This window comes from Carassius auratus, unplaced genomic scaffold, assembly GCF_003368295.1.
Source record: "Carassius auratus strain Wakin unplaced genomic scaffold, ASM336829v1 scaf_tig00217010, whole genome shotgun sequence".
NCBI lineage: Eukaryota > Metazoa > Chordata > Actinopteri > Cypriniformes > Cyprinidae > Carassius > Carassius auratus.
Genome location: NW_020528848.1, coordinates 1 through 60,680, shown reverse-complemented (window position 1 = coordinate 60,680; position 60,680 = coordinate 1). Strand labels below are relative to the sequence as shown.

The 60,680-nt window shown below is 38.4% G+C and overlaps 1 protein-coding gene across 1 annotated transcript; it reads left to right on the top strand.

Annotated features, from left to right (window-relative positions):
- Nucleotides 1-28,576: 28,576 nt before the first annotated feature.
- LOC113099674 (LIM/homeobox protein LMX-1.2-like) lies at nt 28,577-43,914 on the top strand (the record flags this gene model as incomplete). The annotated part of the gene is made up of 6 exons (XM_026264563.1): nt 28,577-28,817; nt 34,649-34,824; nt 35,552-35,629; nt 36,101-36,167; nt 40,169-40,327; nt 42,655-43,914. Coding segments are annotated over 6 exons (879 nt in total), but the record flags the coding sequence as incomplete, so codon positions are not given.
- Nucleotides 43,915-60,680: the final 16,766 nt, after the last annotated feature.

Here is a 60,680-nt window from a genome sequence, read left to right as displayed (position 1 = left end):
AAATCTCAGCTGCTGAATATTTAATGGAGCCTGCAGTGTTTATTTAGTTAGCCTGTCGATTTTTAGCACACTGTCAATCGCAGGCTCGCACGTCGGGCCCTGATGATCTTTAGTGTCTGTGCTCCCTGGGTCCAGACGCTAAACACAATTAATTATGTTTTTTCCCCTCCTTCTCCCTTTTCTCTCTCTCCCCCACCACCGCAATGTGTTTGATATTTTTACTGATCTAATTTGCAATCTGGTAGTTTATTGTTTGGCATTTTAGTGGCGCTCAAGTGGCGAAGCAAATTCGATTTCTGCTCATAATTCTTTATAATGTCATTAATGCTGTTAGCACACAGGCGCGGGTCTTAAATAAAAAAATACGCTGGGAATCTGTCCGCGTTCCTGCTTTTATTGTCTCTCCTCCCACTTTCATTTCACTCATTCGGTTTTTAATTAAAAATCCTTGCCGTGGTTTTCTGTCATTGTGAAATATGAAATTACAGTTGTATTGTATTTCAGAGGAAGAAACAGGAAGCTAAGCCTCCGCTAGGATGTATAGCAACATCTCCCAGACAGACAAAATGGGAAAAGCATCACGTAAGGAACATAAATTTAATAAATGATTGAATGAATACCATGAGGGGAATGCTACTCTTTTTTTTGTTTCAGAAGATATTGTTAAAATGAAGGAGGGAATTATTTGTGCTACTGTTCGGATTTGCATCAAAACAAGGTTACTTCAGCACTGAACCTCCAAACATTCCTCGAACGTTGACATTTTTAGCAGTTCGTTTGTTAGTTCTTGCCGTTTTTACATTAATCTTCATGTCTAAGTGTCCTAGACAAGCCACGCTAGACGTGCTTGAGCACTAGCTGATGGGGAGCACGCGGCAGGTTAATAGTGATGGTGTGCAGCGTGCTAATAATGATGGTGTGCAGCTCTTGTGAGGGATCTATTTGCTGATGATGGATGAGCGGTAAGCCACCCAAGACCTGCGATTTTCCACACTCAAGAGTCTGTCAGCTTTTTAAGTGGACGAGTACAATTAGCAGTGAAACCAGAGTGCAGGCTAATCTGATGGCACGCTTGACAAACAGAGAGCTAGAGAGAGAGGAAAAAAAGAAATGTGCTCTTTGCAACCAACCTGAAAAGAGATTAGAGCAATGGTCCTGTCTACTGTGACTGAGAAGGACAGGGATGGATAAGCATAATTGGGTGTTTCTTCAACTATGGGCACTTTTATGTTCCATGGTTGATTTGTATTGAAACTACTAACTAACAGATTACAGATAATCATTTTTACCCATTTTATGTTTCAGCGTTTCTTTCAAACTTTTTATTAGGCTTTCATCATTTACTTTTCACGCATTCATTTCAAATGCCTTTTATGCCTACATTTCATTGTTTACCCTTGTTGTTTAGATTAATCATGGTACATTTTTATTTTTTTTATTTTAATTAATTGTAAAATAATAATTAAAATTGTATATTAAAAAAAAAATTATAAAGAATTAAAAAAAATAATTTAAATATTTTATCGTTTTATCATTTTTGCAGAGGCAGACTAAAAACATTCAAATTAATCATAATAATATGTAAATATAGTACTATATAACTATAATTTCAGAAAAAATATTTATATTTATTTTTAAGCTCTATAGTGTCTATATATATATATATATATATATATATATAAGTATATACAATATACGTGTGCGTGTGTGTGTGTATACATACTGTACATACATTTACGGTGCTGTCAAACAATTAATCTACATTAATCACATCCAAACATAAAAGTTTTTGTTTATATAATATATGTGAACTGTGTATATTTATCATGTATATATAAATACACACACATGCATAGATATGTTTAAGAATATATATATCTTTAATTAGTCTAGCAAAAAAATTGTTCCAAAGAGCCTAATAGGTGTGTTTTTTCCAAAAGTACTCATAGTTCAAGTTACACTTTCAGATAAACATCATTTACTATTTTCAATCTTTTTTTCTTTTTTTTTTTTCCACAGGCCGATCCCCTAAATGTCAAAAATGTCAGGTTTTACTATCTTTGTTGGGACATTTGGTCCTCACAATGTAGTGTGTGTGTGTGGGCAAGATTCCCAGGATGTCAAGGCAGTGCAGACAAGGAACATATCATGTGTGGGGTGATCTCTCGGGCACGTCACAGCAGCTCAAGTGTGTTTCTCAAACAAACTGGCAACACATCAAAGTAGGGCAACACCCTAGCCTGTCAGGGATGTGTGTGTGACTTAACCTGTTCTCACCTGATACATACCTGCCGTCGCTGGAGGGATTACCCAGCTGTAATTGAAGGCTTCTCTGTTGATGGTTATTTTAACACCTTGAGGTAAAAACCAACCTTTGGACTCATTAAGCACTGAGCACGTAGTCTTTGCGAACACCTGAGGAGGCTTTCAGAAGCACTGCACTCAATGTGGCTTCTTTGTATTGCGATTACCGCATAATAAATTGAGAGTTTAAGAAGAGTAAGAAGAAACCGCAGAGCCATGGGGGCCAAAACAAAGAAGGTCTAATATATGGAGCTAGGACTCTTCCTTTTCTTCTCCAATTTAGACTCTTATATCTTCATACTGCTGTCTCATCCAATGGCAAATAATTCAAAAAGGATGTCAGATGTAGGTGACAGTGATTCATTGTAGTATGATGCTTTTGGGAAAATGGTTAAAATTGACTGAAGGAATACAGTTCTAAATGGTTTAAAGGAAAGACATAAAAACGATGAGAAGCTCTGGACTAATAGACAATGGCTGTTCAGAGACTGAATAGTCAGTGGCTTCATGAGTTTATTTTCTTCTAGGTTGTTGGGAAATGATTCTTGCATGCTTGGGTGTTGAAAATCAGTGTAATCACACATACTGCATCATTTACAAATGAGAATATACATGCTGTCAAAATAAGTCTTGATGACGGGCCAGTGTGTCCTTCAAATACTGTAAACATATTGCTTTGATTACTCCAGCAATTGCTACTGGTACAAAACTTCACCACTCCCAGTATAACTCATCTGGAGACGTTTTCCACAATTTATGACACTCTTTCACTGATTCTCACGCCCTGGTTAATTTACTGAATGGTTTGCTTTTGATGACTTTGATTCTTATAGTTATTTTGTAATGTCTCATGTAGTATTTGGTGTGACTTTGTAGGGTAAGAGGAACTCCATCCATCATATCTATCTATCTATCTATCTATCTATCTATCTATCTATCTATCTATCTATCTATCTATCTATCTATCTATCTATCTATCTATCTATCTATCTATCTATCTATCTATCTATCTATCTATCTATCTATCTATCTATCTATCTATCTATCATTTGTTTGTTCGTTTGTGTTATTGTTCATTCTATTGTTTATTCTGTCAATCTGTCTAGTCCCCTCCGTTTTCCAGGACTCCGAAAACATTGCTCCCTCCCCATCGTTTTGCTCCATCTTTGCACCTCTTGACTGTATAATGAGAGATGACAATTAGACCAAGTCAAAAGAGCTGCACAATCAAAGGCCTGTGATTCCCCTTGGCAGAGCGGGCCCTCCTTTTAGCCTGTTTGTGCCAAACTGGAAGCAGATGTGAGCTGCCACAGGGCCCTGACCAGACTGCTAGAGTGTCTCAGCAGGGCCTCCGCTCCCTCCTGCCACGCACACGTCCCCCTCTCTCAGCCCGCACAGTACCACACACCACCATGAGACGTGCTGGAGCCCAGCGGTGCTGCCGAGCCAAGTCGCCACAATAAATGAGAAAAACTCTCTGACTGCTTTCAGTAATGACAAAGCCCAGAGCTGTGGTCGAGTCATAAGGTGGGCTAACCATGCGCTGGAGTTGCCTTGTTTTATCACTTTGTTCCTCCGTATCTGCCTCTTCTCTTGTTTTTAGTTCTAGTACTTTCTTTCTTTCTGCTTTCCCATCTGTCTCGCCTCATCCTTCTTCCCCTCTTTTCTCCTCATCTCTGCCTTTCTGTTCAGCTCCATCCCTCCTTCTCTCCCCAAAGCGACTTTCTGCCCTAATTTGATCTTTGTGGCAGATCAGAGGAATGTGATTGAATTTGCGGGAGAGAGTGTGGTGGAAAAAAAGAGAAAAGAAATACATTCTGATTTATCCGCTCTGACTGAGGTGTAGCACCAGATGTGTCGCTAGACCTGGGCTGAAGGGGCTGCAGTCATGATCTTTTTATTTTCTTTTTTTTTTTCATCTGGATAGCAGCAAATGTTTTAGGGGCACAAGGATGATGAAAATAAATTAATTTTGACTCTATTATTATTAGGTTATGAAAAGCCAGCCTGCAAAATGATTAACCTTCTTACATCTAGAACATTTCTCACTAAATCATCACAAACTCTGGATATAGTCGACATTCTAATGTCTTTTTTTAGCAAACATAGGTATTCATTACTAAAATAACAGTGTTCAGCCAGTGTGCATTAATGAAAAAAATGGAGTTTGAAAACCTTTATGGCAGCATTAATAGCCAATGTAAAAAATTAAAGGCAATTTCTTAGAAAAACTGCATAATGTAATTACATGTTCTCTGTGAAATCAGTGCATGATAGGTCATTTTCTGTAATAGAAAAGTTCCACTTGTATGTTTTCTTAAAGTGTAATGTATTTATTTATTTAAGTTATCATTATAGTAATTAGTCACAGTTATTTAGTAATTCATTAGTCATTTCCACTTATAGTAGTCATTTAATGCAATGAAAAATCTTTTTAGTGAAAAAAAAAATGTATAAGTAAATTGAATTGAAAGCAATGCAATTAGTTGGCAGAAATGTCCTGTAAATGTACCATTATATGTTTACAGATTATATGTTTTTCTCTGATTTGCTTTGTTCTGTTTATGAAAGAACTTTCTTGAAGCATATTCTGTGCCCTCAACTTTAATTGTATGTACATAATATATTTGAAAAAGCTACAAAGATTTGCGTTAAACAAGTTACAGCGAGCCAGATGTGTTTTTTGTATTTGTGTGGAACTGAACCTGTGGATTGCTCTTGACAGACTGACTGGCACTCACTACTATATAGACCAGAACAGAGGGATGAAATCAGGCGGGGAAGAGAGAGCAGCGGGTGTGAACGGGCCAATAGAGCGCTATTGATTTGTTTAACAAATTAGCCATGATGATGGCAGGTGCGGTCACTAGGGCAGGTTGCTGGGGTCAGCTCGTCATATGGTTGCTAACAGACATAATATTGCTCTGTGCTCTGATCTCTTCATACTCACACAAAAGGCTATAGGGACACCCCTGGGAAATAAGCTGTCTCTTTCTCTCCCTCTCTCTCTCTCTCTCTCTCTCTCTCTCTTTCACACACACACTCAAACTACCCATCACTGCCACTCTTCAAATTAACTCCCCAGAAGGTTAAGCTCCCTTGATTCATAATTATTCAGTGCCCTCTCTCTCTCCATCCTTCCCACTCTCACCTCCGTCGCTTCTCCTGAGTGGCACTTGCCTTTTGGTGGAGGACCGAGGGAATTAAATTAGCTTTACTGACCTGAGAAAAAGCATAGCCAGATGACGGCGAGGGGAATACGGCTTGATCTCTGTCTGTTTGCCTGTCACTTCCTCTAATCTAGCTGTCTATCTGTCAGACGAGAGTGTTATTGTTCACGGACCTCTCTGTGGACACGAGGGCCGCACTCCTTCCGCGTTTCATCCTTGTGATTATGTTACCAATAAACACACTGTTGGCGACGGGCATTCGTGTGTGTTCCTTACAAAACAGGTAGACAAGGCCCTTTTCCAAGCGTTCCTCAAGTGAAATTGAATCTAATGTCTCAGGTCACGAATCACTCCTGAATGACGATGTACAAATCCCAGCCAGGCCTGATCGTATTGTAACAGCAGTAGCTGTAGTTCATGCCGTAGTTCCCGTAGGGTTGCTTGGCATGGGGTTACATAAGGCAAAGAGCGAAAACAACCTCAAAGTGGGAATGCTGTGGAGAGCCAACACCATAGCGGTTTGTTTTTAAGAGTGGGACTGACATGAAGCCTTTATCTTTCTACATGATATACTGAGTCATTTGGGCCAGTTGGCTAGGAGGACAGCAATAATTTCACTCCCATATCCAGGGTTTGTAAAAGGCGAGGCTGGGTAGCGATCAGATGTTTCAGGGTTTTTTTCTCTCTCTGAATTATTATATATATGTGGTTTTCTGGTATTTTGTCCATTTCAAAGTTGATTTGTGATATTACTGTTATGTTGTTCGTTTATGATGTATTTCCATGTATCACAATTCAACCAAGCTGTGTTAGGTTTCTGACTAAATGTAGCTCTTTTTTAACTGAGGTTAAGCATTTTATTTTAAAACTATTATTTCACCACTAGTCACAAATTTTATCACTCTGGTTTGGCAATACGATTTGGCAGTAATCTTTAATTATTAGAACTGTAATATATATATATATATATATATATATATATATATATATATATATATATATATATATATATATATTGGTATCATTTACAGTTCTAATAATTCTTTTCATTTTTTAAGATATACTTTTTTCACCATTTTTGCCTTTGTTATGATAGGACAGTTTGCAGACAAGAAACAATGGGATAGAGGGGGGGGGGGCGAGATTGGAAACATCATAAAGAATTTGGGACGTCCTTAGCACAAAGACATTGTATGTTGGCGAACCGACCTAATTATACTGTTTTAATAAAGTTCACTAATAATACTAGTAATATAATGTTTTACACTATTGAATAATACACACAAAGTTTTACTTGTGTTTTACTAAATCAGATTTGTCCCAGTAGTAGTAGAGGTTTAGACTTCATACTGACACCTACTGGCTTGGATGTATGAACTTTACTGGCCACTTTGCAATTATTTTGCGGTGTGACAGCAGTCACCATTGTGTATTCATGCTCAGCACTTGCGCTACATTTATTCAAAATCTTGCACTCTTTTTTTGTGTTTTATGCTAAACATAGAAACATAGTCTTGTCGACTGCATGAATGACATCAGTGATCATGTGATGTCAGAATGGTGGCACACATCATGGGGCGACCCATCCATTATTTTATTTTTTTTTAAGAAGACTGAAATTCCAAAAGTCTTTTTTTTTATGCACAAGATTTAAATATTTTATGCTAATGTAGATACCTAACATCTTCTATTACTACTCTGCTAAGATCCCTGAGCATGAATGTTTGGCATCAGTCACGTCTTTCTCTTGAACATTCTCTAATGTAATAAGTGTACCGACTAAAGTCGGAGCTGCTTTCCCTCAGAATACCGCTTAATGAATGCTTCTCACAAGCCAGGCATCAAAGAGGCTATTCTCTGTCTCCTGATAGCCGCGTTTGCGTTCACTGCATAAAGGCTGTTTCAAGCTATATGCTTGCCGTCTTTAAAACAGTTGCAAAGCTGTTCCTGTATGGCCTACAGAGGATTAATTACCAAACTACACCCTCCCTTAGGGCCCTATTAAGAGATAGAGCAAACGTAAACACACTCACACATACACATCAATACACATGCAACAATTGCACATACACTGACACAAAGGGGCACTTCACAACCGAGTACTCTAATGATATGTCGTCAATTTAGATAATGACCTGCAAAGAGATAAACTGAAGTGTGCATTGGAGGTAATTAGATTTACAAAGCTGCAGAACTTACTTCAGGTAAAAACCAGTGGACTATGGGTTTTTCTTTCTGTGGACCAACAGTGCCAGAATGTCATGACATTAGACGAGGGTTAGTTGGACTTACACTATGAATTCTTGTAGTAGAGCTTTTTTTAGTAATTGGTAGAGAACGTGAAGGAAATCTGAGTGGTTCAGCATGACTGGAAATAATTTCACGGGAGTAAAAAAAAAAAAAAATGGAGTCCCCACAGTTCCTATAGTCATGGAACCCATTAGTGGTTGTCAATTTAAGAGTTTATCATAGAATTGGAGAATGACTGGTTGGTAGTTTAGGTACTACTTGTAGTTGTAGTGTATATATATATATATATATATATATATATATATATATGAAATTATTCCCAGATGCATTGACTAATGATTATTCAAATAATTTCAAGACCCACAAATATTTCTGATTAATTAGATTTTTTTTTTTTTTTTACCAGCATCATGTGCTCTTTGCATATTTGTTTAATAATTGTGTTTATTTGAAATAATAATAATAATAAAAATGTAAAATTAAAATTTACATTTCTTGAAAATTACTAATGTGTTTAAATTTGTTTTATAATTGATTTTTAAGCTATTGTCAGCTTTTTCAAAGAATTGGCTAAAGTTTATCCATTTTGCTCAAAGTCACAAAAAACAAAAAAAATCTACATCTGCAAAACACAGATCAGAATCAACATCAGAATGTCTTGGAAGATGCTAGAAACAAACAAAAAATGCCTGCACTGGATATTGTGTCAGATCTTCTCTAGAAATGTCCTAAAAAAGAGCTCACTTTTACCACATAGCATGAGAACCACCACAGAAAAGTCCCTGCCATTATGTGTGCCTAATGAAATAAACAGTGCAGTCAAGCAAAAGAGAGAATTTTTGCCCAAGGGTTCAGATACTGCCAATCATCAGAAAGAAATATGTCTGGCCAGTACAGTCATTCAAAACTTTCTCTTGCAGAGAGACTACGTGTTGTGTTGGTTTTGCAGCGTGTGCTGCGACTACAATCGGGGTCAGATTTTTTACCTTCTTAATTAGATGAGGGACAGGCTAATTAAATCAAATTCATTATCTGCAGGTCTGGAAATCAAGCGGCACTATTGGAAATAAGGTTAGGCTAGCCCTCATCCATCATGCTCCTAACTAACCAATTTACGGCCCTGACTTTTGCATGCCACGTTATTAGCTTGTCATAAACAGTTAGCTTTAAGATCCGTGAGTGGAGCCCTGATAGCGTTGGCGTTTATCACATTAGTTTCTAGCACTGTGTCAGACTCTTTCGGCCCAAGATAAAGCACATAGCCGGTAATCACGTTACTACACACACACACACACACGCAGACTCCATAGACTTACAGTACAAACAACCACCACTTAAAGCGAGTCTCTAATTCACTGAAATTAAGACATACTACTTGAGCCTTTTGCAAATAAAGACTCTTTAACAGTCTTTAAATGGAAACTTTTCTTTATAAAATGAATCAGACATTGCATTTATGTTGTTAGGATTTGTTTATCACGGTTCGGTTGTTCAAATCTTTACTCTGAGGTAAACATTAACAGGTTTGAAACAGCATTTTTATATGTTTACTATTTATCTATTGTTAAGGTTTTTTTGATTTGGACTTTCATTGTGGCTGAAATATTCTTAATTATAAATTAAATGAACAAAATTTTTTGTAGAGGTTTTGAAATGACACAAATGTGATTTATCTTGACATGATTTTATTTTATATTTGGTTACTTCCCAATTAACCAATTACCTCACAGTTCAAATACTACATACATAAGTATCCCTATTTGCTACTTTTTTTATTTTTACAGGTCTTGCCAATTCAAAACAAGCAATTGGTTACACACTTTTGTGTCCACAAATGGCACTTGTCCTCTACTTTGGGCTCGGATCCGGGAGCAAGACTGTGGAGAGAATGATAGAAAGCGGAATAAGAGAGGCGATTTGTCGTCTGTGTGTATTATAGCGCTACGGTCAGCCTGAGAGAGCGAGAGAGGAGGGGTGGAGGGTAAGAATGAGCGTGTGAGGGATGGCCTCATCATTCAGAGTTTACTCACACTAAATTGAGTTGAAATAATAGGCTTATTCAAGCGGCCCTCACACAATGACACCGAGGCAGGTCATATCAAAGGCTGGCCTGAGGGCCGGGGAGACACTGCACAGGGGGAGGGCTTTCAGAGGACGGGTGACGGCACTGTCATGGAGCAGGGGACCCCACTGACAGACACCTGGAGGAAGGGAGGGGGGTCAGGGGTTTGGACGGGGCCCAGAGGCACTGTCATTCAACAAGGGTTGGAGGTTGATGACAGCCCTCGGGTCACTGGGTACCGAAGAGCCTCAGCGGGGTCGAGGGAGAACCAGAGAGCAGCTCAGGGTTGGTGGGACATGTTAGAAAAATCAATCACACGTCTGACGTCTTGACTTGCTGGTGTTCGGTAGTTTCAATCAAATACTGTGTGTTCTGCCATATTTCTTTGTTTGCTTTACAACGTTTACTTTGTTTTTTTGTTTTTTTTTTTGTCTTAAATGTTAATTTATAAAAACAATGCATGAAAATTATTTGATAAGCATAAGTTTTGAAATTTTAAACTTCTTTCTTTCTTTCTTAATTTAATTTTAATTTATTTTATGGTATAAAATCTAAATTGACAGGGTGTTATATAACTATACTGCTATAATAACTAAAAGAAACCTTAACTTTAATAGGTATTAATTTAATATAATCTTGCATTATTTTGTTTGAAATTCAAATATTTTTTATTCACTGAATGAATAAATAAAAAAATAATAATAATGCATAAATAAATAAATAAATAATAAATTATCAATATCAAATCTCAGTATAATATCATAGAAAATCCCTGAAGATCCTTATGATCGTGTGAGGAGTTCAGTAAATGTCTTAGTATTACTCCTAGTATTTTGACAAACAAACAAACACAATATAATATCACAGAAAATCCATGTGAAGTTCAAGTTTCTGATATTTATGAAATAATAATTCATAATATGTGTTTAAAAAATATATTATGTAAGAATAAAAAACACATGGCTTTTTAGAGTTTTTTTTTTTTTTTTTAAGAGTAATTTCATGAACTTTCATTGAAATTAACTATTAAACTATAACAGCTTAAATTCCAAAAAATCTGATTTGTAGTTTTTTAAAATGTTTTCCCTTTATTTATCATGGACACTCGCATCTCACTGAGACCCTTGTATCTTTGATTACTTGCTGTGTGTTTGTGTGTGCCAGTCATTTTCACTGCCAGCCATTAGTCACTATGTGGCATAAAGTGCTGCCTTTGCATTATAGAAGCAGCTGCTTTTCGACAGGCTGCATGAGTAAACAAAAGCCCACACTGAAATGGACAAAACAGGCCAAGACAGTGTAAAATCACCCCATGAATGCACCATGCACACTCCCAAAGTCAAAGGGTGTCCAATTGGCTCATGAATACGCACACACTCCCTCCGCCGAAGGGAAAACCAGGCATTCGTTAAAGGGAATGTTTTGTCTGTGTGTAACAATATGAGAGACGGCATATCTGATCAACACAAGCATTCGCACCGTGTAGGGAGGTGACGGAGCCGCCCCTCCTGTGGGCTTACATGAGCCGTGCTTCAGACAGCTGCTGGAATTCAGCTGTGCTTGGATCAACATGTGTCCGTCACGCGTTTTGTAGTTGCAATTGTTATTTCAGATAACATAATAATGAATCTCTGAGTCTGAACTGTTATGTACATTTATGCATTTAGCAGATGCTTTTATCCAAAGCGACTTGCAGTGCATTCAGGCTAACACTTTTTTACCTAACATGTGTTCCCTGGGAATCAAACCCACAACCTTTTGCGCTGGTAACACAATGCTCTACCACTGAGCAATAGAAATAGAAATTCCCATATTCAGATGGAGGGTTTCCTGTCACTTTCACTGCCAGATGACTTGAGGCAAAATACATAGTTGAACACACAGGGTTGAGAAGACTAGAATAGAATAGTAACTTTAGATGGTATGGGTGAAAAAAAAAATCCCCATTGCGATGATAGAGATAAAACATCGCTCCAGATCAGATACACTGGACGTGTTTAAGCAAGCAAAATCTTCTACAATTAATTTATTGTTCTCTTCAGCCTGTTGTTTTTCCGCTTTAGTATTTATGGTGTAATGTCTAGACATTATGATGTGTTGGGTTTCGGTGCTCTACCTTTAAGATAAAATTCTATGTGTTAACTAATCTCCACCAATATTGATGTATGTTGTTGTTTTGTTGCCGGAATGACGCAATGAGCTCATGTGGGATCAGGGTACTGAGGAATTCAACTGGGTAGAAATTTAATGATCAGGGACAATAGGATGTGGGAATGTTAGTCTTTTATTAAAACGTATTTTGATAAATGGTAAATACAATACTGTAATGCCTTAATTCACTTTTTAACATTCAAAGAGACTCATTTTTGGTTTAAGTGTTTTATCTGTTATACGTTTAGATGTAATAATATGAAATCTTTACATCAGCTATTTCTTGGTTAAAATAATCATCAGCTTGAAAGTATAAATGCGCATACATTAGTGTACATGCATGTGTTTTTATGTATATATACATAATAAATATACACAGTACATACACATAAACAAAAACTTACATGCGATTAATTGCGATTAATCATTTGACATTTGATAATATATTAATTATTATATATTAATATATTATACATATATTAATTGAAATAGTCAGAATATAACAAAAATAAGCCTGGAATAGGCATAAATATTGATTTCATATATTTTGAAAACAGCTTCTGTTTTTTGGGTAAATAATTTGGCCTATTATTTTTGTCAAAATGTGCTCATAGTTGTAATCAAACATATATTATGAATGATAATTTCTTAAGTGTCATTAAAAAGACCGCATTTCAGTTACCATATATTACATTCATGCACACAGGATTCAGAACACGTCTATGACATGAGGAGTGAGTTTAGCAGAAGGGAAATTCTTTCTGAATCAAACTGGAAAGTCTTCTCCAATTGCATTTGTAACTGTAATTCAGTCAGCTGCGGCCAGCTCCATCTGTGTATGCGAATTTGTGTGTGAGTGTGAGTGTATGTGTGTGTTTAGAGTGGCTTTGTGGGCTGAAATGGAGAGCCTTTGGTAAGTGGCTGATTGGAGGGGAAGTCTGTCGGTTTGGCACGTGCCTTGTCCCATGGGACATGTGATAGCCCGGTGCCCACGCACCAGCGCCAGTCTGTGCCAGCAGGGGCTTTCATTTCATCCTGCCTGTGCCAGCCATGTGAAATTTCTTTAACAAAGATCTGAAGGCCTGGCTCTTTCCAAACAAAAGGTCATGCATGACGGCCTTCAGAAGTATTGTTCTGCTTGATTTCAGATGAATGGAATATGGTGACATACTGTTTTTTTTTTTTGTTTTTTTTTTTGAAAGGAAAGAGAACTTCTACTATAGGTGCTATGGTATCTATATCAGTACATCAAAATGTTTTGGCTTTAAAGAAATACTTGTTCATCAGAGAGAAAGAGAAGTGCAGCATTAATGCATGCTGATCTTTCAGCGTGATGACTCTTGCACTGCTCTGTGTCCATTGTGGATCCTTTACCACTGTGCTCTTCCTGCTTTCTCCCTCACATACCAGAGGAGTTCAGGGGCATCTCCACATCTGACCCTGTCCTCTACAGCTCAGGGATGGGCTTTCAAACCCAGCCAGCTCCCCGTCACGCCTGGAGCCTCACCAACTGGCCCAGTCTCAGGGCAAAGAGAGACGACTCCTCCTTTCTGGACATCATTTTGGCCAGTCGAAACAATTGTTGGATGCCTTCTATTGCACACACCTGCTGTTTTACAGATAAAGTCCTTCACAAAAGCATCCAGACCTTGAAACGTGTTTCACTCACTTTTAAAAACCCGCACTGTAATGCACATCTGTGGTATTTGTATTTTATAAAAACTAAATCTAAAAAGGTTTTGTTATATGTGGCATTTTCATAGTGTAACAAAAATAAGACTGAAATACTATACCTTTAAAAAAAATTATTTTTATTAATTTTATTTTTTATAAAAAAAAATTTAACCAATGCCATATATGTTCATTTTTCAGTGAACAGTTCTTCAAAGAGCTTTTTTTTATTTCTTGAAGAACATTTTAGTAATCTAATGAAACTTTTTTTTGTTTTGTTTTTTACACTTTTGTGCATCGGAAAGGTTTCATAGATGCTAAAGGTTCTTCATGGAACCATACATGCCGATAAAGAACCTTTATTTTGTGTAGACATAAATATTTAATTCTTACATATTTCAGAGAGCCTCTTTTTGAAGCAGCTGCAGTTTTCTGGGTAATTTTACAGAGTTTTTTTTTTTTATATACTGTAAATTTGGTCCATTATTTTAAGCAGATTTGTTCCAAGTTTTTTTTTTTTTTTTTTGGTCTCAGAGTCTGGCTACAAAATAGCCATTATACATATTTCAACATTATCAACCAAAACAAAGATTAAAGTGTATTAAATACAAGGTAGGGCATGTTGTTACACTAAATGGGGTAAGTTGTCACATTATTATTAATATTACTATTTTATATTATATTATTTTGATGTTGGAATTGTTTTTGATTGTTTTTTTTTTTACAGTTCAATCTTTCTGTCCTTGGGCTTTCGACTCAAAACCCAATATGTACTGTATATATATAGCCCTTGTGCATCTCAACGTGACAGCTAGCCCCAGTCTCCTTTACAATCTTATATGTTTATAACACGAGTCAGAAGAACAGCAAAGACTATCTTCAAAATGCAACAAAAGCAACAGAGGAAAAACATCCTTTGTTCACTGGTGGTCTCGGATGGTCTCTGGTGTGTGTTTGTGTGTCTTTTTCCCGCATTCCACCATCGCTCTTCGCTCTCGCTTCTGCCATGGTTGCCATGGTGACATCTACACATTTCATGCCAGCCCCACACACTGCAGACATATTTGTTTGGCTAGTGTAACTCGGCCCCACAATGAAAGACGCTTTTCAGCATAACACCTCCTAATCTGGAATTGAGCTTTCTGAAGGGGCCTGCTGAGCACAAATTCAAATATAGTTTCTCTATGCTAATCTGGCTGGTAATCCTCCAGCCTTTGGGTCCCGATACATCCTGTCAGCAAAAAAAAAAAGAAAAGAAACCTTGTTTGTTTTTCATTTTCTCCAGCACGTCCCCCTCAAATGTAGCATTGTTTACCAGCACCGAGGAAGCATGACGCAGTTAAACCGATAACCAAGAGCTTTATTTTCTTTCGTCCACCACCGAATATCTATAGTGGGTTCCCATAGTGAAACCCAGCAATGCACCAAGACCAGGATCTCCTGGTGAACTTTGCCCTCTGCTCCCCTGTAGCAGCTGGTCTTAGCATGTACTTGTAGCCATCAGCCGCCCAGACATCGGCTTGGTTAATATGTGCCCGCTATGGCTAACAAATCCATCATGGAGGATGTGTGTACCCTCCCGGCTCTTTCTTGCAAACCGAGCTTCTTTTTCTCATTCATCACTGGTGGCTTTAATGTTAGCGAGTCTGCTGGTGAAGCCATGGCAACAAGGTTCTTTTAAGAGTGTTACTCTCAGGTTAAGTTCTCGAGGCATTTTGGCCTCTTGTGTTGAGTTGTAAAGCTGGGCAACATTTACAGCATTGTTGTATTAGCCGAGGAAGTGTTTGAATATGAATGTTTAACAGGTTTTTATGGTAATGAATTGCTAACTAACCTAAACCTAAATGGCCACAATATAAACCCACTGATTTCCCAGCTTATATAAAATAATGTACAATAAGTTAATATATTTCTATATATTCTTTACTTCAGTGTCATTTACTTCATGATCATTCAGAAATCATTCTAATATGCTGATTTAGTGATTTAAGAAAAATGTACTATTATGATCAATCTTTATGGAGACCATTATATAAAATATAATATAATATAATATAATATAATATAATATAATATAATATAATATAATATAATATAATATAATATAATATAATATAATATATGTGTGTGTTTCAGGATTCTTTGGATTCATAGAAAGTACTTTAAAAACATTCATTTATTGAAATTTGTTTAACATAATCATTTTTACAGTCACTTTTGAGTAATTGAATGCACCTTTGTTGAATAAAATAATTAATAAAATATAGTAAATAATTTTATTTAAATATATATTAAAATAATTAATCAAATATAAAAAAAATAGAAAACTTAAAAAAAAAAGTAAATTAATTGTACATTTATATATAAAAAAAACTTTCTTTCTTTTCTTTCTTTCTTCTTCTTTCTTATTCTTTTCTTTCTTTCACCCTGGCTGTTTATTAGTACTTATAAAGCTCATATAAATAACTTCTGGATGACCATATTTTAGATCTCTCAATCCTACCCCATAACTGAACTTATTAACAACTACCTTACTAACTATTAATAATCAGCAAATGAGAAGTTTGTTCAGGAAAACTCTTAGTAGTGAATATGTGTTTCCTATTCTAAAGTATTACCTGAAAACCTAGTACTACATATATCTACAGTACAGAACACAGTATAGATGATCCCAACAAACTCATCCAGGGGCATTCTGTCAATAAATCGTGCGTTCCTCCACGGCTCCTATCTCTCCCACTGCCCCGTGAACTTACATGGGCCTCTTCAGCAGCTTTTCATGGGGTCAAGAGAGCAGCTGTTGACTTTATAACTCTGCAGAGCCTGCCGCTTCACAGCTAGCTACAGACTTTAAACAGGTCTGTTAAATGTGCATTCGCCACATCGCAGCCATACAGTGACAAGACAGCCAGGGAAGGGGGTACACAAGTTTGGAATGCTCTTGTCAAGTCCACTGAAATATAACTTGCTAATAAGAAGTATCATTATAGAGGTAAAGAATGTGGAATGGGGTCTGTATTGACTTTTATGGTCATATATTCTTTCTTTTTATTCTTCTTTTTCCTTACAGTCCTTGAGACTGCAAGATGTATTATGTCTATTGAATGTCAGCTGTAAAGGACAAAGCTGAAGATAAACCCACCGATGATTTTGTCTTTTCACATTGGATAAGTGCAATCATAAATCAAAGAAGAAACCATGGAAAGCTTGGTTTCAGCACCTTGATTCTTAAAGAGATAGTCCATCCAAAAAAATAATAATAATAATTTACTCACCATCATGTTGTTCTATACTTGTATGACTTTCTTCTTCTGTGGAATATACATTTTGAAAGATTTTAAAGCGTTAAAGTCAACGGGGTCCAAAAACAACAACTTTGGATTTTAATTGCAAAGACAAAAACAGACTTTCTTTGGAAATATATATTTTTTGCACTCCACAGAAGAAAAACATTTTTTTTTTTTCAGCAATCTATTTTTTTTTTAAACAATAATTCCATAAGTGTGACCAATTTAACATTCAAAACAACACCCGATTAAACTATTAATTAAAGTGTCTTTTTTAATTAAAAGGGCCACGTAAGAAAGAAATAAACAGTGATATACCTTTTCAGAGTCCAAGTTGACTTTGTGGGTGTGGAGAATTTCCCCCTTTTGAAACAGGAGAAGGAATCTATAGGAATAAAGAAATAAGTGACAGTGCAAACAAACTAGTCCGGGTTCATCTCCACGTCGACTAAGCCCTTGTCACAACGCATTCTCTTGATTTCAAGCTTAAACTAAGTCTCTGTCGCGTAAACAGACCCCCCACCTCAACACGCTAGCATCCAAATAATGACAGGGTCATTCCTGCTAATTAAAACGAAGGTAAACACACTTCTTTTCCACTTTCTCGGGAGTTAGGGGGTCAGAGAGAAAGGAGGTGAGGACACACATATGCGCACAAGCGTCTTTCCAGACTCTGCTTTTGGTAATCCACTATTTATTCATTCCGGGTAAACTCCACAAGATGGACAGGGCACGGTTCTCCATGGCGGAAAAGGGGGTTGGGGTGTGTTAGCAGACAAGCTTCTCCAGTATGGAGCTAAGGAATTTTTCATTAGTGAACAGCTGGGTCACAAGTGGCTCCAAAGCCATCTTAATATTGTGTAGGCCCACAGATTAGGCTGCCCTGAAAAGGAGCCAACGCGTGACGTTCTCCGCCGAATACCGCCTTTGCATATTTGCAGAGCCCTCGCTTCAGAACACCTTATATTACTGTTTGTTTTATTTCTCAGAAGAAGGCCCTCCAGGGTCAATAGTAATTATGAAGCCCTCTACTCCAAATGTTGCTTTTTAACCACTTCAGCGCTGAAGAATTCCGCTCATTGTTTTCCTTCTCAAGTGTCTCTTAGGAACGGATGGGAACGGTACACTAGATCAGTGACTCAGAACTGGGCACCAATTCATGATATCAACTGGTACTTTGATATACTTAAAGCTACATGTTCAGAAAATATGGCAATGCATTTTTTAATTGGATTTCTTATTTGAATGTACTTGAACATGTATTATAAATTACTATTTTATTTTTATACTATTAGTATATGGTGGTCTAACATTGTCCCTGTTCTTCATCCAAAAGCATGTCATCCACTGGCGCTAATGCAAAGGATTTGGTCTGACCAGTGTTCCTTTCATTAGGCTATCTATGGGAAGTTATGGTTCATAGCATACGTTATGCCATCTGAGAGTTATTAGTCCCACTGTAAGCAGATTGTCTGCAGTGGCCTGCGCAGCAAGAAGGCCTGTTAGACCTCATTTAAAGTGGCTCGGAAGGGTGAACCACTGAGTTATTAGTATTATTAAACAGGTACAGAAAACTTTACAGGGAGCCCTTTGTCTGTTTGCTTTACAAAATCTCTGCCATTTTTCTTTTGTTCCTTCCATTTTTGAGTTGATTCAGGAGTCCTCGCTTTCCTCTCTCTCTCTCTCTCTCTCTCTCTCAGATGCTCTCTCATTTGCAGTGCATGTGCTGTAAAGATGTCAGGTCTCCAACGGGGCCAGAGAGGAGATGAGCATTACTGCAGGCTTAAGTTACAGAGCAGAACGCTGTGATGAGAAGCAGAGCCGTCTGCAGAGCTCTGCCCGTAACTCACGCACTTCTGCCTCCTTTACAAGGGAACACGCTGTAGCACAATGACAAAGAGTTTGGTAGATGCTAAAAGGGGGAAATTCACTGATCTTTATATCTATGAATCTCGTCTTTTCTCCTGTTGAAAGAGACCTCTAAAAAGCTGGTTTGTTGGTCTTAAGATGTATAGGCTGGTCTCCTGGCCTGGCCAAACTCATTAGGCTGGTCTTTATTGATGGTTTTGAACATGTTTTTAACTATCCAGGCTATGAAACCAGCTGGTCAACCAGTTAAATTAGCTAAATACTAGATACCAGACCAGCCTAAATACTAACTTTAGTGTCATATAGTGTTTAGCTGGTCAACCGAACCAGGTAAAAGGTGTTCAGATTCTCATCTTAAACCATCAAAACTGACCACCTCAAGCTTTTTGTTTTCAGAAGGGATTTGAATGCTTTTTGATCTAAACTTGTGATCAGCATTCTAACAAAGCAACCGATGATTCTCCAAACTCTCAGCATTTTATGTTTATTTGTAAATCAGATTCAGATGGGTCAGATCTTACAGCATACAGTTCCTCATGCTCACGCCCACTCACGCCTACTCAATCCCCCTTTTCTTTCATGTTTCGTGAGAGGCAGCACTGTCTCTTTGTACATAGGAGCTGTGGTTCTGCATTGAACATGCTCACTGGAGATCTACAGCTGTCCAAACACACACTGTGTACCTGTCTGCCTGATGCCCAGGCTTAGCTGTGTACTCAACCTCCACCGCTCACAGCCCTGCTGTCCTTTTCATATCAGTGCAGCCATCTCTTCTCACTCATCCTTCAATCTTTTTGTGTGAACTGTTGATTTCTTTTTCCCTTTATCCCCATATGATTCAAAAGTTCGGGGTCACTAAATTTACAAAAATACATTTTGAAATATATACAAAATAATGTCATAATATTACTGACAACATTACTGTTTTGATCAAATAATTGCAGCAATCAAATGCAATTGTTTTATTTCAAAAACGATCATAAAATATTACCATCCCCAAACTTTGGACAGCGCATATTGGTGTAAATTGTGGCCAGAATTTTTTTTTTTTTTTTTTTTTTTTTGTTGAGTAGTGCATCATTGCTTTGTTCCAAAATCGAAAGTGCTGCCTAAATAGACAGCTTTCAAGGCATGATAAACGTGAAGACTGTTGCATGAGGTAAAGGCAGTATTTCATTGCATGGCAATCCCAGAATGTACAATTTTGGAGAAAAAAATTAATAAAGATGGCAGTCAAGGCAAAATGTAGCTTGTATATAAACTCAATCCAGGCGTGTATCATTTACATACAAGGTAATATATAATAAAGTTTATGTTCCATGTTATTAAAATGGATATTTGTGCAGTTAGAATATGGTGTTAGCTTAGCAACATGCTAACATTAATCTTTATTGAAAGGAATTAGGAATCATGCTAATTGTTGCCTATGGAGAATGTTCAAAATCTGTCATTTATGAGGTTCAGTGATAGTATAGACAGCAAGACAGCTGACTAGGTTTTGAATCAGGGATACTCTGTCTCCAGATACAGTTTGACCAGTAGACTGACTTTTCTGCCCAAATTTTCTCACAGAAATATATGAGACAGCTTGATTTGTGTTAACTCTGCCTGTGAATGTTGCACTTGGCCCTATGTTTCACTGAAAGGCATTGAGGTAAGTGTGTAGACTCTGATACTCACCCTCAGCCGTGCCTCCTACCTCTGCGAATGACCCCACGAGTTTCTACGTCTTTCAGTTCACCGGAGCAGAAAGCATTTTTGATTTAACCGCTCAACCAGGTAGAAAACGCATCGTATTTTTGAATACATCTCCTTACGTTGTGATACAGCTCAGTTTGTCAGATCAATAAGGGCGTTCAGCCACGCATGGAATATTTTCCTGTCAGGAGCCGCACGAAACATGTGTTTCTGTGAACAGAAAGAGAAAATCTAACATGTCACAAAACCACTTTTCAAAAGAGTAGGACAGAACCCTGAGGTACTGATTTCATTTAAGTCCTCAAACATCACATGAGTTTTTGGATCTAAAGCACACTCAAAAACACAGATTGGACATGAAATATGTTGTATAATGAGAGTTACCAGTCAGATTGTGTATGCTGGCGATGTTGATGGCCGTAAAGCTGTATTGGGGATTTCTTCAGAGCATAAAGCGACATCGATCCACATCCTCGTCGCATTGATTGCGGTGATTAGATGTTCTGTGATGCTCATCATTCATTTCAATAGTCTTAAATGGCAGATTCACGATGGTGGGAATTCATGTGCATGCCATATAACAGTTCAGGTGTTGAATTCTGTGGGGTAATAAATCAGCTGTTGCAAAACAAATATGAATAACAATCCCCGAAGCCAGCCAGCCACCTACCTGTGCTAAAAACCTCCCAGCATTCTTAGATGCACAAGACAATGGTGTCATAGACCAAAGGAGAACCTGTCTAGGCAAATCCGCTTTTCCATCACAGCGAGGCAGATGATCACACAACGCTTTTCGTTGGGATGGTGACTCATACCACAGCTTACGAGCCATTTGTTAGCCACAAGGCATATCATCAACACCCCACAAGCTTCAAAAACAGTTTGCTTCTAATTTGATAGATATTTTAAACGAGCAGGGGACAAAGTGAGAGATGGAACGTGTCTTCTGAGATCTTCCCTCAGTGTTCCTCAAGAGAAAAAGAGCCCAAAGATTGTCTGATGGAGGATAACACCTCTGGGCCAGTAATGAAGGTGCACATTCTCCTCTAATGTGTTTTACTTTTACCTGCTGGGAGTTTAATTAAAAAACAAAGAGCCTCAATTTAAAGCCCATAACTATGCTAATTTAGTATAGAGAGGGAGGTGATTAAGCAGCTTTTAGCATTGACTTGAGCTTGCCCAGGGGAACGTGGTGAAGATACTCTTTATTTGCCTTCATTAGTTCACACTGTAATCTCTCCACGCCGAAGAGAAACGCTGATACTAAGCAGTAATAGAGGCCCATTTCCTCATGGATTATTAAAGAGAAGTTTTACTTTAATGATTATGGTATTGGTCTAATGAAACAGCATTTTTTAGTCTGTGTTTAAAGTTTAAGGACTTGAGTTATAATCAATTGCATTTAATCTCACCCCCCAAAATGTTTATCTATGTTAGTCGTTCACAACCAAGTCATGATATTGGCTTGGGGTTGTACTGAGCTTCACATGCTGATTTTTTAGTGCTCATATTTACTTAAGTAATATAAATGTACTTTAATTTTATAGTCTTTTCAATTATAAAGTGCAAAATGTGCAGTATGACCAGCAGTATGTAAGCGCAGCCAGCATTTGTATGTGTGGAAAGTGTCACGGCATGTCTTAATCAGATTCTCAAACGTTCAAAACTGAAAAATGCAATATCAGAATATTTTTTTGAAGAATTTCCCAAAGAATATGCACCATTCAGAAATAGTCCCCCCTCCCCCCCACTTCTAATCTGTTACTGTGAAGTTGCCCTAAACTGTTTTCTCTCACTTTTCTTTGGCTCTCTCTTTCTGTGTCGGTACCCAGGAGACAAGATCCATTTCACAGATGAACAAAACAAAACAAAACAAAAAAAGATCATAGAAGCCATGTAGCCTGTAACTAGGTAGCTCCCAGATGCAGTGTCCATCAACTCTCCTTCAACCGACCCCCCTCACAAACACCTCAGCTTTCGTGTCTTCATGATTGACACGACCAGAACACAACGCAGGCCTGGGGGGCTCAGTAGAAGAAGCCTGGGGGGACTGACTGTCTTCAAAGTGATTATTTACAGCTGTTAGACAGAGCCTTTGATGGAAAAGTGGTGACATAAGAATCCATTCCAAAATTGTTACAGGATTTTGTTATTGTTTTTTTCATGCATGTTCAGTACAGACGAGAGGATAGGTGGGAATGAGAGCATATGTTGCAAAATGTACGACGATTATCGAGCTGCACACTCCCCCACACCTCTCTCCCTTCTCTAGACTCATCTTTAATCTCCTCTGGGTATGTGATCCTTATCAGCGAGTTAGAGCCATTGAGGGAAGGACTTTAGTGGTCGGGAAATCATTGGCAACATGTGGTGAAAGCATTAGATGTTGTCACACTTTAAGTTGTTCAGAAGCTTTTCAAAGAGAAAGCGCGTACTTCAACAGCAACCGTTCTGAGTGGAATTGGAAGGTGAGGGCCTAGACGTTTTTTTTTTTTTTTTTTTTATCTCAGAAATATCTTCCTTTGATGAGCCGTCAAACGCTCTGTCACCCCGCAGGGATAATATCATGTCAGAAAACAGGGAACGTGGAGGAATTTGGTGCTTTTGAATGTAATGTACAGGGTAATAAGTTTGGGACTTAGCGCATGCCAGATTCAAACCATTATTATTATTTTTTTATTTATTTAACAGGGATTTTTATTTTATTTTATTGAAGTTAATTTGGTACCTGTTGCTCTAAGATTCCAAGGGTGGACATTTCTTTTCACCAAACAGGTAGTCTTGGTGCATGAATAGCGATTCTTCTGGCGATTACACTGGACTGTGAGAGCCTGGAAGCTGATAATGATCTTTTCTGAAGTTATCTGTGTGGATTATCTCTGATTTGACTCGTGGGGTCTGGATCTGGGAGGGTCTGAATCAATATTGGCATGGCAATGCCTGAATTGTGTCTGTTGATCCAGATGCGAGGGTCTTATCTGCTAATCGGTACGCTCAGATCTATGCTATTGAGTTTATATCCTCAGGACAAACAAATTGGGTGTTTGAGGGACTTTAAATCCCCCCAACCCCACCCCCACCCCCAATAAAAAAATCCTGTTTTGTCTGTGTTTTTCTTCCCACTTTTTTGTTGTAAATTGTATTAATGACTCAGTATTGGCTTTATAATTCATCATTCACACACATTATTCACTCTCCTCATAGTATCCAAAATAAGTACTATTTCAACTTCAGTCTATTGCTTACTATGCCTTCCATCTAGAATGAAAATGCTATGGACTGATTTGTTCTACACTACATAGCAACTCTGCACTGATAACTTGACTAGTAGTTTAGTGTTAGCATGTTGCTAAGCTAACATCACAATAATCTAAATTTGCAATAAAATACATATCACGTACAAAAAAAATGGTATGTTCATGTTCCATGAAGGTTTTTGTTGGTTTGTTTGTTTGCTTGTTCGTTATTTGTCATATTTGTTAATAATAACAGATCGTTATTACTTATTTAACTTGATTTATTTTAGATGTTTTATTAGGCAGCTCAATAATGTACATGATTCTTCAGACTCTTTTTGCTCCTTGAGACCAATAGCAGAAAAAATTGGGATCTGTAGATCTTGAGTTTTGTGTGTGCTGGTAGTACTTTCCCTCACTGTAGAGGTTTATTAAAAAGGCCCAGATGTGCAGATGCATCTGAAGGATTCTACTCTCTAGTCTCTCTTCAGCTTTCATCTCAAACCACAGGACAGAAATCCCCTCCAGAAAAAGTGCGGCATCCCAGTAAGAACTGTCGTTGTTTACGTCTGTCCTAACGTCCGGTCCGCTCTACCCCTGTGTGCCCATACTCTGTTGCTCACCCAGGCTAATCAGGTAATGTTACGGGGGATTGAGAGCAATGCACTCCTTTGCCTGCTCACACTGCGGTGTTGTTTTAAAGTGCATTCTTTCGACGCTGAACTTGGAAAGGTATTAAAGTGGGATTAGGGGCTCCTCCACAATCCAGCGCTTGTATCATTCACTGGGCTGCTCTCTTTCACCCCCCTCATCCCGGACGCCTCCCTCTCTCTTTCTGTTACCCCCCGCCTCTGCCCTGTTTGATTGTGGCGATCAGTGGGAGTTGAAGTGACTGTGCCTTTCAAAAGGAAAAAAAAGGGGTAGGGTTAAACCCTACTTCACTGCTCCCTGCTAATTCCCCTTGTTCCTCCAAGAAGGATTTACTTCTGCTGCCAGCTTGTGAAAGGCTTTCTCTGCCCATCCGAAAAGTTAGCCGTCGCCTTCCTGCAGAGGTGTGGTTGCTATAGCAGGGGCGTCATGCGTGGCTATTCCATCAGATGTCCCGCTGAGAATGGGGAACAGGTCAGGGGGGCTGACGACAGCCAAAAAGTCCGGATTAGATGCCGGGACAAAGCCAGGACAGGAAGATTCCAGAAGGAACAAATGGGAATTACAGCAGCAAAAATAATGCAAAGTGACAGAGAGGGGAAATAGAAAAATAATGGCTTACAAGATTAGAACGGGTGGGGAAAAAAGGACGTGAAAAGAAAAGAGGCGGATGAAAGGGAATGTTTTCATTTGGATGAGAAGGATCCTGAGAGCAGGGCGGTGTCGAGGTGAGCGGTGGAAACTAGAAAGTGTCACCACTGCTCAATAGGGTTAATTTCCTGTGCTTTCCGGCCTTTTTCTCACTGGAGTCTTTGACGAGGATTCGCATTGTTGAATAAACGTTCGAATCATGATGACAGATTCATTATTCTGTCTGACTTGTTTGACAGATCCGGCTTGTAACTGGTTAATCTAGCCAAAATATTACGTCAGCCATTGTTTAACGCGAACGCTGTGTTTGGATGTGTTTAGACAGCAAAAACTCCATAAATATGATGGAATGTGCAAAATCATCTTGTTATTGTTACCAACTCATCTTCTTTACAGATGTTTCGCCAGATCATATCACAGCACTGTGGCCTTCGTGCCAAAAATTACAACCATGCTAATCTTCAAAACTTGATTTGTGGGGGGAATATAATTCTATTTTCATGTGATTAATGAAATCTGTATGGATGTAATTGCTTGAACAATTGGGAGTAACCACAACAGATCAGGCCGTGTCTAAACACAAAATGACGAAGAAGTGTTTCTTAGAATTATTCCTTCACTCAGACTGGAGAAAGGAGCCAGGTAGATGGATATCCCACAAAGACAAGAGAGTTGTTGGCATGCAAACAGTTTAGTTAGGATTAATAGCTTTCCAATGGCAAATACAAATCTTCTAATCTTCTTATTGTCCCACAATAAATAAAAGATTATAAACTTATGTTCAGCCTGCTAATGCCAGTAACCATATTTTTATTCTCCCAAAAATATTGAGTTCTCAAAGTTTTGGATCCCGAAGATCTCAAAATATGATGACCCACTTGTGAATGAGTTCAAATAAAATCCCATTTATTAATCTCATTAATAGTAAGTATAACATTATCAAGAGAACATATAGTGAAATAATGGATAATAAGCCAAATTAAACGATATATTTTCATGTGATTAGAAAATATTAACCAACTCAAGTTTGCCAGTTATTTTCCAGAATTAATAATGATGCTGCTCCATAAATGGCAAGATGATTCCACTGTATGCCATATCATTTTATTCTCATGACATCTCAAAGGACGCCCTTAGAATGTCTGACATCCAAAACAACAGTCGCGGAAAAAAAATGCCCGGCTATACAAAACTCCAACAAACAGCGATGCAGCTGGTCGTGTGTCCAGCGGGCTGTCATTAGCAGTCCCCCATCACCATCTCACAATGAAATTACCATCACAAAACCCACCATATTTACACATATTCATCTGAACTCATATTAACACGTATTCATCACTGTCAACCAACCCTGTCCACCATCAACAGAATATGATGATGATGGGCATTCTCCCTGTCTCTCCCTCCCGATGAACAATGCCACGGATGAAATGCAGAGATACGCACAAGCGCCGGGGCAGCTGTCCTACCAGCCCGAGCAAACAAAAGAACCAAGGCTAATAAATCAGCTTTTATGGGCTGGACACTGTCACACACCCACTTCCTGTAGAGGTGTGCTCTCGCTGAACATCACAAGATGAGAGCGAGATGGCAATATCGCCCCCTGTAATCAAACCAAAATGATTTTATCAACACCATTAAGAGGAAATGAAGGCTGCAGGGGTGGCCGTGGTCTGTTATGTAAACAGAAATGTATCGCGGCTTAGCATACGATTTAAGAGTTTATCTGACAGGAGATCAGTTCATAGTAACAATAGTGTAAAAAAATGTGTGAAAAATATTTTTGTTTCTGTTTTAATATTTTATGATATATTTGTTTTTCTCTGATCAACAAGTTGTTGTCTAATCACACACACACACAAAATAGAAATCTATCAAAAAATAAAATTTTAAGCCATCTCTTCCCTCAGAAATAACTTCCTGTTTTGGTAGCATTGTGTGAGTGGCGCTGGAGCCTGTCTAATCACTGCTGTGAGCAGGGTAAAGTCAGTGGAGCTGAGGGCCCATGCCACTGATTGAGGTTTGCTGGTGCATTGGGTCGAGAGGTGATCCCGTATTTCCTCCCATTGGGTTCTGCTGAAGCGTTGAGGAGTTAGTTATCCAGGCTGCATTAACAGATGAGCCAGTGTCAAAGCTGATCGCTCAGGGGCTCAACCTCCTGCCCCCTGCCCCCTGCCCCCTTAATCACCACACTATGATGGACAAGCACATGTAAAGACATTCACTGTGTTGTGATGCCTTCTGATGCTTTACTCTTACTGTAGTTTTAAATCTCTTAAAGAGGAAGTCCACTCAAAAAAAAAATCTATCTTTATTTACACACTGTCATGTCATTTCAAACCACTATGCTGTTTGTTTTCCCACCATTAAAGTAGTGCAAATGTTTGAAAAGGAAATATGACAGAATTCAACTATTTATGAGGCCTGTACATTGCCATGAAACATTTGGGGATATTAGGCCCTATCATACACCCGGCGTAAGTGCGCAAGGCGCAGCGCAAGTGTGTTTGCTAGTTTCGCATTTTCCCGTCCAGCACCACGTCGTTTAATTAGCAAATGCATTTGCGCCCATTTGTCTAAAGCACATCTCGCTCTTAAAGGGAATGGTTGGTTTATTGAACGTTACACCCATTACTCATTAAGAGAATAGGGACAACCCATTCCAAAAATGTGCCCCGGTGCACGGACCGTTTTTCCATCGTTAAAATAGCAAAAGTGGATTTGGACACGCCCTGAGTGCACCTGTGCCCTGCGCTTTACACTTTGCGTTTAGATCGTTAAAATAGGGCCCATTAAGATTTTCTTTTATTTTGTAATTATGACAATTTATTAACATAAAATAGATCAAAAATGACAGTAAAGATGGTTATAATATTAGAAATATTTCAAAGAAATAACTCTTTGAGGATTCTCTTCATCAAAGAATCCTGAAAAAAATGTGTTATGGTTTCCACAATAATATTCAGCAGCACAACTGTTTTTTAACATTGATAATAAGAATTGTTTCTTAAACAGCAAATCAGCTTCTTAGAATGATTTCCGAAGGATCATGTGACACTGATGACTGGAGCAATGATGTGAAAATTCAGCTTTGCCAACACAGGGATAAATTATATTTTAATGTATATTAAAAAATTAAATATTATTTTAATTTGTAATAATATTTCAGATTTTGTTCTATTTTTACTTCATTTTTGATCACATGAATCCAGCTTAAATGACTCTAAAGGTTCTTCTACACTGAGTACCTACGTAATTTTTGAATGCATTTTTTCTCTCTTTTTTTTTCTTTTTTCATCATCCTTTCCTATCTGGCTTGCTACAGATACGAAAACGCAGAAAAAAGAGCCTGATCCAAAAAATGTTTTATGACAGATGAAAGTTTTGGAAGCAAGTGTGTGAGCGTGATCATGTTTATTTTTTATGTGCAAAAAGTTCACAAGAGAATTTTCGGAGTGTGCAAAGACCTTAAGAAGCTTCGAAAACATCTTACCGACCCCAAACCTTTTGAGCTAAATTTTGACCTTATGTCTTTTCAGACAGATTTTTTGATCAATTTCACATTTCTCTCTTTGTCACTTTCTCAGGTTATTTGCGACCAAATGCAGCGGATGCCTGGAGAAAATCGCCCCCACAGAGTTTGTGATGCGTGCGCTGGAGTGCGTGTACCACCTCAACTGCTTCTGTTGCTGTGTATGTGACCGACAGCTGAGGAAAGGAGACGAGTTTGTACTGAAGGACGGACAGCTGCTGTGCAAGAGCGACTATGAGAGGGAGAAAGACCTCCTCGGCTCTGTCAGCCCTGATGACTCAGATTCAGGTATGAATACAGCCTAATCTCTACACCACAGACCATGATGCCAGCGTATTCATGAATCTATTTTTAGGGGAGTTTCAGAAGGCTTTCTTTGTTCTGTACAACACAAAACAAAGAAAACCTTCTGTAACTCCCCTAAACATGGATTAATGAATACTCTGGCATCATGGTCTGTGGTGTTTCGAAGAATGCTTCAACTCTTTTTTTGTTCATACAATGATTGCCAAAGCATTGCCTTTTATTGTATGGACAGAAAACACTAGAACCATTTTTAGAAATATATTCTTCTGTGTTCTACAAAAGGAAAAAAATGAGAAAATATAAGTATAGCCCCTTTAAACAACATCCAGCAGATGAAGAGCAGTTCTGCCACAAGTTGTTGGAAAGAAAAAGAAGAGCTTGAATCTCTTTGAGTGACAAGAAGGATTTTAGGCCCTGCTCTTATCAGTCCCTCAGACTCCTTTTCCCTCACTTCACGGTAATGAGGCATCTCACCAAGCCTCACTTTTACCATCCCCATGTGGATCTCATTTAAACGCATGCGCACACACACAGCCCACTCTGTCAAACACAGAGAAATTAGTCAGATGCTTTAGCAAGACTCCGTCAACTTTCTGGGACATTTGTCTGTTTTCTATTCTTCATTAGTACGTTTTTTTTTTTTTTTGGTATGCACTGTATTTTTTGTTTCTAAGTTGACCTGAATGCATGAAGTTAAGTGTAATTTCTAAGAATTCATTTAGTTTGCAGTACACCACAGAAAAAGAGATCAGAAACAGATGAGAGAGAGGGGACCGAATCAGCCCATCATGTTTGTATCTCCCGCTGAACACTTAAAAAGGCCAAACCATTTGCAGGCCTAATCGTCAGTGATGTTCACTGCTGATGCCACAAAAGCCACTAGTGCCAAATTGCAGAAGCCCTTAATGTCGAAAAAACGGTCATGCTGGGAACATGCCCATTTGGGTTTTTAACTTTCGAACCAGGCCACGTTATGGAGTTTGGCACCTTTTTTTTTAATTAGTGGTGCTTGCCGGAGGCAAAGCATCACTATTATTATCTCACATACTTATTATTAGTGGTGCTTGCCGGAGGCAAGGCAACACTATTACTATCTCACATACTTATTATTAGTGGTGCTTGCCGGAGGCAAGGCAACACTATTACTATCTCACATACTTATTATTAGTGGTGCTTGCCGGAGGCAAGGCATCACTATTACTATTCTTCATACTTATTAGTGGTGCTTGCCGGAGGCAAAGCACTACTACTATTATCTCACATACTTATTATTATTCTGCTTCTTCTTATAGATCCGTACAAATTTCGGCGCGTAACTAGTCCCGCAGTTTTCGTCACAGACCAACGAAACAGGCGTCAAATCGTGCGGCCTATACGGGAATGGGGTGCTATGACTTTTATAAGCAATCGGGCGTACGATGTTCGTCCGGCGGGCGATAATTCGGGCGATAAATCCCATAGACAATGCATTACGGCCAACTTTGACGGATCGTAGCTCCGAGAGAGAAATTCGCAGAAACATGTGAATCACCACATTTGGAGAGGCTATCAGGCTGTGCGAGAACATACCACGCAGAGGGGTACAAGTTGTACCCCTGGGGCGCTAGAGACCCCCAAAGTTGCCCCATACTAAGTCAATGGTGAGGGATCGCCCATGAAACAATGTATTTTTCCTACTGTGGGAAATTACATAGGGATATTGCATTGAGCATAACTATGGATCACATAGTCATAGAGACAAGGGGGTGGGCTCATTTGAATCAGGCAACCAATCAGACTCTCGTGATCATTATGAAGCTATCAAGCCACGCCCTAGCAACCATATAGAGCGCCATAGCAACAAGCCCCATAGACTTCCATTGAAAAATATCAAATGAATAACTTTGGATAGAAGTGTCATAGAAACATGAGGGTGGGCTCGTTTGACTCGGGCAGCAAACGGCCAATCATGTATCTCCTTCAAGACAACCTAGCCATGCCCTAGCAACCATTAAGAGCTACCTAGCAACCCACAGTATAGAGAGATATCTTAACATCTGAAAGACATAGAAGCATGGGGGTTGGTTTATATTAGCAAGAAACCATTGGAGTATCATCATTGGCAGCTGCCAGGCCACTCCCTAGCAACCAAACACAGTACCCTAGCAACCGTTTTGCAAGATCTATATCTCTGCATCAGAACATCGTAGAGGCATGGGGGTTGGTTTATATTGATGAGCAGCCTTTGTAGTATCACCATTGGCAGCTGCCAAGCCACTCCATAGCAACCAAATGGAGTACCCTAGCAACCGTTTTGCATGACCTATATCTCTGCATCAGAACATCGTACAGACATGGCGGTTGGATTTTTTGACTCATGCTAGCACACTGGACTTCCAACATGCTAGTCATGCTAGCAGTGATTAGCTACATGCTAATAGTGATTAGCTAAGTGCTCAAATGGGCTAAGAACTCTATAATAACTACATAGTGACCATCTGTGACAACTAGCGACCACCTAGTAACATCATAGCAACCACCCAGGAGACCATAGCAACTGCCTAGCAACCAGCCAAAACACCCTAGCAACCGCCTAGCAACACCTTAGCAACCACCCCAAGTACCGTAGCAACTGCCTAGCAACCACCCAGGTTACCATAGCAACTGCCCTAGCAACCACCCCGGGTACCCTAGCAACCACATAGCAACACCCTAGCAACCGCCCCAATTACCCTAGCAACCACCCTGGGTACCTTAGCAACGGCCCTAGCAACCATCATGGGGACCCTAGCAACCGCCCTAGCAACCACCCCGGGTACCCTAGCAACCACATAGCAACACCCTAGCAACCGCCCCAATTACCCTAGCAACCACCCTGGGTACCTTAGCAACGGCCCTAGCAACCATCATGGGGACCCTAGCAACCGCCCTAGCAACCACCCCGGGTACCGTAGCAACCACATAGCAACACCCTAGCAACCACCCCGATAACCCTAGCAACCACCCTGAGTACCCTAGCAACGGCCCTAGCAACCATCATGGGGACCCTAGCAACCGCCCTAGCAACCACCCCGGGTACCCTAGCAACCACATAGCAACACCCTAGCAACCATCCCGATTACCCTAGCAACCATCCTGGGTAACTTAGCAACGGCCCTAGCAACCATCATGGGGACCCTAGCAACCGCCCTAGCAACCATCCCATGTACCGTAGCAACCAACCCGGGTTCCCTAGCAACCACCCTAGCAACCTCATTACAACACCCTATAGCAACAGAGGGCGAGTTTTGCCACTGCAAGCACCACTCACATTTTCTTCAGGAAATGTACCTTCTAGTTCTTATTATTATTCTTCCGTACAAATTTCGGCGCGTAACTAGTCCCGCAGTTTTCGTCACAGACCAACGAAACAGGCGTCAAATCGTGCGGCCTAATCGGGAATGGTGTGCTATGACTTTTATAAGCGATCGGGCGTACGATGTTCGTACACCGGGCGAAATATCGGCCGAAAAATCGCATAGACAACGCATTACGGCCAACTTTGACGGATCGTAGCTCCGAGAGAGAAATTCGCAGAAACATGTGAATCACCACATTTGGAGAGGCTATCAGGCTGTGCGAGAGGACACCTCTCAGAGGGGTACAAGTTGTACCCCTGGGGTGCTAGAGACCCCCAAAGTTGCCCCATTGACATAGTATGGTGAGGGATCGCCCATGAAACAATGTGCTTTTCCTACTATGGGAAATTACATAGGGATATTGTATTGAACATAACTCAGGATCACAGTGTCATAGAGACAAGGGGGTGGGCTCATTTGAATCAGGCAACCAATCAGCCTCTCAGGATCACTGTGAATCTATCAAGCCACGCCCTAGCAACCATATAGAGCGCCATAGCAACAAGCTCCATAGACTTCCATTGAAAAAGATCAAATGAATAACTTTGCATAGAAGCGTCATAGAAACATGAGGGTGGGCTTGTTTGACTCGGGCAGCAAACGGCCAATCATGTATCTCCTTCAAGACAACCTAGCCACGCCCTAGCAACCATTAAGAGCTACCTAGCAACCCACAGTATAGAGAGATACCTTAACATCTGAAAGACATAGAAGCATGGGGGTTGGTTTATATTGTCAAGCAGACTTTGAAGAATCATCATTGGCAGCTGCCAGGCCACTCCCTAGCAACCAAACACAGTACCCTAGCAACCGTTTTCCAAGATCTATATCTCCGCATCACAACATCGTAGAGGCATGGGGGTTGGTTTATATTGGCCAGCAGCCTTTGGAGTATCACCATTGGCAGCTGCCTAGCCACTCCATAGCAACCAAATGGAGTACCCTAGCAACCGTTTTGCACGACCTATATCTCTGCATCAGAACATCGTACAGACATGGCGGTTGGATTTTTTGACTCATGCTAGCACACTGGACTTCCAACATGCTAGTCATGCTAGCAGTGATTAGCTACATGCTAATAGTGATTAGCTAAGTGCTCAAATGGGCTAAGAACTCTATAATAACTACATAGTGACCATCTGTGACAACTACCAACCAACTAGTAAAATCATAACAACCACCCTGGTTACCATAGCAACTGCCTAGCAACCACCCCGGGTACCCTAGCAACCACATAGCAACACCCTAGCAACCGCCTCGATTACCCTAGCAACCACCCTGAGTACCCTAGCAACGGCCCTAGCAACCATCATGGGGACCCTAGCAACCGCCCTAGTAACCACCCCGGGTACCCTAGCAACCACATAGCAACACCCTAGCAACCGCCCCGATTACCCTAGCAACCACCCTGGGTACCCTAGCAACCGCCCTAGCAACCATCATGGGGACCCTAGCAACCGCCCTAGCAACCACCCCTGGTACCCTAGCAACCACATAGCAAGACCCTAGCAACCATTCAGATTACCCTAGCAACCGCCCTGGGTACCTTAGCAACCATCATGGGGACCCTAGCAACCGCCTGAGCAACCACCCAGGGTACCTTAGCAACCACCGTAGCAACCTCATTGCAACAACCTAGCAACAGGGCGCAGAGTTTTGCCACTGCAAGCACCACTCACATTTTCTTCAGGAAATGTACCTTCTAGTTACTATTATTATTCTATTAAACACAAGCTGATGTGGCTTATTGGATGAAACCTCCACCCACTGAACAATAAAGCCAATCCCCCGTTTGACTATAATAATTACAGTAGGAAAGCCAGGAGCCATTTTGTGAATATGGCACATTAGCTGGACCTACTGAGAGAGATTATCACGACACAGGGCAGGCTTGATTAACCCGCCCGAGGATCACCTTAGACTAATTGAGACACTTTGATTAGTTCATATGAACAGGCAGTGTACATTTTGTTATATGAGGTGAGATATTGAACTTTATGGATTGGCGAACTTAAATTCTGCTCACGTAGTGTTCTTTTTGCGAGCATGTTCGCTGTTTGAATCTGTGATTTTGCTATCTAATTCAGTTCCCTTGCATATTAGACCTCTTTTCTCATATGTACTCCACTTACAAAACTTCTCCAAAATGTTGCATCCCCTTTGCGTTGGATTCTTATAAAAGATTTATATTGTGTAAAACAGCCAAGGCCATGCACTATTAATTTTAAATGACACAATGTCCACTCCAATGACAAATTCGCATATTTCACAGTCAGAGATGCTGTTTTGCAGTTGATGTGACCCACTCATGCACTAATAAATTGATAACAAAAGTATTAAAACCACATGTGTCTCCTTTCATTATGGATGCTCTGTGACTAAATCTCTTAAAATTGAAAAGAACAAAAACATCACGAATGATGGATTTCTTTCCAGAGAAAAGCGAAGATGAGGAGCTGGATATCAAGCCGGAGAAGGGCTCAGGAGGAACTGGGAAAGGAGATGATGGGAAAGACCCAAGAAGACCTAAGCGACCGCGTACCATCCTCACCACGCAGCAGAGACGTGCATTCAAGGCATCCTTCGAGGTTTCTTCCAAACCCTGCCGAAAGGTGAGATCAGTTTCCTCCATCTCATGAACACCATCTTTCTATCGAAGTCATTCACGACTCCGAGAAAATAAAATGGGTACTTATGAAGAAAATAAGAAATAGTGATATATAAATTTGCAGTTGTGATATCACAATTACTTGAAAGTTGCAATTAATTACGCAATTCTGAGATAGGAAGTTGCGATTTAAATTTTTAGTCCGAGTTATGATATACACTGTAGCATAATTATATTGTGAGATATTGCAATTGTGTAAAATAAAATGAGAAAACAATCACAATTACAAGATATGCAGTTGCAATTGCAAGATGCAGTCATATTGTAAGAGAAAGTTTCAATAACACGGAATAAAGACTGTGACAACATCACAATTGTGAAATAATATGAAATTGCAACTGAGATTTGAAGTTATAGTTTTAATAAATAATTTCTGTAACATTGTGAGATAGTCCCAACTGTAAGAAATAAAATTGCAGTTGTGAGAAATAGTCGCAATTATGTTCAAGTTTTGAGATATGTTAATAAGTTGCAATTCTGAGATGTAAAGTCATAAATGGTCAAATGAACTAGCAATTGTGAGATTTAGTTGTAAGAAATATGTTTTGAAATAAAGACACATTTATGAGAAGAAATACTTTTTTAAAACACTCCACAAGGTGGAAATGGGCTTCCATATATTACACAGACTCGTCACTAAAGAAATCAATGATTTTTGTTGTGTAATCTAGGTAAGAGAGACGCTGGCTGCAGAAACGGGCTTGAGCGTCCGCGTGGTTCAAGTGTGGTTCCAGAACCAGAGAGCTAAGGTGAGTCCAGACCCTGAACACTACCTTATTAATCATCCAGTATTACCCGCACAAACCTAATAATGTACATCCAAGGACCAGATAACACAACAATTTTCAAGTAATCCTCTAACAACACACTAAACTCTTCGCAACTGCTGCCAAAAGGGAAAAGGCGAGCGAGGCTCGAGACAGCAAATCTCAGTCGCTATCTGCCTGAAGCTTAACCTCTCGACGCATTCCACAAAAAACTCCCCAAGAGTTTGAGAGAGATGTATTCACATCCATCCTGCTCTTGCGTTAGTGTCTAAAACCCACCTCAGAGCGCTGATTTTATCTTCAAAAGGCTGTGGATAATATAATGCAGCCAGATCAAGCTTGGCGTAGTTCAAGCAGAGGTGAACAACAAGGAGCATCTCTCTTTAGATAGCCGAGAGTTGGTCTGGGGAGTCGCGAAGTTTTCTGATTGTGCTTTTATCGTTATTTTTTCAGATGAAGAAATTGGCGCGGAGACAGCAGCAGCAACAGGAGCAGCAGAACTCCCAAAGGCTGGGCCAAGGTAAAATGTCCTGACATGAACCTAAAGGCAACTGCATAGGCCCAAAATGCGACAGAAAGACGGAAGATGGAAATCAACATAAATGAATAGCATAGCATCTCCAATCTGTAGACTGTTTTTTGAATTTTAAGAATCCTGTGGAATTTCACTTATTAAAACTATTTAAATGCTATGGAAGCCTGTTTCTGCGCGAGAAAAAAAAAATAAAGTACTTTTTTCATGAGTTTTTATCTCACAATTCTTTTTTTTTATGGCAGTTGCAAATTCACATCTCGCATTGCTTTTCTTTTTTTCTCAAACTCTCAATTTTTACTTTTTTTCTCAGAATTGTGAGATATACTTTAAACACACAATTGCAAGCTATAAGAAAGTCATAATTGCCAGATATAAACTCATAATTGTGAGTTAAAAGTCAGAATTGCAAGATACTGTATAAACTCGCAATTGCAAGAAAGTTTAGATGAAAACAATTGGTCGCATATTAGGTGGCCTTAACTGCTAATCTCACAAATGCAAGTTGAATCTCACAATTCTGAATCGCAATTGCGAGCCATAAAGACCAATTCTGAATGGGAAAAAAAACTGATATGTTTTCAGACTTGCGAGTTTACATCTCACAATTCTGACTTAACGTACAATTGCGTGTTATAAAGTCAGAATTTTAAGTCAGAAACTTGCAATTCTGAGAAACAAATCCGAATTTTATTTATCTGAATTGTTTTCGCTCGCAATTGTGAATTTATATCTCGCACTTATTTCCTTACAGCTTGCAATTGTGAGTTAATATCTCACAATTACTAGAAAAAAAATGTGAATTGTGAGATAAAAAGTCGCATTAACATTTTTTTTTTTTTTTGTAATGGAATTTAATAAAATGCAGCTAAAAATACTACAATCAAAAACATTTTATCCAATTTTGTTTATTTTAACTTTTACTTTGCATAAATCATAAATATCTAATGGTAAAAAGTGAGGGATCCCGATTCTCAACTGACCTCTATCCACATCAACATCAATGTATGAGTCGTGTCCATCCTCCCAAAAACAGGGTGAGTGACAAAGGCGATGACCCCTGGTCACTGTAGATTAGGTCGAAAAACGAGTGCAGCTCTTGTGTGAGAAGGAAGTGTGGAGGTGGACAAATTAATTTACAACATAAGCACATTGAAGTTGCCTCCACTTTGACCGATCCACCCACCCCGTTCCCTCCTTTGCTGGAAGTGGCCTAGGATCCCAGTTTCAGTAAAGCGGTTGTCTCAAGTTGCCATGCAGCTGGGCGCAAAGGATGAGCCATTGAGTGTCTGTTATCTTTACACTCACCAAGTTCAAGGCCTTCACATTTATAAGAATATATCTGTTTCTGGTCATGCTTGGCAACATTCCATGTATTAACACCGTTTTTTAGGCTGTTGAAGAGCTAATCTCTCAAGTAGCGTCTTTTTTGGACAGTTAATATGCTGTTGAGACAATCCAACTGAGCTTCTGTAACAGATGAGCTTGGATGAGACTGTCTGGAAAATAGAAACATGAAGAATATTATTCCAAGCTCTACGGAGGAGGACAAATGTTTCCTCTACAGCTCAAGAGTCTTAATTCCTGTACAAATATTTGTTGTAAGGCAGTGGAGTCCATTCCTCCATCAGTCATATTTATTTCTTCACTTTCTGCGTTTCACTTTAGAGACTGTGGAAATAACTGTGAAGCAGTTTTATTTTAGAGATAAAGTTTGAATACAGAGAACACATTTTCCTCTTATGGCTGTCTTGGATAAAAGTACTTCTGCTTAAGGCTAAATTTTAATAATAAAAACATTCAGTGCCTACTATACTCTATATACGCTAACAACATTGCTTAATAAATTTAGGACCTTAAAATCAATTATAACACTTAGTCTATTTACATTTTAAATTCTTAAAATCAATTATAACACTTAGTCTATTTACATTTTAAATTCTTAAGCAACTTTTTGTTGTTTTAATAATCAAAAATATTAATTCTACTGAATATATGTGGCTCATAATATTTTTTTATTATATATTTAAGACCTTTTAGCACATTTTATTTACATTTTTGATCTTTAAAGAGACAAATAAACAGTCTTTGTTGTTTGAGATAAAAGCTAGTCTTCCTGTCCTTATTTTGTGTAAAACTGAGGGTTAATATTGACATTTTATTGCTGAACAGACCCCCTTGTGCCCGCTCTCCTGCAAAGCCATAATCCAGACGATCATTAAATCATCTTCAGTGATAATCCACAAGCAATAATACTTTTATTTTAAAGACCGATGTTGGACTATTCTCACGATGCATTCATCTATGAAGCTTTAACTCTGCTGCGTAGAGCAAAAAGACCACTGCCGAATGTCAGAAGTGTAAAGTCATCACATTGACACTAGTTTCTCTCTGTTTGCTTCAGCACTTCTGTGGCCTTTGGCTGTGTCACATTTAATGGGATAATTCAAGTCAGATAGTGATCCATCTTTGGTCATGAACCTTACCCTCATGAACCAATAGAAATGTTTTCTCAGAGAAACGAGAGAAAATGATAGGGTGATGGAGACGCTCTAGAGAGACAGCTAGGTGTAGATGAACTATTCTGGTGGTCTGGGATATTGAGAAGTCTTGTGAAGTCAGACTCCCCTTTGGGAAATACCATAGCGGTCTTGAGGAGTCCATGATGTCATGAATCATGGAATTGGGCTGGAATATGTCATCCAATGGAGCCCCACGGTTAATGCATCGTTATATTTGTTATCGTAAATCCTATCTGTCTTGGTTATAAGTGTCAGCTTTCCAATAGTTTCAGCTATGGGGCCAATGATTGGTGTGAAAACATTCTAGGAAAGACTTGCTGCGTCATGTTGTGATTCGAGAGTGTTTCATAGCTTAACCGCCAATTCAAAACTTTATTGGGTCAGTAAAAGCAAGAAAAGTAAAATCGTTTAAATTCAAAACAAACAAAAAAACAAAAATTTTGCTTTGTAGATGAAGACATACTTAGTGGATGATCATGAAAACCTTTGTACCACCTTTATACTACTTTACACCATCAGGGAATATTCATAAATATTGTGTTTTTGAGAGTTGCACATGCCATTTTACAACCTGAATTGGCTTTGTCTTGTCATAAAAAGGTTTAAATTATATAATATTAAAACAAAAAAATGTATTGATATACAGTCATAAGGGTTTGCTTTGGTCCTCTCTCTCTCTCTCTCTCCCTATATATATATATATATATATATATATATATATATATATATATATATATATATATATATATATATATATATATATACAGACATTTATTTTTGGTTCTGCATGTTAGTTGGACCACTTTTGATTTGGTGGGCAGAATACTTTATACTTTATTTTATTTTAGAGTATTTTTTTATTGATTGCTTTTATTTGTATTTATTTTGTTAGTTATATTTGAGTTGAATTGTATTTTAGTTTACTTGAAGAATCCTGGATTATGGGCTAGCAAAGTGTCAGTGCGGTAAAACTCAACATCAGATGTCTTTGCATCAGAGTAGAAGATGTAATGGAAACTTGTGGAAGCCTGTAGAAATGAAATGCAGACATCTTTCTTGCGAGAGCTCACCACTCAAAAGCAGAGGGCTGAGATGGTGGGCTCCAGACTGGAAGCCACAAGAGTCATTCCTAGCCCTTGGCGTTGAGTATGACTCATAGAGTACTGCCCTATAGGGCTGGTGTCACAGCGTCTTCTCTCGCTACAGAACAAGAGTGTTTCTTGTTTGTTGGTTTTCATGAAATTCAACTTGATTTCGAGGCCAGATACCAGACCCAGCCTTGATTTTTTGGAGAAACCTAATCCACTAGAAAGAACAATTCTTACTAAATGAAGCATTAATGTTTTGCATTATGTACAGTTGTTAAACTAACTATGCTCTCCAGTTCGCAGAAATGATGTCAGTCATCCCTACCATGAGAATATCTCAAAGGCTGATCAACATCAACTTTTTTTTTTCCCATTCCAGAGGTGATGTCCAATCGGATGGAAGGAATGATGAACTCCTACACGCCATTGGCTCCAGCCCAACAACAGATGGTTGCTATGGAGAATGGTTACAGCACCGACCCCTTCCAGCAGGGCCTTACCCCTCCTCAAATGCCCGGCGACCACATGAATCCATATGGTGAGCATCAACCCATGAGCTCTGTCATGTTTGCTCCCTGAAGCTGGGACCACAAGGTTCACATAATGCAACCATACCACCCTTCTTTCCTCATGAGATTACACAAATGCACCACTTTATTTTGAAGTTTTCCTTCCAAAATGAATTCAGTGTGTTTCAAAACCATACTCGCCCCATTCACTGTTCCCAGAGCGTCCCGTTTGGTTTATTCGCCCGGGTCTCATAGGGATTAATGGTGTAGTCTGTTATGCTGTGTGACACTGTCTATTGGATTTTCGTTAAAGAGCCAAACGATGATCTGTGGTGCGCCATGTAAAACAACAATGGTTAACCATGATGACTGACGCACAAAGTACCATGGGAAAGCATCCATGGGTCTGCTAGCAAAACAATACATTGAGCAAAACCATTGAGAGCTAGCCACATTCGTCAAAATTTGGTGTAAAGTTTGAGGAAGAAGCGAGCTGTAATTCCTCAGAGTGAGGCTGTTTCTGCATAACTCCAATTGTTCTCACTATTATTGACATTAACTTCAAGCATTAGCCACATAAATCTGGAGACATCGGTCACAGGCAGCCTAAGAACAAGTCCCAAGTGTCTTGTCATTCATTCTCCTGAATGGCAAGGCCCAAATCCCCGGTCTCATCACACTCCAGCTTGGGTTTATGGGAGAACAGCGGGGACAGACAACATTGCCAGCTCATTAAAAAACCATAGCCCATCAACCTGTCACTGTCTTGCGGAATGGTGTCATTAAGTACTGGAAAGCGTATTACAGCTAACTGTGCCCACAAGGAAAATGATAGAGCAGGAAGATTAGCTGAGAAGTAAACATTTGCTATTAGCTCGGTTGTTAGTGAAAAACAATTTAGTTTAACAATATAAGATTGTCTGGCATGTGGGATCACATACAAATACATAATTGAACAGTCATAAATTTTATGTTGTTTTTGTGATGATTAAACATTATATATACACACACACACACACACACACACACACACACACAGATATTTTAAATTCAATTCAATTAAAAAAATTACACACTTAAAGGGATAGTTCACCCAAAAATGAAAATTATGTCATTAATGATTCACCCTCATGTCGTTCCAAACCCGAAAGACCTCTGTTCATCTTCGGAACACAGTTTAAGATATTTTAGATTTAGTCCGAGAGCTTTCAGTCCCTCCATTTAAAATGTATGTATGGTATACTGTCTATGTCCAGAAAGGTAATAAAAACATCATCAAAGTAGTCCATGTGACATCAGAGGGTCAGTTAGAATTTTTTGAAAGCATCGAAAATATATTTTGGTTCAAAAATGACAAAAACTACGACTTTATTCAGCATTGTCTTCTCTTTGAGGTCTGTTGTGAGCGCATTCACTGCAGTGTAATGATATCCGGTTCACTTTCTGGATCGATTTAATCGGTTCTTCTTAGTGAACCGGTTGAGCCAGTTCACCAAATCGAACTGAATCGTTTGAAACGGTTCGCGGCTCCAATACGCATTAATCCACAAATGACTTAAGCTGTTAACTTTTTTAATGTGGCTGACACTCCCTCTGAGTTAAAACAAAACAATATCCCGGACTAATTCATGTACTCAAACATTACACTGACTGAACTGCTGTGAAGAGAGAACTGAAGATGAGGCGATCCAGATAACAACGAAAGATTGACTCGTTCTTTCATTCGCTAATGAAAGTCTGGATGGTCCCTTTGGTCTTTGGGACTGAGAACTCAAAATCCATTTTTCCCAGAAACAAGTTTAAATATGGACTCATATGAGTACAGCACACCATTCCACTGTCTTTTTGGCTATCAAAGATGAGCTCTGGCCCAGAGAACTCGGCGGTATCACTCCATAGAATTGATGTATAGCTTTCTCTTAGAGTGACAGAGATTCAAGTTGCATTCTTGATGCAGCAGCAGACTAAGTGACAGCAGTTTTCTGAGTACTCAGCAGCATGATGGTTTCTAATGCAATGCCATCTGAGGTCTCAAAACATCAGTGTTTCAAAACGCTTCAAAGTGGATATTCTATAATATTTTCACTTTTATTTTGCCACTGTCCCAACTTATGTCCCAACAACATTTTTATTTCATTATGAGGACAGTTGTATCACTCTTCCATTTTTGACTTGCCCCCCAAAAATATCAAAATTATTTTTAATACAGAAATTTAAAACATGATCATCACAAAAGGAGTGTATTTAGGACATTGTATATATGAGTTTTACTTTTAATGTATTTTTCAATAAATCAATAGATTCAGACAAAAACAGCATCATATTGACACAAGTTTTGTCTTTTCTCTGACCTCAGGAAACGACTCAATATTCCACGACATTGACAGTGATACTTCATTGACCAGCCTTAGTGACTGCTTCATGGCCTCATCAGAAGCAGGCTCGATGCAAGCAAGAGTCGGTAACCCCATCGACCGACTGTATTCCATGCAGAGCTCCTACTTTGCTTCATGAAAACCTAAACAGACAAGGAAAGGCAAAAGTGGGTCACTTCGCTGCAGCTCACAAGTCAGACTCCGCCTGTCGAGGAAATACAACAGAATCGTCAACAAAGCTCAAAGACGAAACATCTTAGATAGACAAACAGGAAAGACAAGTGAACTTGAAGACTTAGTCCTTATTTCTCTGCAGTGAAGCACCAGCTCTGGACACCCAGGCGCCTGAGGCTGAGATTTTTTTTTTTTCTAGTTACTTGTAGATTGTTTGACTTTCTCAGAAGTAGCATTTCATCTTACCCTAATCAACTTGTGGGGAAAAAAAAGAGTAATGATGTACAGTTTGACGGCACTGAAGCATCAAGCCTCGACTTATGATTTCCTGCCGGGAGAGGCAGAAAATCAAAACACAAAGCTCATAATGCATGAATCCATATCTTTGTGATTGTTATGTAAAAAAAAAAAAAAAAAAAAAAAAACTAACATGAAAAAAAAAAAGATTCTTGTGTTGTTCAGATGTTAAAAATGTGATGTTCGGACTCAGAATTTCCTCTTTTTCGTTATGTTCAGCATTGCATTTTTTATCACTTTGATAGGTTAGCCCTCTGAAAGACGATGTAGTAAAGCTTAGAGGGGGAGATATGTATAGTGTATCTGCATTTGTAAGTATGTTAAAATGTGTGTATGTGTGTGTTTCAGTCTCCTCGGCCTGTGTGTGCGTACGAGTGTATGTGCAATGATAAGGTACTGTCATTGAAATCTCAAACCATGTGTATATATACTTTTCCCACACAAATCAGTTGTGCATGTTAAAAATGGAGATCATTCTATTTATTTTACTAAAACATGCTTTTGAAGGTACTTAAGAAACTGAAAAGCTTTATTTAAAAAAGGAGAAAATCATGTTTTAGTAGCTGATGTATTACTTTCACAACACACTTTTATGTCTTTTAATTAGGAAAAGCAATGCATCTTTATTCCAGCAATGTACATCTGCAAAAAAGTGCTATTTATTTGTTTCAGCCCTGACATTGCCGAGAAAAAAAAAGCATTTCCAAATGCGAAGATTGCTAATTTGCCAAAGTCTGTTGGTACAATGAATAAAGTCCTTTTCTCCTTGATTTTGTAGCTTCTACAAGACTATTTGAGTACATTGTTCATTATTTATATAATGTACATTTCATTTATTAATATTTTAGTTAATTTTAAGATTTACATAAAGTTTTTTGAACACATGGGAGGAAACTATATAGACATATTTAAACAAAACAAACACTATTAGAAAATTACAAAAACTTTAAAAGCAAAATAAAACTGAAAATATAGAAATAAAATATGATTCATAATAGTAACAAAAAAAACTATAATAACAATGATACTAAAATAGCATTGGATGGAAGCACTGCCTTGCTTGTAAACTGTTTTTGAACTATTCTCATTTTTCAGAAATTGTTTTTTATATTTATGTTTAATTATTTTTGTAAAATATTTTTTACATTAAATATTAAGTAATACATTACATGTACAACTTCATACATTATAATAAATAATGTTAAATAAATGATTGCTTAATTATTGTAAACATATTGATGCATAAAGTCAGACTTGCATAAAAGTGCGTAAAGTCAGACTTGCATAAAAGTCAGAGATGCATAAAGTCTATACCTTCAAATATAATTAGAACGAATAATAATTAAAGAAAACAACACACAACTTAAATATTAATAGCATACTCAGACTAAATAAAAAGCATAATGGTGCACACATTTTAATGCATATTCCATCTGTCACACATGACTTATCATGAAACCCTGAGTGGACGTTTTCTATGAAGTCAATATGTTTACCGGAGGATATAATTTGTCTTCTTGCAACAATAGTTTTTGAGAGACTGGAGATGGGAACAAAGCTTTGCGAGCATGAGTCACACGTGTTCTCTAGTGTCACACGATCATGCATCACATGCCACACACTGAGCTCATGCATGCGTGTTGGTACAGCAGTGGGAGCTTTTGCTTTCCAAGTCGCGGAGGTCGTAAATTAATCCGGCACAGGTTTGGATTCCTCAGCAGGCAGAGGACTGGAGGACTCTCTGATGATCAGGTGGTGGTGTATCTCGCTCTCTGATCTGCCATCACAGGTGTTCGTAGGTGTGGTTGTTCATCTAGTCTCTGTCAGAGCAGGTCTTATCAGCAGATCCACTACAGGAACCCCGCCAAGCCTGGATCGACAGTGACAACGCAGCTCCTCACATGCAAAAAAGGGGAAGCAGGTGGCACTCTGTTCGACCCCCTGACCTCTGCGTGGCTTCCTCTGGAAATCCATTTCTGTCATTCCTTTTGATACTGACCTTTTACTCACACTGTAACTTGGAATTTCAATGAGGAGTGTTTTAGCTGTGCCTGGACACAAATCTGATCCTGGACCTATTTGTAGCAATAGCCAACAATACATTGGTCAAAAGAATACATTTTTCTTTTATGCTAAAAATCATTAGGATAGTAAGTAAAGACCCAACCCGATCTCACGGCAATTCGTACATTTTTCACAAGGTGGCTTATTCATACTAATTTGTACGACCACACTCGTACAAATTCATACGCTTGTTACCAAATCGTACGTATTTTTACGAGTTGCACAATTCGTATGAATTTGTACGAATGACCTACACCTAACCCCGCCCCTAAACCTAACCGTCACTGGGGTTTAGACAAATTGTATAAGTGAGGTCGTACAAATTTGTACGAATAAGCCACCTCGTAAAATACGTACGAATTGGTCATGAGATAGCATTGTAAAGATCATATTACATGAAGATATTTTGTACATTACCAACTGTAAATAGAACAAAACTGAACTTTCTATTAGTAATATACATTTGCTAAGAACTATTTTCTTAGTATTTAGATTTTTTTTGCACCCTCAGATTGCAGATTTTCAAATAGTTGGATCTCGGTCCAATATTGTTGTACAGTACATCAATAGAAAGCTTATTTACTTATTATATATTTAGCTTTAAGATGATGTATAAATCTCAGCCTTTAAAAAATTGGCCCTTATGGCCCTTATGACAAATTATATCTCAGGTTAAATCTGGATATAATTGAAAACACACCATTTCTCCATGTCTTGGCCTTTTGTCCACACTGAGACAGCTTTCCGAAGATGCTCTGCCAGCTGGAGTAGTTGTAGTATTTACTGTGAAAACATTAAAACATCATTCAAAAACAGTGAAGCATGTTTACTCATGTGACGCATTTTGTACCCAGATATATGGTAGTACCAGCATTGTATACTTCGTACAAACTTTACCTTCAGTTTTTCTGGAAAGATATCGAATAGCATCATATTTACTGTTTTTTAATAAGCTGTAGCCTAATATTCAGGCTGGTGTAGTTAATTTCACTTGTGTATTTTATACAGAAAACAAACACTGTCAGAAAGACAACTGGCTTTTTTTAACGTCACAATATAATAGAAGTGACAGATCTTTTCTTCTGAGTGAAACAGATCGGTTGTTGATTGAATAGAGGCAGATGTGAATGCAAACTTGTTATCAGTTATGGAGGGCTGTATCAGACTAAATGATTGGAGAAATCTTGCATACAGCACACAGAGAGAAGTCTGTCATTACACCAGAAGATCGAGATTAATTTAAAAAGCAATTAATAAATGAGACATGGTGAATTGCATGAATGAAATCCATGTATGAATTATTATAATAGGATAAAAAAAACATGCATTTAGAAAACTGCGTTACCGTTTTCAATGTGATTTTAAGTGAAATGTGAGACATTTATAGTAGATCAAATATATTAACATATTTACCGACATATAACTCGAGACTTTACTGATATCACAATTATAATTAAACTTCATTTGGAGTACTACTTGTACTGCTATGTCTTCATATTAAGCCTAAAATGTGTTTTAATGTCACTATTGATGAGAATAACATATATAACATCATTTTCTAAAGACTATAAGTATACCAGTTTCGTATACTAACGTACAACTGCAGGGTATTTTTCTTAAGTACATAAATATGTATATGTATTTTTAGTATACTTAGCATGACATAATACATTTTATATATTTATTTTTCGCTAGGGTCATTCCTCCTATATTTCCATGTTTCTCCCATTTCGCAAGAGTGATTCATCTTCCTCTAATGTTTCTGGTACATCAGTTCACCAGAACATTCAAAGCTAGTTGAGATTAATGATTCATTTGTGGTTCATTCCTCATCTATCAATAATTTAGTGGTTAAAAACAAATTTAGATAACATCCCCTCAAGCACTTGAGTAAAGATGTGCATCATTTGTGAGTTTTCTGAGCGAGTGACACACTTCAGGGGGAACTGTGTGTTTCCACGAAACCTAGAGGGGTCATTTATTGATAATTTATCAAAAAAGGGCTGAACTGCATCATTAGGCCAGATCTCTTCAGTAAACTATGCGGAAGTCACGCTTTCAAAGTAGTGTTCCACTTTCCCTTTCACTTTTTGCATCCATGTTTTTGTTTGCAGATGTGTAGACTACAAGGCTGAAGCCGTTGTTTATACTCACTGTTTATGTCCTCGATCTGCTAATTATCATGTGGTTTAAGGTTAATTGTTTCATTGCAGTAGTTTCATTACAAGATTCAATCTTAATAGGTTTTGAACTACATGAAGGATGCCCGCTAGCATGATAACCAAAAACAAATTATACACAAATTCTACGTACTTTCACTTCGCCTGTGGATGTACATTGTACCATATCATGTTTCCTCAGTATTCACTTTTTGCAATGCTGGAGTCACTTTCTGGGAGCCCTGGGGGGCTCTCTGTGTTCTGAAGTTTAAACATTCGAAGGGCTCTAGCAAAGACATGATTACCGAGCACATAATAATTCCTGTAATTCTTATTAAATCGTTAGGTTAGCCTCTTAAAAAAGTTTAACAGGACCTATTATATTATATTATATTATATTATATTATATTATATTATATTATATTATATTATATTATATTATATTATATTATATTATATTGTTAAACATATTCTAACAAGGGTGCTAGAATGCAAAGTGTGACAGATTTATCTTATCTCATATTTATATATCTTTGCATATCACATCATGTTGTTTGAGTCTAACATTTCCACATAAAGACCTGCATTGTAACAGGTAAAGCTATGGGGAGTATGGGCCACCCTTTAATCAGAAACACAAAACCTCTGTCCCACTCAGCTCATATGTCAGAAATTAGAGTGTAGCTAATTGTGTCCAAACAGAGAGTGAACTGAGGTGTACAGGTCTCACTGACTGACCAGAGAGCGATCCATACCCCTCCTCTGAAAACTTCAGATGGGACACATGGGGTGGGCCAAGTGGACAAACATCTCCCCTGTAACATGAGCAAAGACACACACACACACACTGACACAGACAGCAGTAGTTTAACCAGTCTACTTTTCACACATTCTCTCTTCAGCTGCCCTGGCTCCACGAAGGAAATTAGCCCTGCGACAATATTTTTGTTAGATTAACTCTTTGCCTCATTTTCGATGTGTGAAACAGCCATGTGCCTGTATCACGCCTTTATCACCTCCCATCCCCATATTTGTGCTGTTCTCCTCAAAATACTGACCATGAGAAAGCTGTCCCCCAGTTTGTTGATTCAGTTTATTAAATGAACGAGTGGATAAACTCTCTGCAGTAGCCTCTTAGGCGCACAGCTGGACAGCTGACATCTATGAATCAGTTCACTAGTGATTTGAGTGTAGGCTATATACAGAGAGGTAAACTCTGTAAAATATGTTCTGACAGGTATGAAATGTGCTTCATGTGGTAACATAGAAATTAATTGTTCTTATTTAAATCAATAAGCCTATATGATTTAATATAACTGAATGGGACTTTGATAAAGTATGTTACAGACAGGCACAGGTTACAGCTCAGATAATATAGAAGATTGAGTGAAGACTGCACTGCACATTTACATTTTTACTGTATATTTTTAGTCTTTGTCCCACACAGAGCCGTCACAAGGGCTGCGCAGAGTGGAATCTGATGAAAAGAACTGACCAAGGCCCAGGATTTTAAAAAAGATTCCAGTAAAAATAAAGAAATAGAAAATATCAAACTGCTGAACACTGAAACAAATTTCTGAACGCACAAACGGCAACACTTTAGACCACCTGACATCCACTGCCTCGCCTGACAGCTCAGATGTGAAGAAAAGATTGGAAGATTCTGTTGTAAATAATACAAACGGATCTATGTGTAGCGTACTTCTGAACTATGAAAAACAGGATGATCATTCAGCTACTGTATGTAACATCAATTTATTTTTTTGGAAGATCGTTTTGTGAATCAGAAACTATTTTGTGTTGTCTTGAAAAAAAAAAAAAAAAACATGCATGTAAGGTTTTCTGAGCTCGCACTACGCGCACGTGATTTTCTAGCATGAATAAATCAATTTCTAAATTTCTAAATTTGGAGCCCCTGCCCCTTTCAGAAAGAAATTGACGTGACAGTCACATAACTATTTTGGATTAAAAGCTCTACGAGTTTACAGCACTGTTCTTACCAACATGGATAGCACGAGATTTATGAGGTAAACTAAAAATCCCTCAACACAACAGTCGTTTGCATCCATCTTCTTTTGTCATGTAGACATTTTGTTTTTAGAGCTACTGTGATGCATCCTTTAATTAGGCTACTCTGTGTGTGTGTGTGTGTGTGTGTGTGTGTGTTCTGTTGTCTGTAATTCATAGTATGTAAAATCATCTAGCATCTAACACTTCTATGAGAGAGGCATTTTTGTTGTGTGGTGTGAGGGGTTAACCTTCATTATACAGATCGGAGGCTGTGACCAGTGAAAGGTAGAGAGGTCGTGCAAAGCCATCTAAACACCTCTACGCATAATAGCTTTAGGGCTTGTTCTCATGTTGATCTTTTTTGTTTTGTTTTTTGAGTTAGATTTTAGCTGATTATTCTGGATTATGGTTTCTTTCTGCATCTATTTAACCCTATAAAGCCTGCTGTATTGTAATTGATGCAAGAATTTCTAAGGCCTCTAAATTATATAGTAATCAAAGCTTATGTATTTATTTATTTGGACATGATTAGCTCTTTTTGGTACATGGTGGAATATTTGAGGCGGCTGGTTTTGATGTGGGAAAAGGACTCTCTAGGGCCAGAGGGCATTGAGAGAAGTGGCCATGACCTCAGTGACTAACACTCGCTAACACCCTTAGCCTAACCTGAGATACCATCACTAATTCAAGAGCCCTGTTTGGATCTAATCAATGTTTCCCACAGAAGTGTTAGTTTAGATGTCTGTGATAAATCTGTGCTGCCTGCATAGTGTTCATATCCAAAGTTGTGTCACTACCTGCATTACAGACTTGTGTATGTTCTTTGATACATTTGTACTCTTAAAAAATGTGAAGAAACAATTGTTAGTAAATTTCAAACAAATAAAAAGAATGAGCAAGTAGCTCATTGAATTAAACATGCCATTTTAAAGTAAAAAACTGAATTAGTATTGTCTTGTAAAACATATATCATATAACTACATTGTAAAAATAATTTGGTATGATACCACAGTGATAACATTTTGATTGAGATGCAAAATCATCGTTACCTAAATTATCTAGATGATTATTGCGTATGAATCTAATGCAATAAACCTTTATCTACTTTGTCAGCTTGCATCATAATTATCCTAGTTTGATTACTCAATTTTATGCATTCAAAACAAGTATACAAAATTAAACACTATAATACATCATATTCAAATCAAGAGACATTTATCTAATTAAATCTAACTCAGACCTGTCATTCAAGCAAACAATCATCAAACCTCAGACCCTTGACAATTGCACTGTATTCATTGAAAACAATCACTATTGTTTCCCCTTGGTTTGGATTATTGAACATAGTATGAGTTGTAATTAAACTAGTCATGGACAGTCTTATTATGAAACTGAAGAATAAAGCTATCCCACCTGGACAAACACTCCAATGGAGAAACCTCAGCTGATCATGTACACGTTTAATTATGTGTTCTAGGAACAACATAAAAGTCATTATTTACATGTCACTTTAGTGAAGCGAAAGATAATTAATGTCAGTGAACTGTAAAAACCCAGTGTAATCTGATAGCTGTCTGTCCATCTCTGCAGCACAACCTGCATGACATGAATTGTACAGTAAGTGAATTTATCAATGAGTCACTCTCACATATAACAGTGTATGACAGTGACGGTGGTCTGTGGAAAGCTTTTGTACAATATCAGTTTACATGAGAGGTTCAAAAGTGCTTCCAATGTAGTTTGTTTTAATTATTATTTTTTAAGAAATAAACTTAAAAAAGGATGTATTAAATAAAAATAAAAAGGGGACAATGAAGACATTTATACAGCGTATGGAAATAGTTACAACATGTTATTAATATGCTTATGTTACAAAATATTTCTAAATGCTGATCTTTCGAACTTGCTATTCATCCAATAATCCTGATAAAGTATCATGGTTTCCAAAAAAATATACATTGTGCTGCACAACTGTTTCAGGCATTTACTGATAATACATTTGATAAATATCTCTACATATTATAAATAAATATTTCTTCAGCAGCTAATCAGAATATTAGAATGATTTCTGAAGTAAGACTGGAGAAATGATACTAAAAATCAAGCTTTACAAACATGCTGCTTACTAATAATTGTAGGCCATTTTTGTGCTGAATACAGAGTCAGACTTAACCCATTAATATGTTTTCAAGATACTGAAAAAAAGCACAGATGTCAGGGTATGTCAAAATTTCTCCATGGACCCAAAACCCCTTCAGACCTCAGAGGGTTAAACGTTTCCCTTCTAATATATATATATATATATATATAGAAGAAGAAGAAGAAGAAGAATCTTGGTGAACACAAGATACTAATTAATAGATATGAATATTTTTTTTTTACAAAAGTGTATATACTGTAAAGTATAACTGTGTGTAACTAAATATATTGTATATACTGAATGGATTATATGATTAATTATATTGTTAAAAAATAATTATTACTATAATACATTTTCAATAATATTATTTTATTCCATATGTTTATGCTATTTAATGCTACTATTAATAATATATATATATATATATATATATATATATATAATTTTTTTTTTTTTTGATTATTTTACATAATGAAATATTAAGTGAAATAAAAACCAAACTGAAACCTATTGCAAATGCTTAAGACTGCTTAAGACAGAATTGGTGAAAAGAACATCGAATGAGACTGCTCAATGCGATTTTGAATGTTAGGCGGTCCACAAATGTAGTTTTACTCTTGAAGTGAAAGTTTGAGAACCACTGAGGTACTGTACTTTTTTTCCCCTGATGGATGGACAGCCTGCGTTCATGGTGCTCTTGTACAATCAAATTTACGTGAAATTCAATAGCAAAGTGCTTGTTCAGGTCTCATTTAAAGCTTAAGGTGAAGAAGAGAGAGATTTACTCTTGAGGGTGCAATACCTGAACCACTGCATTAAGCCATAACACTGCAGAGAATAGACAATCAGCACTATATTGTTTTACCATGGATACTCTACAAAATAAACCACCGACGGCCTGTAAACCCAAACAGACACATTAAAAAAACAGTCAACACACAGTAAATATTCATGTCAACAGCCAATGAATAAGGTGGAGAGCTGGTAAGACGTCTGCCCTTGGCATAAACTCTGTCATGTTGCCTCTATTTATTATGGAGTTCTAATACCACCAATAACAGCCCTATTTTGTGAACACTCAGAAAGCCATGGCTGTCTTGTAAGGCTTAAGTAGGCTCTCTCCAAATGTCATTCTGGTCAGAGCTTTTATTGATGATTCAACCCAGTCAGGGTGAAAAATATGCTCTTAGTCTTGTTGTAATAATTGAGAGACTCTCTCTTATTAGTTTTTTTTTTTTGTATATACAGTACTAGTTTTAGAGTGCTGTTTTTCTTGTTCGGAATTTATGTGCGGAAGTGCGGAATTTTGTAGTTAAAGAATCCTGAATAACTCTTGGATTACAGCTTTTATTGTATGCCTTTTAAATATAACCATCCCAAATGCTCCTAATGGATTTTTCTGCCAAAACTGATTGTGAGGTTGTGGACGGCATACCTGGAGTGATCACAGCCCCTTTATTTAAGGGTTGGATTGAGTCTTCCCCTTTCACCGCATCAATAGTCACGTGACCAAGCGCTGGGAGCAGTATTCCCAGCGAGAGGACCTCTGGGTAATGTTCAGACCAGACAGTGAATGGGATTAACTTCACACAATCAATGCAAAACAATGAATCTGCCAAAATCCAATCTGCTGACTTCTCAATTATTTAAGCAACCCTGCCTTCCCTATGGAGCTACGCTTAGCCTGCACCTCCTCCGCCGGGCTATTAAATGCTTCTTTAACTGAGCTAACTAAATGACAACCGGGTTGGCTTGGGGACTAGTGTGGCAGGATGACCCAGGGTGATTGACCTGATAATAACTTGTTTTCACAGGGTGAAAAACAGAGGGCCCTAACATGTCACCGCTTGACCTGGGCTGACCTCCGGTGAGATATTATAGGGTCAGCATCTATGTCAGGTCATCAGTGCAATTATGTTGCTTTGATGTTGGTGTGTCTGTGATACAAAGGAGCGAATGTGCTAAGTAAAAGGACTGTTGCATTTTACGTGAAGTATTTTGTCTTATGAAAATTTATGCTACTGTTCAAAAGCTTGGGGTAGGTTTTTTTTTTTTTTTTGTAGTAAAAGGTTTACAGTAAAAACAGTACCATTGTGAATTATTAATATATTTTCACTTAAAAGTTTTCTATTTTGATATATTTTGTTTTCTGTGATTTATTCCTGTGATGGCAAGGCTAAATTTTCAGCATCATTATAGTTTTCAATGTCACATGATTCATCATCAATCATTCTAATATGCTGATCTTTTTTGTGGAAACGGTGATATACTTTTTTGTGCTATGCCACTCTTAAATATTTAATGTCTTTGGAGATCTTTCTGATGCTGACATTTTATGATGAATGGATAAACAAATCTACCTATGCTCTCTAATTTTGTATTGCCAAATGTACTATACATTTTCTTAAATACTCATATGAACCAAAAACGAACAGGCACAGTTTCTACTCCTTCTCCAAAGCTTTATTAATATAGATTTCCAGTCTGGACTTCAAAATGCCACAGTTAATAATTAACCATCAGGACATTTGTAAATGCAGACCTTTAATACAATGGCTCAGACTGGTGAGGTTAATTGTTGGATTTGCCAACAGCTGATTGTCCTTTCATCTGCAGTAATAAAGATGGATTTTAAAATGAACTGCTCTGAGCTAATGAAAGAACTCCCATCCCCTATCTGGCATATTGTCTGATCAAATAATTTTTTTTTTAAACTGAGTGGAACATTAAACATAACGCTTTCAATTATGGATTTAAGCAAATCTACACATTTCAACGTTTTCAACAATATATGTATGTATGTATATATATATATATATATATATATATATATATATATATGTGTGTGTGTGTGTGTGTGTGTGTGTGAGTGTGTGTGTGTATTTTGTTTGTTGCTATTATTTTGTGGTTAATCAGTAATACTAGCCTTATTGTACAACATTCATCCGATTTGGGTGAGGAATCATTCTATTATACTCATTTGTTGCCCAAGAAACATTTCGTATTATCAATATTGAAAATTGTGCTGCTTAATATTTTTTCAAGATTTATAATTTAGAAAGTTCAAAAGAGCAGCATTTATTTGAAATATAATTATTTTGTAACTGTGTGCAGTTGATGAATTTACTGTCAGTTTTGATTAAAGCATTCATGCTAAATACAAAATTTTTATTTAAAAATAAATTGCATGTATTTTGTCAGGTAAGTGGTCATGTTGTGGGATTGCTCTTCTTTTATAAACTGTAAAGCAAAGTGATAGATGCAGGTATTACTATGATTTAAAATAATAAGAATAGTAATAAGAATAAGAATTCGCAACTGGATAATTTTTCGAAACCCATGATTTGACTGTGGTATATTGTTCCCCAGTCAGCAGAACAGTTGAGAGAGGTGGTGACCACCAGCAGCTTTCCTCCATTCATCCACACACACATCCCACCCCACCCGTTCAAACTGTAACCACCCTGAGTGATCCGAACACAGAGGCTCAGTGTTGAGGGGAGCGTGCCTGCCATCACCCACGGCCAGGCTTTGCCCTCTACCCCGGGCCTTGTGTAAGCAAGTCCGCTGCCTCACGTGTTGACACGATAAGCAGAGCCCTCATCCGGCCGTGGCACGAAGAGTGCGTGTCAGCCCATGTTTGTGTTGACGTATGAGTGTGTGTGTGTATGCGACGACTTGTGTATGTGCACATGTGCAGACGGTTTTTATTTCAAAGCTTCAATGTGGCGCACGGGACGCTGAAGTTGCCTGGTCGCAACGGACGTGCGTGGATTTCCCTTCCCCTTCCCTCCTCCTTCTCCTCATTTGTCATCAAAGTCAGTGTACCCTCCTCTCCCCGAATGCCACTGTGCACTTCCTCTGCTGAAAAGGGAGGGTTGATGTGCTTACGTTGAGAGCGCCAGCCACCCAGAGCTGTCATACATTAAGATGAATGGCACTTATGTTAAATCGCCCCTCGATACCTGTATTTTACATTTGGGTTAATGTTAGTTTGATGATTCAAGCTTCACCTAACTTTATTTTACGAATGTATGGGCTCTTTATGGATTTCCTGAGCTTCATGCGTGGATATGTTAATGAGCAGAGGAGCCAGAAAACGCCTTATATTAAATTTATAGAAGTACCGAATGAAATCGACAGTCGCTTCCTTAGCCTGCTTTATAGTCACGACCTGTTCATTTTCACTCAACTTAGATTTAGTGTAACATAAGCCCTCGTCTAAGTTGTAAATCAATCATGTGCGGAATGGCTTTTCCACAGCTTCCAACCGTCAGCACAAACGGCAACCGAAACCGACACAAGAGAGCTGTGTGTTCAAAATCATTACAACACATTGTTATTGCCCTAAATCCAAACTCTGATCCACTTGGCAGCTGCTGTCAATTCTGAACGGAACTGATACGCCTGGATCAGCCCGATATGTTTCACATAGCAGAAAATATAACTTTGACAAAGGCCTACAGGAGCAGGTTGAGGAAAGCGGGCGAAAGCGGCAAGCCCTGACAGAGAGTTGAGTTGTGAACCACGCTGGAATAAGAACTCGCTCGCCTGGAGCCAAAGACAGCTGCCCACAAACTGCTTGCCCGGTGGCTGGGTGCTTGAAAAGGAACTGCAGGTCGGTTCATGTCTTCTGAAGCCTCTGGGAACACGGAGTTCTCTCTCGTGTAGTTCTCTAGAGCATGTGGAGGACTTGTCATTCTGGCAGGGTATGGCAGCAGATATGATAGTATTGCAATAACTGCCATTTTGTCGAAATTAGCAGAAGATTTGATGCTATTATTAAATGAATTCACAGTTGAAAGTGTGGCCTGCGTGCATTTATATTTTGTTTCTCACAAAATCAATCAAGACTAAAACAATATATAAAATGGCGAAAGTTTTGCAGGAAATGTAAATTGACCAGGGTTGCCAGATCTTAGTTACAAAATTAGCCCAATGACCATAGCCCAAGCATCAAAATATGCCACTCACTTACCTAAAATAGATACTTTACAGTCAATGTTATGCATTACACATAATTTTAACTTGAAAATCATGGTATAGGCTAGTAGTAAAACTATATGTTTTCATGAAGGCGCTCACAATTCCTAGTGCTTCTTCCTCGCTTAGGCCCCGTGAAGCGTCTTTTTAAGATTGTTTTCTATTGGCAGTGAGCGTTTTATATGCTGTTCATGCGTTTTTATAGGAGCACTCTGAGCATCTAACGTTGAAAAAATTAACTCTGAGCAGAAAACCACCCAATGTCATTCGCATTTTTTCCATTGTCCAATCGAATAGATGGAGAGGCAGGCCTTTCCTTAGTGGTGATTTTTTCAAACCTGAAAAAGGCATCTGATCGGGGCTTTACTTGTCATCTAGCAAAGTTTTACCATTGGCACAATATGAAATGAGTTAAATGTTTTAAAACAAGCATTTCAGTCAGTTTAATTCATGCAGTATGTCAAACCTTTAACCTGCAGGGGAAAAAAACTACCTGCGGCTGCAGTGTAAAAGTGGCCCAATTCTGCATGAAGACTGCGTAATTGGCAACCCTAACTATAACCAAATAACTCTTGGTACTGAACATGGCATGATTGCAGTGCGACAGCAATTGGAACAGAGCTCTATTAATAGATCATTGTTCAACTTAATGCAATTAAGTGAAAAATTCAGAGAGCTTTTCTACTTCTCTATGCCTCCAAACAGGTGACAGCCATCTTTAGTGGTTATGACACAGCTTGCCCCTCCAGTTGATGTTATATGGTCCTAATTGAGTTAATGAGTGATGCCCAGAGAGTAAGAGTGTTTCAGCAGGAGCTTACATCAGTCTCAAGCTGTTAATGATCTCAACAGGGAATCACACTCTAAAACAATAAACTAATCAACTCGGAAAATGCGCTGGCCACTCACATTACGGAGCGCTGATGCCCAATGGGCTCCGTGCGATGAGGGATTCCGCAGTAGAGTTTGGTTGCGACACTTTTTTTTTTGTGCTTTTGAGTGCTGATAAGTTGACATGAAACAGTTAACAGGGCACACGCACAAGAAGTCCTTCCTACATGGAGCACTATTTTTATCTTAAAAGCAAATTACGTTTATGCTGGGTGTCTGAAAATGCAGATTGTGAACCCAATACACCAAATTAGAGGGATTTGGCCAAAATCATTTACTAATCATTTTCCTCATTTACATACTGTCATGTTTTGTCCAACCTGCTCCATTCATATTCATTGTAATATAAATAGTGTCAAGGATATATTGTTCAGTATATTCTGCCTTTTATGTTCCATAGAAGAAATAAAGTCATACAGGTTTAGAACAACATCAGATTTATGATAGAACTGCCATTTTTGGTTCAGAGGTTTTCTCACTCTCAAAATGCCTACATCACTGAATTTCTTGCATGCTTTGGTCAAAATTCTATAGCGCTAAATCAGTCCTTCTATTTGTATTAACCGTGTCTATATTTATGTCAGGAGAGCATTCCTCCCCCATGGTGTATATCCTGGCGCTTACCTTCAGCTTTGTTTCTTAGTTTGTGTTTTTGTCTTTGAACCACAAACCATTTATGCTAAGAGTGTGGCTAACCAGCACTCGGTGAAGACGCACAACATGAAATTCTCAAATGACAAACTCAATGTAATCATTGGCCATGCAGCCACTGGTATATCATGAATTCATTCATTCCGTGACCACCAGTTATAATTATCAGTTGTTGCATGCACAAAATATTCATTTGTTAATGTAAAGCAATTTTTGGTCATGGAGATTTAAAATACTTGAGATCGTCTTCATGGTTTAGCAGACGAGACATATTCATGAGACAAAAGCAGAACGAATTTGCGTGTATATTGTTCTCAAAACTGTTGCATTCACTTCATTGAATTGTGCATGCATGCATGCATTCATGTGTGTGTTTGTCTGAAGCATGCATATGCACGTGTCACAACGAATGGGTGACAGCTGGAGGACAGAATGCACTCCATCATTAGTACAAAAAGCTGGGAGGAGAAAGGGAGGAGCGGCTCAGTTAACAGAATTGCACGCTCCCTCCTTTCAGTCTGCTAGAAGAGGTGGCAGTGATCAAGGGCCCACCATCAGGGCCAAAGGGCTCACTAGCAGGTGTATGTCTGTAAAGGCATTGCTGAAAGTGTTTGATATGACTTCATGTTGGAGATTTCAGGAAAGACATTTTAAGTCTGTGATTTCTAAATGGTCTCAGATGATGGAATGTCATGATCCAGCTGGATCTGTGTGGTCAGGCTTTGTACTCTATCGTATTTATACACCTCAGCGCTCCTTAATCCACATGATTAAGGTAACCATTTTTTGTTTTGGAATATTTCTGGTCCCATTGAGCTGAACAGCTAAAGCCGAGATCATAGTTTGGATCCAGTTTAGCCGTAACTGTGCTTTGAGCTAGATAATATTTTGAAACACGGCTTAAATTTAATAGGGTGAAATGACACTGCCGGTATTTCATATTACAAATGTCTAGACATCCACATCTCCGCTACGGCTTCTGTCGAGCGAAACACTGTGCTTCCACATCTGTCTTTATTTTTATGGCTCTTTCTCTGTCTATCAGGCTGTGGCTTTTCTAACTCACTGGGTGTTTCTGAAAATCCCCAAACAAGAGACCTATAATAAATTTATTACCATATTTTCCCCATGTCTAACATGTATATTTTCCATGTTCTTGTTCAGTAGTCCTCGGGTGGGGGGGTATCTATTCGTTTCTACAGTCAATGCAGAAAACCATGAAACATTAGTAATTAAAAGCTTTGTTAAAACCTCATGTATTCCATGTGTTCTGAAGAAACAACCCATAAAACTGACCATGTAAACAGATTACAAATAAAAATTACTTATATTAATAATAAGAAAGAAGAAGAAGAAGAAGAAGGAGAAGAAGAAGACTTTTACAAATTTCTGCACGAATGTTTCAGTTTATAAGTATTTATGAATTTGTGGATTTTTCGAATGTATAGCCCTGTTACAAATTATAACTGAAGGTTTCCTCTATTTTCAACCACTGTTTTGTTGATTACTTAGCTTTTTTGTCCTTTAGACACAGCTTGTTTTATTTATTTACTGGTTTCCATTAATTATCTCACATTTTCTTGACTTTCCACTAAGTCTGTGAGAACGTCCTGAGCCTGGCTGCAGGTTCGACTTGACTGTGTCGAATCACTTGGTCTTGCGTCTGAACTCTGAGGCTGATGGAGAGAGAAAAGCTGCGGAGGAAGCAAGTCCACAGTCTTGAATTAATTAACAGAGGGATACTCCCACTTTTAGGAGGCTGGCATGGCAGAGGCTGATGTTTTCCTAACAGTCTTTTTCCACAGGGATAGGTTTGCACTCATCTTTGATAGTTAACCCAGGCTGACCTTTCCTTGACTCCCACACCAATCCTGACCTGCTTCCTATTAGTGGCTGTCCAGCCGAGCCGGTCTGTGGGCAGATTGTGCAGACATTGTGCACTCACTCGTCCACTCACGCACACACGCTCAGGCTTTCTAAAGTGGGAAGCCTAACACATCATCAAAGCATGCTCGGAATAAACAGTGTGGGCTCATTTTTTCATTTTTGCATCTGAATTATACAGTCTGGTATTTTACAAGGGAGAATTTTAATTGTAGTGGTTACTACTACATGCACAAAAAGTCATCTAAAAATATCACCTCAGAAACGCGACTCTGCGGCGACTGCGTATGGACGGATTTAGTGCGATTGTGTGTTGCCTCCAAGCCAGGGGAATTTGTTTGTTTATCAGCATCTCCAACACAATCATCTTTTTTGTTTTGTTGTCCATTATAAGGCCAGATTTTTGAAATAATGATTGTGGCTATGTAATCGCCCTAATACCAGAGAAAGCGTCCTAATACAAAGCCCTTCTGAATTTCACTGTTTCAGAGTGATATTGCTCAGAAAACTCAAAACTGCGGTCGAGTCTGTCTGTGCGGATTGCTGTGTTTGAGACCCTCACTTCTTTTTAAACATATTGTCCTTTACAAATTGGCTCATATGGCAAGGGAGCTCTGAATCAGGGCATCCATCTTCAGTGGCGCTGGCTGTTACTGTGTGCTGTGCTCGGCATTTATCTTGCCGACTCGCAGAAGCACAATAAACAGGGTGAAGAAACTGGCCTGAGGCTCCGCCGAGGGGGCACACTTACTAA